Genomic DNA, 72,089 nt, shown 5'->3' on the forward strand with positions numbered 1-72,089 from the left:
AGTGTTACATGTAATGATTGATGTATAGATCAAGGAGAGGTGGATTTATCTTGAAGCTAATAAAATTTAAGCTTTCAAAGTGCTGAGATGGTTCTAATACAGTATTCATATGGCTGTTTTGTTGTTGTTTTTTAATTTGCAAAAATAAGCTATATTAACTTCAGTTGATGAAGACAGCTGTCTCTTGTACTCTGACATCTCTATCACATCCCCCTTTTGCCAGATAGTGTTGAAATAACTGTAGGCATTTTGGGGGTCCAGCGAAGGTGACTTTAATGTGAGATTACATTAGCCTGAAGTTAGTGAGATACATTTATGTGATTTGCAGTTATTTCCACAAGAGTAAAATTATTTCTGAGAATCTCAAGGGAGAAATGTGTGGTAGGATAAATAGTGGCCCACAAAGATATCCAGATCTTAAATCCTGGGACTTATGAATGTGACCTTAGATGGCAAAACAGATGCTGCAAATGTGACTAAGATAAGAATCTTGAGAAAGGGAGGTTATCCTGAATTATCCAGGTGGCTCCTAATTGCAATCTCAAGGAGATTTGACACGTAAGAAGGCAATATGACCACTGAAGCAGATGCTATGCTGCTGGCTTTGAAAATGGAAGGAGAGGCCATGAGCCACAGGATGCAAGGATGCAATGGAAGACAAGGAATGGATTCTCTCCTAGAACTTCTGGAGGATGTGTGGTCTTGCTGATACCTTGATTTTGGCTCAGTAAAACTGATTTTCATATTTGTGACCTCCTGAACTGTAAGAGAATAGATGTTTATTGTTTTAAACCACCAAGTTTGTGGTAATTTGTTACAGCAGCCATAGGAAACTAACACAGGGTGAGATATTCCAGGAATATTCCTACTGCCCACTGGTTGACACATACAATGCAGGAGAAGAGGATGGAGACTATAGGTCAGTATGACAATAGAAAGGGCTTGCTGCCTGATGGGCAAAGAATGCAATACTGTGGCACTGGCTTTTGAGAAAAGAAAAGGCTTTATTGTGAAGTCAACTGGCAAGGATACAGGAGGCAAGGCTCTCAAATCTGCCTCCTTGATCCAAGGTTCAGGGTGAAATTTAAAGAGTTAGGGACTACTGAGCTACAGCTGGGCCCATGTAAGCTGATTGGCTAGCCTCAAATGAATCCATATATAGTAATCAAGCTACTTGGGCTTCCAGAAGCCAGATTTTCCTTATTGAAGGGCTTCTCTCTTTGTCTCAGGTGGCAACATTTCTGGAGATTCTTGGTTCCAGGGTCATCCTGGGCTACAGGTTCCCGCCTGGCACATGCGCAGTGCTGTCTCTGTTATTGAGCAAGGTTTCATTAATCAACAACCTGTTTTAAGAACGAAAAATAGTTTAAGCTGATCAATATTTTATGTGCTGTTTCAGAAATGCATCCTACCTTGCCCAACACTAGAATTTTGAAATATAAGGAACCAGAAACTACTCTCTAGAAAATTCTTTCAATAATCAGATTGTAAAATTGTAATCAGAGAACAGTTGTTATAAATGTATCACACATTTATTTTTTCTTTTATTAATTATATAAAATCAAAATTAATCAGAATTCTTGTGTTTGAGGGTATAAATCAATAGCAGTACTATATCTGCATGTAAAGTTTCATGTTTTATGCATTAACTTGAGGGAAATTTCATATTTTATGCATCCTATCAAATATAAAAACAAGTATTGATCAAATATATTAATGGAAGGATTGTATTATCTTTTTGTTCTTTAGAGAGCATTATAATAAAAATTCTAGGTATTAAACAGGTAAGCAAAAAGACTGCAGTAAAAAAAATGTAGGCAAAAAGTATTTTAGCAGAATATCAGCCAGTTAATACAATTGTTATGTTGTTTTTCTGGATTTTGTGATGTTTGTGGCATTTAAGATTTATTTCCCCATTCTAAATAAGTACTTGTTCTTGTACTTACTTTTATATTTGTACTTTCAATTGTTTTTTTAAAAATTAGGCCCCTGTGACTCAGACTCCACAAAACTTGATCTACTCACGGCACCAAGTGATTGGAAATGTGACAGAGGGACTTGACTCAATGCACGGTGGAAGTCAGGATCAGGTTCCAGGGGGTAGATGCCTGAGACAACTTCCAAAGGCTGCCAGAGTTTGAAATCTGGAGGTACAGGAAGGAGGCCAGAGAGGAGGCAGTGGTCAAATGACAAAAACCTTTGTTTACTCCCTTTTATTAGGAAATAGAATTTATATAGGTGGGGAATTTAGCAAATGAGTAGGTTTTCAATATTATCTGCCTCTTTCAATTTTAAAGAATTATCACTCAGATTTATTTTTTAAACAACCATGCAGCTGTATACTAAAACTGAAGGCTGACACCCATACAGGGGAAAAACACAACTCTTAGGCATTGGTGTGGAAGATCTTCTGATGTTTACTAGCCTTGAGAAAAGAAAGCAATAACTACAGGAGGAAAAGATTTTCAAAGTAGCAAGAAAATAATGAGGGTGAGCTAGACGGGGCTGAAGCTCTTTCCATAGCCTGTGTGTCAGCCCTAGAAATGCCTGAAATAGACCTGAACAAGGTTAGCCCAGAGGTTAGTTTGGTCAACAAAAGGAGAAGGTCTAGGAGATGGGCTGAAACTCATCAGGCAGTAGTCTAGAACAGACAATTTCTCTAGCTCAGAGTCACACTGTGGAGGGGCTGCCCAAGAGCATACTGGCAATTCAGCACAGACAGAAAAGTAATTCTGGGAAGTTAACAGCATCTTTTTCTAAATCAAGTATTGTTATTTGTGCGTTTGTAAAATTCTATATTAAAATGTCACCCATAATCCCAACTTATAGATAACTATCATAAACAGATTTTCTTCTAGTAATTTCTTAAGCATCTAACTTCACACTTGGGTTTGTTCTATATAATTTTGTATCTGTTTTCATTTAATAATATATTTTGAGCATTATCTCATGCCGGTAAATATTCCTCTCAACACATTGTTTAAAATGACTCCTTAATGTGCCATTGTATGTATGTGTCATAATTTAGTGTTTTCTACAATTGGAAATTATGTCATTTCCAGTCTGGGGCTATTAACTAATACTGTGATACATACTTTTATGTTATGAACATGTACAAAGCTAATCGTTCCCTTAATTTATAGAAAAGGAACTATTGGATATGATAATTGTTTTAAAACTTGACGAATATTGCCCAATTATCCTACAGAAAAGTTGTAATCACTAAGATTCAGAAGGTCTGCTTCAGAGTATATTTATCAACACAAACTTAGCAATTTTAAAGAATCTCTGATAAATATATAGTCAAAATACTTTATTATCTTAACATTTATATTTTTTGGATCATTAATGAGTTTGAAATTTTCTCATATGCTTATTGGCATTTGTATTTATTTTTACTTTATCTTTATATTTTATACTCATTTTACCTAGTGATTTTTGTTTTCTATTGATTTAAATGGATTTCTTTTTTATTTTAGAGTAGCTTTTAACCATTTTGAGTATTTAAATAACATATATTGCAGTATTTTCCCGTTTGGCATTTGCATTTTAATTTTTCCTTTTTAAAATGAGATATAATTCACATACCATAAAATTCACCCTTTAAGGGTACAACTGAATGATTTTCAGAATGTTCACAAGGTTGTGTAACCATTACCATCATCTAATTCCTAAAAATTTTCATCACTCAAAAAAGAAATCAGGTGACCACAACCCATTTGCAGTCTATTCTCTCTCCAGCCCCTGTTAACTACTTATCTACTTTTTATCTCTATAGATTTGCCTATTCTGGAGATTTCGTGTAAATGGAATCATACAATAGATGGCCTTTTCTGCCCACCTTCTTTCACTTAGCTTATTGTTTTATTGAGATATAATTGACATATAACATTGTTCAAGTTTAAGGTGTACAATGTGTTCATTTGACGCACATATATTGCAATATGATTACCACCTTAGCATTAGCTACACCTCCATCACATCAAATAATTACCATTTCTTTTTTGTGGTGAGAACATAATTTCTTAGAATTTTCAAGTATACAATACAATACTGTTAACTGTAATCACAGTGCTGTGCATTAGTCTCCCCAGAATTTATTCATCTTATAGTTGGAATTTTGTACCTTTTGACCAACATCTCCTCAGTTCCCCCACCCCCCAGCCCCTGGTAACCACCATTCTACAATTATTTCTACGAGTTTGGCTTTTTTAGATTCTACGTGCAAGTAATATTATATAGTATTTGTCTTTTTCTGTCTGATTTATTTCACTTAGCACAACGTCCTTAAGGTCCACCTGTGTTGTCATGAATGGCAGGATTTCCTTCTTTATCATGGTTGAATAATATTCCATTGTGTATATATATCACAACTTTTTTATTCATTCATCTGTTGATGGATACTTAGTTTCCACATTGTGAATAAAGCTGCGATAAACATGGGAGTGCTGATATCTCTTTGATACCCTGTTTTCATTTCCTTTAGATATATACCCATAAATGGGATTGTTGGATCATATGGTAGTTCTATTTTTAATTTTTTGAGGAACTTCCATACTGTTTTGCATAGTGACTGAACCAATTTACATTCCCACCAACAGTACATGAATGTTCGCTTTTCTCCGCATCCTCACCAACACTTGCTATCTCTTGTCTTTTTGATGATAGCCATTCCAACAGATGTGAGGTGATATTTCATTGTGGTTTTACTTTGCATTTCCATGACGATTAGTGATGCTGAGCATCTTTTTATGTATTCATTGGCCATTTGTGTTTTCTTTGGAAAAATGTCTATTCAGTTCCTCTGCCCTTTTTTTTTCTTTTTGGTGAGGAAGATTCTCCCTGAGCTAACATCCAATGGCAATCTTCCTGTTTTTTTTTTTTTTTTTGCTTGAGGAAGACTGGCCCTGAGCTAATATCTGTGCCAGTCTTCCTCTACTTTGTATGTGGGATGCCTCCACAGCATGGCTGGTGAGTGGAGTAGGTCCACAATCTTTCCTGATTGCTCTAGCTAGGACTTCCAGTACTATGTTAAATTAGAGTGGTGAGTATGGGCACCCTTGTCTTGTTGCTGATCTTAGAGGAAAAGTTTTCACCATTGAGTATGATATTAGCTGCAGGCTTGTCATATATGATCTTTATTATGTTGAAGTATGTTTCTTCTATACCCAATTTGTTGGGGGTTTTTATCATGAAAGGATGTTCAATCTTGTCCAATGCTTTTTCTACATCTATTGTGATGATCATATGATTTTTAATCTTTCATTCTATTAATGTGGTGCATCACATTTATTGATTTGCACATGTTAAAACATCCTTGTATCCAAGGAATAAATCCCACCTGATCATGGTATATGATCTTTTGAATGTGCTGTTAAACTCAGTTTGCTAATATTTTGTTGAGAATTTTTGCGTCCATCTTCATCAGGCATATTGGTATGTAGTTTTCTTTTCTTGTGGTGTCTTTATCTGGCTTTGGCATCGGGGTTATGCTGGCTTCATAAAATGAGTTTGGGAATGTTCCTTCTTTTCAATTTTTTGAGAGTTTGAACAGGATTGGTGTTAATTCTTCTTTAAATGCTTGGCAGAATTCACCAGCGAAACCATCTATTCCTGGGCTTTTCTTTGTTGGGGGTTTTTGATTGCTGTTTCAATCTCCTTACTTGTTATTGATCTGTTCATATTTTCGATTTCTTCATGATTGAATCTTGGTAAGTTGTATGTTTCTAGGAATTTATCCATTTCTTCTAGGTTATCCAATTTCTTGTCAAATGATAGTTCAGATGTAATCTATGACATATTTTTGTGGTATCAGTTGTAATGTCTCCTCTTTCATTTCTGATTTTATTTTTTTGAATCTTCTCTCTTTTTTCTTAGTTAGTCTGGTTAGACGTTCAATTTTGTTTATCTTTAAAAAAACAGCTCTTCATTTTGTTGATCTTTTCTGTCCTTCTTCTGGTCTATTTCATTTATTTCAGCTCTGATCTTTGTTGTTTCCTTTCTTCTACTAGCTTAGGCTTAGTTTTTTCTGTTTTTCCTAGTTCTTTGGGGTGTGAAGTTAGACTGTTTATTTATGATCTTTCTTTTTTAAATATATATGTTTATTGCTATAAACTTCCCTGTTAGAACTGCGTTTATAGCTTCCCATCAGTTTTGGTATGTAGTGTTTTAATTTTCATTTGTTTTGACATATTTTTTCATTTCCCTTTTGATCTCTTCTTTGACCCATTTATTGTTCAGGAGCATCTTGGTTAAATTTCACATATTTGTAAATTTTCCAGCTTTGCTTATGTTGATTTCTCTTTTCATACCATGTGGTCAGAAAAGATATTTGGTATGATTTCAATCTTACTTTTTCTCAGACTTGTTTTTTGGCCTATCATATGATTATTCCTGGACAATGTTTCATGAACACTTGAAAAGAATGTTTATTCTGCTGCTGTTGGATGGATTGTTCCATATATGTCTGTTAGGTACATTTGGTCTAAAGTATGGTTCAAGTCTGCTGCTTTCTTGTTGATTATCTGTCTGGATAATCTATCCTTGTTGAAAATGGGGTTTGAATATCCCTACTATTATTGTATTGCTGTCTATTTCTCTCTCCAGATCTGTTAGTATGTCCTTAATATATTTAGGAGCTCAAATATTGGGTGCATATATACTTACAATTGTTATATCCTTTTGATGAGTTGATCCCTTTATCATTATATAATAACCTTCTTTGTCTCTTGTTACCATTTTGGCTTAAAGTTTCTTTTGTCTGATATAAATATAGCTATTCTTGCTCTCTTTTGGTTTCCACTTGCATGAATATCTTTTTCCATCGCTTCACTCTTAGCATATATGTGTCCTTAAAGCTAAAGTGAGTCTCTTGTAGGCAGCATATAGTTGGGTCTATCCTATTCTTATCCATCTAGCCATTCTGTGCCTTTTGATTGGATAATCTAATCCAGTCACATGTAGAATAATCATGATATATAAGGACTTACTAATGCCATCTTGTTAATTGTTTTCTTGTTGTTTTATAGTTCCCTCTTTTGCTACCTTCCTTTGTGTATTGGAGATTTTCCATGTGGTATGCTCTGAATTCATTCTTTTATCTTTTGTGAGTTTATTATCAGTTTTTCTTTTGTGGTAACGTGAGGCTTCCGTGAAACATCTTATAGATATAACAGTCTGTTTTACTCTGATAGCAGCTTAACTTCTTTTGCATACCTCTACCCTTTAATTTTCCTCCATTTTATGTTTTAATGTTGCAATTTACCTCTTTTTATATCATGTAATTGTTAACAAATTATAATAGCTATGGTTATTTTTAATACTCTCATCCCTTAACCTTCATATTACAGTTAAGTGGTTAACACACCATCATATTATAGTATGAGTTTTCTGAATTTGACTATATATTTACCTTTAACTTGTGTTGTGTATTTTCATATGTTTTCATGTTACTAATTAACATCTTTTATTTCAACTTGAAGAACCCTTTTCAGCATTTCTTGTAAGACAGGGCTAGTGGTGATAAACTCCCTCAGCTTTTATTTGTCTGGAAAAATCTTTATTTCTCCTTCCTTTCTGCAAGATAACTTTGCCAGATAGAGTATTCTTGGTTGTCAATTTTCTTTTTTCGCTTCAAGTATATCATCCCATTCTTTCTGGTCTGTAAGACTTTTGCTTAGAAATCTGCTGATAGCCTAATGGGGGTTCCTTTGTACCTTACAATCTTTTTTTCTCTTGCTGCTTTTAGAATTCTTCCTGTCTTTGATTTTTGACAGTTTTGTTAAAATATGTCCTGAAGAAGATCATTTTTGATTAAAATAAGGGACTGATCTATTAGCTTCATGTACTTGAATGTTTAAATCTCTCCCAGGTTTGGAAAGTTCTGAGTCATTATTTCTTTAAATAAGTATTTGCCCCCTTCTCTTTCCTCTCCTTCTGGAACTCCAATGATTTGGATACTGTTTCCTTTTATGGTGTCCCATAGATCACATAGGTTTTCTTTGCTCTTTTTTATCTTTTTTCTTTGTTCTCCTCTGACTCGTTTATTTCAATGTTCCTATCCTCTAAATAACTCTTTCTTTATTCTGTTTGATCTATTTTGTTGTTGATAATCTCAATTGCACTTTTCATTTCATTCATTGAATTCTTCAGATCCAGATTTTCTGCTTTGTTCTTTTTTATGATTTCTATCTCTTTGTTAAATTTCTCATTTTGTTTGTGTATTGTTTTCTTGATTTTGTTGAATTGTCTTTCTGATTTCTTGTAAGTCATTGACTTTCCTTAAAACAGCTATTTTGAATTCTTTATCAGGTAAATACAAATTTCCATATCTTTGGGTTCACTTACTGGTAGATTACTTTGATCTTTTGGTGATGTCATGTTTCCTTGATTTTTCATGTTTCTTGGAGTTTTGCATTGCTGTTTTCACATTTGAAGTAGCAGTCACCTGCTCCAATCTCTACTAAATACCTTCAGGTGAGAAATATCTTTCTTTGGACCTGCTATACCCTGACCTCTTATGGATACACCTCTCCACACCTCTTTCTCCTCTTGTGGCAGAATTCTTAAGCTTGTGTATCTTCTCTGGATCCTACAACACATCAGGCTGACTGATGATAACCTCTCCTTTGTTTTCCCAAAGGTGATGCTACAGCTCAAGTTTGTGGTTTCTACCTTGCCTGCAGACCCTGGGTTGTTTACTGCACACGCTCCCTGTATGCTTGAGTTCACTGTTGCTGCCTTCCTCTAGAGCACATACAGGGAGCTGGCTGCAGAGTTGTAGGGGAGGCATGAGTTTGGAACTCAGGGCATTAGGGGAGCCCATGGGCTAATTCGGGGGATCCTTGAGCATGGTTTTCCCAACAGAGAAAGTGGACTTCCTTCTGGAGTCCAGAATGCAGTCAGCAGGAACTGCATCTCTATAATGCTCTCTGATATTCTCTCTTTTTGTTTTTTTTTTTGTGAGGAAGATCAGCCCTGAGCTAACATCTGATGCCAATCCTCCTCTCTTTTTTTTTTTTTTTTTTTTTGCTGAGGAAGGCTGGCCCTGGGCTAATACCCACACCCACTTTCTCTACTTTATATGGGATGCCACCACAGCATGGCTTGACAAGTGGTGCATCGGTGTGCACCCAGGATACGAACCTGCAAACCTCGGACTGCCGAAGTGGAGCATGCACATTTAACTGCTGTGCCACCAGGCGGCCCCTATCTCTGATATTCTTATGTGCCTCTTTCCCAATCTCCCCCCTCTCCCCAGTCATGGAGCCCACATTTAATTTTCTGGATGTTGTGGGAGAGAAATGAGTTTCTTTAGCAGCATCTCCCACATCTGAGGAAGCCAGGCACTCATTCACCCGTCTTTGTTTCCCTTGCAGGAGAGAAAATTGACTGGCTAGTTTAAATCTAACCTATGCTGTGTGAGAGAGGGGTGATGCTGGGAAAGTCAAGTTGTTCCTTTTACTCAGTCCAATGTATCAAAATGCTTTTATTTTTTTGTTCTAATGGAATGCTGGAACCTCTCTTCTGGTAACCTGGACTTCCACAAAGGCTTTCTCATCCATGGGAGTCTTCCCGAGTTTATAATCTCCAAGAGCTCCTGGACTATGACCAAGATGGGCTGAAGACAGTTCACAGTCTCCTGCCAGTTCCAAAGCCAGTACTGAGTTCGCTCTGCCTATTACCCAGTTTCCAGTGGGTGAGACTCCTCCAGGGTTCCTTGGTATGTGGTGTTGGATCCCAAAACTCCCACAGTGGCTCTTTTGTTCATGGATGGATGTTGAAGTTTTGTTGTTGAAGTGGGGGACACAAAACAAGGGATGTCTTATATCACCATGATCCTGACGTCACTCTGCTTTCCGCATTTTTGTCAGCGTAGTATTTTCAAGGTTCATACAATTTGGAACATGTATGAATAGTTCATTCCTTTTAATGTCTGAAATATATTCCATGGCATAGCTATACCACATTTGATTTATACATTCTTCAATTGAGGAAAATTTGAGTTGTTTCCACTTTTTGGCTATTGTGAATACAAGTTTTCGTGGAGTATATACACCTAGGAGTAGAATTTTTGAGTCCTATGGTGTTTATGTAGTTAACTTATTGAGGAAATGCCAAACTGTTTTCCACAGCAGCTTCACCATTGTACACTCCCACTAGCAATGTATCAGTGTTCCAGTTTCTCCACGTCCTTCTCAATATTTGTCATTGTCTGTCTTTTTGATTATAGCCATCCTAGTAAATATGAAATAGTATCTCATTGTGGTTTTCTTTTGTATTTTCTTACATCTAATGATGTTGTGCATCTTTTATTGTGCTTATTAGTAGTTATTTAGGTATCTTCTTTGGAGCAGTGTCTGTTGAAGTCCTTTGCCCATTTTTTTAACTGGGGTATTTATCTTTTTATTTTCGAGGTATAAAATTTCTTTATATATTCTTGATATAAGACTCTTATCAGACATATAATTTGCAAAAATTTTCTCCCATTCTGTAGATTATCTTTTTACTTTCAGCAGGGTAATGTCTTTTTCAGCACAGAAATTTTTCATTTTGAGTAAGTCCAATTTATCTACTTTTTTCTTTGGTTGTTTGTGCTTTCAGTGTCATGTTTAAGAAACTATTGCCTGATTCAAGGTCATAAAGATTTACATCCATGTCTTCTTCTCTTCCATGTCTTCTTCTAAGAGATTTATAGGTTTATCTCTTATATTTAGATCTTTGGTCCATTTTCACTTACTTTTTTCATATTGTGTAAGATAAGGATTCAACTTCATTCTTTTCATGTGAATACTCAGTTGTCCCAGCATCATTTGTTGAGAAGACTATTCTTTCTCGTTTCTCATTAAATGGTCTTATCACACTTGTTGAAAATCAATTGACCTTAAATGTATGGACTTATTTCTAGAATCTCAACTCTATTCCATTTATCTATATGTCTAGCTTTATGCCAGTACCATACTGTTTTGATTACTGTAGGTTTATAATACGTTTCCAAATTGAGAAGTGTGAGTCCTATAAGTCCCCCAACTTTTTCTTTTTCTTCTTTAAGATTCTTTGGCTATTGTGGGTCCCTGGCATCGTTGTATGAATTTTAGGATTAACTTGTCATTCTGCAAAAACAGTCAACTGGGATTTTACTAGGGATTGCATTGAATCTGTAGGTCGATTTGAGTAGTTTAGCCATTTCAATAATACTGTCTTCCAAACCATGACGAAGGATGACTTTCCATTTATTAAGGCCATGCTTAATTTCTTTCAACGATATTTTGTAGTTTTCATTTTACATATCTCACACTTATTTTGTTAAATTTATTCCTAAGTATTTCTTTTTTTTATTGAGTTGAAATTCCATTATTGAGGTAAAATTAGCCATTTTAAAGTAAACAATTCAGCAGCATTTAATTCATTTCTAATGTTGTGCAACTACCACCTCTATCTAGTTTTAAAACATTTTCATCATTGCAAAATAAAACTCCTTACCCATTAAGCATTGACTAATTTCTAAGTATTTTATTCTTATTGATGCAGTTGTAAATGGAATTATTTTCCTAATTTGATTTTTGGATTGTTCATTCCTAGTGTGTCAAAATACAATTGATACACTGCAACTTGGATGTACATATCTATTAGTTTTAATAGGTTTTTAGTCAGTTTCTTAGGATTTTCTCTATATAAGATAATACCGTCTACAAATAGAGATAATTTTACTTCTTCCTTTCCAATCTGGATGCATTTTATTTCATTTTCTTGCCTAATTGCCCTGACTAGAACCTCTACTACAATGCTGATTAGAAGTGGCAAGAATGCACATCCTTGTTTTGTTTCACAACTTAGAAAGCTTTCAGTGTTTCACCATTGAGCACAATCCTAGCTACGGTTTTTGTAAATGCCCCTTATCATGTTGAGAAAATTCTCTTCTATTCTTAGTTTGTTGAGGATTTTATCATGCAAGAGATTTGTTTTGCTGCTGTTCTATTGAGTATTTTTGTCCATATTCACAAGGGATATTGGTTTGTAATTTTCTTTTCTTCTTGTATCTTTGTCTGGTTTTGTAACAAAACCTCATAGAATGAATTGGGAAGCGTTGTCTTCTCTTCCCTTTTTTGGAATAGTTTGTGAAGGATTGGCATTAATTCTGCTTTACACATTTGGTAGGGTTCACCAATGAAGCTATCTGGTCCTGGGCTTTACTTAGTGCAAAGTGTTTTTGTTACTAACTTATTCTCTTCGTTTGTTATGTATCTGCTCAGATTTTCTATTTCCTTTTTAGTCTGTTTCAGTAGATTATATCTTTCTAGGGATTTATCAATTTCATGTAAGTTATCTAATTTCTTAACATACAATTTTTCGTAGTATTGCCTTCTAATCCTTTTTATTTCTATAAGATCCGTATTAATGTCTCCTCTTTCATTCTTGATTTTAGTAATTTGAATATTTTATCTTTTTTCCTTGGCCAGTCTAGCTAAAGTTTTGTCAAATTTGTTGCTTTTTAAGGAACCAAATTTTTCTTCTGTATTATTTTTCTTTTTTTCTTTTTTTTTTTAATTTTTATTTTATTTTTTCCCCCAAAGCCCCAGTAAAAAGTTGTATGTCATAGACGCACATCCTTCTAGTTGCTGTACGTGGGACGCGGCCTCAGCATGGCTGGAGAAGCGGTGCGTTGGTGCGCGGCCGGGATCTGAACCCAGGCTGCCAGCAGCTGAGCGAGTGCACTTAACCGCTAAGCCACGAGGCCGGCCCTGTGTTATTTTTCTGTTTCATCATTCATTGGGTGACCAGGCTGTGCAGCCAAGATTACAAGACAGATAAGTGCTAGCTGGAGAAGAGGTCAGTGCGTGATTCGAGGGCATTTGGAACAGATAGCACACATGTCAGGCTCATGTGGTACAGTGTTTACTTAACAGCAAGAGAGAAGAGACAGTGCACCAGATCTGGCCCCTTGCAATGTGTCAGTCCTCCCATGGCCAGTGGATTCACGTTGCAGCCAATGTGGGCAATGTAGTTGCACCTACCCCACTTCATGCTTCAGTGGAGGGACTCCTACCCTCTCCTGTGTGGTTTGAAATACAGAAAGCTAGAGCCATGCTTCAGGGCCATGGACATATGAGTTTAAACAGAACAAAGAAGTACGCATTAAGTCTGAAATGGGGAAAGATATTTCTAGAGGCAATAAGCCAGAACAGGCTGTGAGGACTCTATCTCTTGGTAAGGTAGCATTCTGAGTCTAAGACTCCTTCTTACACGCCTTATTAAGGGTTGAAAGACCGGGTACCCAAGGTGGCCTTTTCCAACGTTTTCTATCCTCTATTTCATTTATTTCCTCTCTAATCTTTATTATTTCTTTCTTTATGTTTGCTTTGGTTTCATTTAGTCTTCTTTTTGTAGTGTCTTAAGGGGAAAGTTTAGGTCACCAAATGTGAGAACTTTCTTTTCATGTGAGCATTTAGGCTATAAATTTTCATCTAAGCGCTACTTCCACATAACTTTTGGTATATTTTGTTTTCATTTCATTCATCTCAAACTATTTTCTAGTTTCCCTTGTGATTTCTTTGACTCACTGGTTATTTAAGAGTGTGTTGTTTAATTTCCACTTATTTGTGAACTTCCCAATTTCCTTCTGCTGTTCATTTCTAATTTCATTCCCTTGTGGTCAGAAACTACCCTCATGTGATTTCTATACTTTAAAATTTATTGAAACTTGTTTTGCCTAAAATATGGTCTATCATAGAGAGAGTTCCATTTGCACTTGAGAAAAATGTATATTGTCTTATTAGGTGCAAAGTTCCATATATGTCTGCTAGGTCTAGTTGGATTATAGTTTTGTTTGTCTTCTATTTCCTCATTGATCTTCATCTAATTATTCTATATTATTGAAAGTGGGATATTCAAACCTCCAACTATTATTGTTCAATTGTCTATTTTGCCCTTCAGTTCTGTCATATTTGGTTCATGTATGTGGTGGCTCAGTTGTTAGGTGAATATATGCTTATATGTGTTGTACTTTCTTGATTGACCATTTTATGATTATAATATGTTCTTCTTTGTTTCTAGTAACAATTTTTGTCATAATGTGTATTTTTCCTCTTATTAGTAAAGCCACTTCTACTCTCTTTTGATTTCGGTTAGCATGGTGAATCTTTAGTCTTCCTTTTACTTTCAATCTACTTATATCTTTGATTCTAAAGTGCGTTTCTTGTAGACAGCATATAGTTGGCTCATGTTTGTTATTCATCTGCTAATCAATGATTTTAATTAGAGTGTTTAATCTATTTACATTTAATGTAATTACTGATAAGGTAGAATTTTATCTGCCATTCTGCCATTTGTTGTCTGTATATCTTATATGTTTTTTGTTCCTCTATTATTGTATTACTACCTTATTTTGTAAGTAGATATTTTCTAGTATACTGTTTTAATTTTCTTTTCATTTCTTTCATTATCTTTCTTTAATTTTTTTCTTAGTGATTGCCATGGGGATGACAATTAACATCTTAATTTGTAACAATGTAGTTCAGATTAATATCAATGTGATTTCAACAGAATACAAAAACTTTCCTTTATATTACTCCATTCTTTCCCCTCTCCTTTGTACTATTATTGTCACACGAATTACATCTTTAAATATTATAAGCTCATCAACAGTTTTTTGATTATTTCTTTATGTAGTCATCTTTTAAATCAGATAGGAGAAAAAAGTGTTACAAACAAAAATATATTTATACTGTCTTTTATTGTTTTATATTTACCTATGTCATTACCTTTATTGGTGTTCTGTATTCTTTGTGTGGATTTGAGTTACTGCCTAGTGTCCTTTCATTTCATCCCTTAGTATTTCTTGTAAGACAGTTTACTAGTGATGAACTCTCTGCTTTTGTTTATTTGGGAATGTCTTAATTTGTCCTTCATTCTTTAAGGATAATTTTGCTGGATATAGGATTTTTGGCTGATACTTTTTCTTTCAGCACTTTGAATATGTTATCACATTTCCTTCTGACCTCTACGGTTTCTGAGGAAAAGTTAGCTGTTAATTTTATTGAGGATTCTTTACATATGGTGTTAATTTTCTTTCTCTGCTTTCAAGATTCTCTCTTTGTCTTTGTTTTGCAATAGATTGACTATGCTGTGTCTCAACATTGATCTCTTGGACTTTTTCCTACTTGAGGTTGCTTGAGCTTCTTGGATATGTATATTAATGTTTCTCCTCAAATCTGGGAAGTTTTTGGCCAGTATTCATTCAAATATTCTTTCTGTCCCTTTCCCACTCTTCTGGACTCCCATTATCTGTATGTTGCATTTGTTTCTTGTTTCTTTCCATGCTTCATAATTCTTTGTTGAAAAGTGGACATATTTATTTATTATTGTAATAACATTGATTTATAACATTATATAAATTTCAGGTGTACATCATTATATTTCGATTTCTGTGTAGACTACATCATATTCACCCACCCAAAGACTAATTACCATCCATCACCATACACATGTGCCCTATCGCCCCTTTCACCTTCTTTCCTCCCTGCTTCCCTTCCGGTAACCACTAATCCAATCTCTGTATCTCTGTGTGTGTTCGTTGTTTTATTGTTGTTTTTATCTTCTACTTATGAGTGCAATCATATGGTATTTGACTTTCTCCATCTAACTTATTTCACTTAGCATAATACCCTCAAGGTCCAAGTACGTTGTTGCAAATGGCAAGCTTTCATCCTTATTATGGCGGAGTAGTATTCCATTGTGTATATATAACGCATTTTCTTTATCCATTCACACATTGATGGGCTCTTAGGTTGTTTCCAAGTCCTGGCCTTTGTGAATAATACTGCAATGAACATAGGGGTGCATATAGCTTTACACACTTGTGTTTTTATGTTCTTCAGATAACTACCCAGAACTGGAATAGCTGGATCATATGGTACTTCTATTCTTATTTTTTGAGGAATCTCCACATTGTTTTCCATAGTGGCAGCACCAGTTTACATTCCCACCAGCAGTGTATGAGAGTTCCCTTTTCTCCACTTCCTCACCAACACTTGTTATTTCTTGTCTTGTTAATTTTAGCCATTCTGACAGATGTGAGGTGATATCTCATTGTAGTTTTGATTTGCATTTCCCTAATAATTAGTGATGTTGAACATCTTTTCATGTACCTGGGGCCATTTGTATATCTTCTTTGGAAAAATGTCTGTTCAGATCTTTTACTCAGTTTTTAATTGGGTTGCTTGTTTCTTTGTCGTTGAGACGTGTGAGTTCTTTGTATATTTTGAATATTTACCCCTTATCAGATATATGGTTTGCAAATATCTTCTCCAATTATTAGTTTATCTTTTCATTTTGCTGATAGTTTCCTTTGCTGTGCAGAAGATTTTCAGTTTGATGTAGTCCCATTTGTTTATTTTTTCTTTTGTTTCCCCTGCCTGGTGAGCCGTGGTATTCAAAAAGAGGCTACTAAGACCAAAGTCGAAGAGCATACCACCTACGTTTTCTTCCAGAAGTTTTATAGTTTCTTACTTTCAAGTCTTTAATCCATTTGAGTTAATTTTTGTGTATGGTGTGAGATAATGGTCTACTTTTATTCTTTTGTCCAGTTCTCCCAACACCATTTACTGAAGAGACTTTCCTTTCTCCATTGTATGTTCTTGGCTCCCTTGTTGAAAATTAGCTGTCCGTAGATGTGTGGTTTTATTTTTGGGCTCTCAATTCGGTTCCAATGATCTGTGTGTCTATTTCTGTGCCAGTATTGTGCTGTTTTGGTTACTATAGCTTTGTAGTATATTTTGAAATCAGAGAGTGTCATACCTCCAGCTTTGTTCTTTTTTCTCAAGATTCCTTTGGCTATTCGAGGTCTTTTGTTGTTCCACATAAATTTTAGGATTCTTTGTTCTATTTCTGTGAAAAATGTTGTTGGAATTTTTATAGGGATTTCATTGAATCTGTAGATTGCATTAGGAAGTATGGACATGTTAACTTGGTTAATTATTCCAATCCAAGAGCTTTGGATTGGATTGGACCAATATCTTTCCATTTCTTTGTTTCTTATTTGATATCTTTCAACGATATTTTATAGTTTTCAGGGTACAGGTCTTTCACCTCTTTGGTTAAATTTATTCCTAGGTATTTTATTCTTTTTCTTGTGATTGCAAGTGGGATCGTATTCTTAATTTCTCTTTCTGCTACTTTGCTGTTAATGTATAGAAACATAACTGATTTTCGTATGATTTTGTATCCTGCAACTTTACTGTATTTATTTATTATTTCTAAGTTTTTGTGGATTCTTTAGAATTTCTGGATAGAAAATCATGTGATGTGTAAATAGTGACAATTTTACTTCTTCCTTTCCAATTTGAATCCCTTTTATTTCTTTTTCTTGCCTGACTACTCTGGCTAGGACTTCCAATACTATGTTAAATAAGAGTGGCAAAAGTGGGCATCCTTGTCGGGTTCCTGTTCTTAAAGGGATATCTTGCACTCTTGCAACATTGAGTATGATGTTAGCTGTGGGTTTGCCACATATGGTCTTTGTTATGTTGAGATATTTTCCTTCTATACCTATTTTATTCAGAGTTTTTATTATAAATGGATGCTTGTCAAATGCTTTCTTTGCATCTATTGAGATGATCATGTGTCTTTTATTCATTTTGTTAATGTGGTGTATCATGTGGATTGATTTGCAGACGTTGAACCACCTCTGCATCCCTGGAATAAATCCCACTTGATCATGGTGTATGATCTTTTAAATGTGTTGTTGTATTTGATTTGTTAGTAGTTTGTTGAGGATTTTTGCATCAATGTTCGTCAGTCATATTGGTCTGTAATTTTCTTTTTTTGTGTTGCCCTTGTCTCGTTTTGGTATCAGGGTAATGTTGGCCTCATAGAATAAGTTAGGAATCTTCCCCTCCTCTTCAATTTTTTGACAGAGTTTGAGAAGGATAGGTAGTAAGCCTTCTTTGAATGTTTGGTAGAATTCACCAGGGAAGCCATCTGGTCCTGGACTTTTGTTTTTAGGGAAGTTTTTGATTACTGTTCCAATCTCTGTACTGGTGATTGGTCTATTCAAGTTCCCTGTTTCTTCTTGATTCAGTTTTGGAAGTCTAAGTATTTATCCATTTCTTCTAGATTATTCAATTTGTTGGTGTATAGCTTTTTGTAGTATTCTCTTATACTCCTTTGTATTTCTGAGGTGTCTGTTGTAATTTCTCCTCTTTCATTTCTGATTTTATTTATTTGAACCTGCTCTCTTTTTTTCTCAGTAGTCTAGCTCAAAATTTGTCAATTCTTTTTATCTTATCAAAGAACCAGCTCTCAGTTTCATTGCTTTTTCAGTCTCTATTTCATTTATTTATGCTCTGATTTCTATTATTTGTTTCCTTCTACTGATTTTTGGCTTTATTTATTCTTTTTCTAGTTCCTTTAGGTACAATGTTAGATTGTTTATTTGGCATTTTTCTTGTTTGTTGGGGTAGGCCTATATTGTTATAAACATACCACAGTACTGCTTTTGCTAGATCCCATAAATTTTGGCATGTCATATTTTCATTTTCATTTGTCTCCAGGTATTTTTTGATTTCCCCTTTGATTTCTTCATTGATCCAGTAGTAGTTTGATAGCATTTTGTTTAATCTCCACATATTTGTAGCTTTTCCTGTTTTCTTCTTGTACTTGATTTCTAGTTTCCTACCGCTGTGGTCAGAAAAGATGTTTGGCATTATTTCAATCTTCTTAAATTTTGAGACTTGTTTTGTGGCCTAATATGTGATCTGTCCTGGAGAATGTTCCATATGTATTCAGAAAGAATGTGTATTCTGTGGATTTGGGATGAGATGTTCTGTATATATCTACTAAGTCCATCTATTCTAGTGTGTCGTTTAAGGCCCATGTTTCCTTACTGATCTTCTGTTTGGATGATCTATCCATTGGTGTAAGTGGAGCGTTAAACTCCACTACTATTATTGTATTACTGTCTATTTCTATTTTTATGTCTGTTAATAAATGCTTTATATATTTATGTGCCCTTGTGTTGGTTGCATATATATTTACAAGTGTTATATTGTTTTGTTAGATTGTTCCTTTTATCATTATGTAGTGCCCTTCTTTGTCTCTTGTTACAGTTTTTGTTTTAAAGTCTATTTTGTCTGATGTAAGTATTGCTACCCCAGCTTTCTTTCCATTGTTATTTGCATTGAGTATCTTTTTCCATCCCTTCCTAGAAGTGGACATTTTTAATATTATATGTGGCCATTTTGGAGATCAAATTCTCACCTCTCCCAAGGTTTGCTGTTGGTGGTGTTGATTGTTGTTTTTGTTGTTTTGTTTGTTCAGTGATTTTTCTGAACTAATTCTGTAAAGTGTATATTGTTTGTTGTGCGCATCCACTGAAGTCTCTTCTCAGTTAGTGTAGTGGTTAGCTAATGATTAGACAGAGATTTCCTTAAACTCCCAAGACCAACCAGTCTTCCAGTCTTTGCTGAGGGTCTCTGTGTGTTTGTTGAGATATAGCTTTAACACTCATCCAGGCAGTTGACAACTCTACCTTAGCCTCATTTCTTACTTGTGCAGAGCCTCAGGGTCAGCCCAAGGTGAGATTTTAAGGCCTTCTCAGGTGTGTCTTGAGTATGCTTACAGTCCTGGGCATGTGCACAGCCCTACACAGATGAGCAGCTTTCTAAGTTTCTAGGAATATGTTGGAGCTTTTCAAAACCTCTATGGACATCTCATTTCCTAGTTTTTCTTTTTAAGCTTTTTGGTTAGTCTATTGTCTGCTTCAATTGTTATTTGCTCTCTCTAGCAGCTAATAAATTCAACTATTGCCTCTTTTTTTCCCTCTCTCAACAAATATTCCCAGGGAAAGGCTGTTTTCCCTGGGCAAGTTCTGAGTCAGATTGAAAAGACAGCCTTGAAAGTAGAATCTTCTAGGGAACCACCAGACAAGTCAAAAATATGACAATTTGGGGAATAATGAGGCCTTGAAGGAGCTCCAAATCTGTCCTGCATGCTCTGGTGACTGCCAGGCTGGTGATTTTCTTCATGATTGTGCCTGCTGGTCTGTAAGACTACTCTGGATGTGAAGGAGGGAGAGTTTGAATCTTGTAAGTTAAAATGCTACAAAATTCACCATTCTTACAAAGATTCAGTCACTTTCTTGGATAAATTCTTTTAGGATTGTTTGAAGTTTTGATTAATTTCTAGAGTTCTGAAAAAGTTGATTCTGATAATTTTTTGCCATTTTCTTATTGCTTTTATGGAGAACACAATTTTCAGAGGTCCTTATTCTAGTATTTAACTCATGCCTCTCAAACTAATTAAATTTTTAAATAATTTTAAAAATCATTTTTGAGTATCCATGGTTTTTTTGAGTTGCATGGACTTTAATGTTAGAACAAAATAAGTGAGCAATAACAAACGAAGAGAACTATTAGAAAAAATAGACACGGAAAAACAGTGAAAATTTTGGCTAACCATGCCACTATTCTCCTCAAATCAATTAACTTTTAGAGTGCATTGGTTTTGTACAGAAAATGATATTAAATAAAAATTTTTAAATCATTATTTTCATAAATGACAACAAAATTATTATTTAAGTAATTATTGGTTACTCACAAGGTTCTTGGTTCTTATAGAAGGTACAGAATTTGCAATCAAGTGAGTAAGTATAAGAAGATAAAAATAAATAAGTACAATATAATACATAGGCTTTAGAGATAACACACAATAAATAAAAAAAGTGGGATAGATTTAAAAAAACTCTCAAAACCCAAAGCTTCCAAGTCAATTAATTAAACATTATTCATATACAAAATTTACATTATAAATATTACACATTGCAATGCAGAATTCCTTTAAATGTAGCTCCTTTTATGCTTTTCTTTTCTTTTTATTTATTTTTCTTTCCTTTTTAATCTTTTGTTAATTATGAATCACTTGACATGAACAGTCAGGGATATAGGCCAACAAATTTAAAGCTTGAGCATCAGCAACTCCTGCCAATTAAAGACTGATATAATTGTATACAGTTTCTCTGAAACATAATGTAACATGAAAGGGAAATAGAATTCACAGTACAAGAATTAAATATATGGGCAGCTTTTAGGGAATTAATAGCTGAACTCTGGCAAGAAACTCACTCATTCACATTAATATAAATACATAGAAAGGAGGATGTTAGACCTAGAAAAATGATTATGTGAATTATTGATCTAAGTTATTTAGTTAAGCATTTTTTGGCAAAATTATTGACCATACAGTAGTAGATGAGATCACAGAGACCAAGAGAAGCTGTCAGAACTGAAGGTTGTATTAGGATTATTGGCAGAGTGGGAATTAGAATCCATGCCTCTGCATAGTCCAATACTCACTATAAACCATGTGACATTTTTAGGGGGACTACTTTTTCTGGGAATTCACATAACACTCTTAAGGTCATTTATATGAAGACTGAGGGAAAGGAAATCTGTACGGAGATTATAAGAGCAATTAATTTTTTAAATAAAAGGTAAAGTATTCACTCATTACTTACTCATTCATCCTTTCCTTCAATCAATAAATATTTATTGATTCCTATGCTCTCATGTAATTTGCAGGTCAGTGGAGGAGATAGTAAATAAACTCAGTATTTAATATATAACAAAAAATACATTTAATTTTAAGTGAGAAAGAATGTGGGGACAGATTATAAGGCATCAGAGAAGGCCTCACTGAAGAAACACTGTTTAGTTGAGATCTAAAGAATAATTAACAGCAGGAGATAAATGGACCTCAGCCAAAGACAAAGTGCTTTATGTAGTCGTCCTCCTCATTAATCATTCATTGTGTGACTTAAGATGCTCCTTAACTTGGCATACAGGTGTGTGAACAAAATAATCGTGTATCTTTGAACACATGGTCATGTTGTCACAGTCTGACGCATCCTCGCCCCTGGATAGGGGCTTTCACTTTCTTTCCTCCAAAGTCTCTGTTCTTGTCCTCTGTAAACCCTCCGTGACTTCCTTGAGTGTGCTCTCTGCAGAAATGCTCTGAGTACGTAAACTTGATTACATTACTTTATACAGAGCTCTGTAGAGGAAAGTCTGTCTTCTTAACTACCTGATTGTTTTTCTTTTCTTCATACGGCTTCACTATAACTCGCCTGTGGTGACTAAAGAACACAGCCCTCCAGAGAGGCCTACCACATACAAGAATAGTAGCCAAAAAGGCCGTCAATTTTTTTTTTTACTTTCATAATCTCAAGTAGTAAAGGACACTAAAGCATTTTACAGTGATCTCATTGCTGATGTGCCTTTTTCGTACAATAATTATCTTGATTGGAATTTACATGGTTTGTTGGTTTTCAAAAATTATTGTTTATTATTATTTATACTACCTCTGATCATTTTACAAAATGCCACATTATTGTCCAGCTTGGAGAGTCCAAATCACATTAACATGCTGAGCTATAGCAACAGCCTTTCCTGCCCTTTGGTCAGGCACAATGAAATCTGAACGGTCCTTGTAACCGCTGTGCTGCGCAGTCTGCACTCAAGATTAGTCAAGGACTGCAGGGAACATAAAGAGGACTGCAGGCTGCTCTGCCGAGGAGAGAGGGCCAGCTTCCTACCCGACAGTGAAAGCAGAAAATCAGTCTTTATCTGGGTGGCATAGGGAGAAAAGCACACACCCAAAGTAACATTCTAGAGGAACTGAAGGCCAGAGGCTGCCTGAGGTCTAACGGCAGGGTTCCAGACAATTGGGCAAAAAACAAAGCAAGACCAACTGCTACCTGATGACATTGACTGGAGAAACGAATATTTACCCTTTTAATCTTTCATGCTTTGTATTTTTCACAGCTCTTAGAAATGAGTAAAAATTATCTTGAGTGCTCACAACCAGATAGAAATGCTTTCCATTATTTCTACCACTGCTCTCTAAAGAGGGTAAATAACTGGGATGGAAAACTCTAAGCAAAACTGCTTATAATTGGCTAACATCTTCAAATTGGCATATTTACCACCTGAGATTGCTAGCACATTGCCAGTTCTTTCCTTCACTTTTTGTTTATCTTAGCAATTAGACATTGATCACAAAAATAGAGGACAGATACACACAGGAAAAAAACAAAACAAAACAACAGGAGGAACCTAAGTTTTTCATGAAGCGTTAAAGCAGTTTGGATAAAAATGGTTTTGCTTTACTGCCTTTTACAATTTTACTTGCACAAGTAATTTTGATTTTTTCAGAGTTGAGCTTTTCAAAGTGTGATTGTGAATGTATTTCTATTTCACATGTCTATAAATCACACACATAAAGATCTTGGAAAAGCTGACTGCTTCCTGCTGGCAATGATAGGTGTCCTGGAAAGAATTCAGGTGGAAGTGGGGCCAATGGGAGGTCAATGGGCAGCTCCCTAATCTTAGTGACACTTAGTGACAATGCCCTGGAGATGAAACAGGCTCTTGACTCATTAAGGATTTGGCATCAAATTGGATTATTTTAAGGCAATCCTATCTTAAAGAAAACACATTTTGTTTATAACTCTTCTCACAATGTTCCAACCTCTCATTTGTGGAGAAAATGAAGACTCAAATCAGAAAATTCTGCTTTGTATATTATTATTATTAAGTGAATCACCATTGATAATTGCTTTATTTTCTTAAAGTAGATGATGGTAGATTTGTTTATGGAGATGAATAGATTGAGGGCTTCTAAGCATCCCTCAGAGGGCCTTGTGGGATCTGCAGGAAGAGATTAAGGCAGTGCTGTGGAGGACCACAACCAACTGAGAACACCTCAGTGGGAGGATGGTGTAGCAACAAGAGTAATTGAGAAACTAGAAATGTGAAGTGGGTTTTATTTTAGGTAGAGATGAAATTGATTAGAGTTAGGTACACATTTATTCTTTTAGTACTTTGTTCAAACAATTATTTACACAATATATTTTCAGTGCTTGGCACCGAACTAGAAGTTGGGATTATAGATTTGAGTGATACAGTTCCTGTTCTCACCCAACTTACAGTCTAAGAGGTCTGGGTTGGGACAACAATAAGCAAACAAAAATTTCACTGGAGTATTATGTGTTACGATAGAGTTAGCTGCAAAGAGTAAGAGGGCGCAAGACCTGGGATATTAAAAAAATAATAAGAAGAAATAGATGATGATGTTGACAGTATTTGAGGTGGGGTAATCTCAAGGAAGAATTGTGAAAAAGCTTAATTTGTCACAGGATTCATTCTTCTTCATCAAGGCACATTTTCCCTTCGTTCCATGCTTTTTCCCATAGAGATGTTTAGACCTGGTGCTTGGATCCATCCTAGAGGAAAGCAATATTAAAAACTAAGTTCTCGGTGCCTCAATGTTCTACAGTTCTTGTTTTTGCTTCGTATACTTCAACCAAAACAACACATTGCAACAGATAGACTACAGAAGCAAATATGAGATTCCAGCTGCCTTCCATCACACCAGGCATTAAAGAGATTTGCAGGAATATAAAATAAAACAGTGCCACTCTTTTTACTAATTTTTCTTTTGTTTTGGAAAAGAGTTAGTTTTCTTAAAAACATATCATTTATGTTTTTATGTAATGGATTTATTGTTGTGTGTGTTTCTTTTTGTAGGAAAATTGGCCCTGAGCTAACACCTGTTGCGAATCTTTTTCTTTTTTTTTTTTTCTTTTTTCTTTTTTCTCCCCAAAGCCCCAGTACATAGTTGTATATCCTAATTGTAGGTCCTTCTAGTTCTTCTATGTGAGATGCCGCCTCAGCATGGCCCGATGAGCCATGATCAGCTCACGCCCAGGATCCGAGGGGAGAACCCCAGGCAGCCTGAAGTGGAATGCGCTAACCCAACCGCTGCGCCACCAGGCCAGCCCCTATAATTGTTCTTTTTAAACAAATTAACAAATATTTTTAAGAGTCTCAGTTTCTTTTTCTAATATGGTAAATATCAATAGATATAATCCACATAAACTGAAGCTCTTTGGGATCCTTGATCATTTTTAATAGTGTAAAGGCATCTTGAGACAAAAATGTTTGAGAACCACTGGTGTTATCAAAACAGCAGGCTTGAATCCTTGTGCCACCCACGAAGGATGTGGCCTTGGGCCAATTATTTAATATCCCAGACCCTCCATTTGCTCATCTGTAATCCAGGCATTTGAACGCAGCATCATTGTGAGGATTAAGGAAATATCCTGGTGAATTACTTAGATAATGCTTATTAAACACTATCTGCAAGTAGATTTCAGATCTGGAAAGCCAGAACATTCTGACCACAAGTTTATTCTGTGATGACATATGAATAATTCACCATACTTTCTTTATTCCCTGAGTGGATAAATCTTTAAAACAGTCCAATTCTTTTTGTTCTATATTCCTGCTCATTTAGCAACTTCTGGGAAATAAATTCAGTTTCCCAGCTATTCAAGGAAAGGAAGTGTCTTAGATGGTGATTGACAGCATATGTATCTAACTACTGTAATTAATAACAGTCATTCTTATTTATACCTCAATCTTTCCCAAATTTGGGTGCCTTATAGAAATAATAAAATATTCAACTGAGCACATACTCTCTGGCAGGGCCTGTGCTAAGGCTATGGAAATAAGTCCCTACAGCATTTTCACACTGATCAAATTGAGTTTAGGAGCTGAGAATTTAGGCAAAAATATAGTGACCTCTCCCCAACACTCCCAGGTATGGCCACCATATGAAAAAAGTCCCTTCTGCCTAAGGTTTTCCTACCTATTTCTTATTGCCTGTTATGTAACACTGGCTATACATACCACCCTACTATAGGGGCAAGATGTTGCTATTAATGTTTCAAAAATTATTTTTATTCAGTTAACAGTTTTCTTTTATAAAATAGAATTATGCTCATAAATTAGAAATTGTTTTCATAAAGTATCTTAAAATATTTCCAACATATGTTACACATATATAGTACTTTCTAGGAGAGTATTACTGTCAGTTTAAAAATATTTATTCCTCAAAACAACAAATTCGAAATTGTGCACTAACCACCACCTACTTGATATCTCAATTTTTAGGCCAGTTAAGAAATTAGGATTTTACAAAGCATCAATTCTTCCTTCCTGTACTGCGGTTAGTGTCTTTTGGGGAACAAAAGTATGTGGAAAATGCAAGACAAGATTTTTGCTATAGGATTTTTAATATAATCACCAAGACTGTTCCATTTTTCACAAATAGTGCTCAATAACATAGCTTTTTAGTATCAAAGAAATTGAAGTAATCAGTCCAATAAAACTTGAGAATGATTCCATAATTGTGTAAGTATATTCAAGAGGTGAATAATCTACTTTAAAAACAGCAGTAAAATTGAAGCTTATTTTACATAAGCGATTGTAGATCATGTAGCTCACTTGGAATGTATTCTCCATTTTTCTGTCCCAGATGTAAACATTAGATATTGTGTCATTTGTACCTATCCTCCTGAAATCTGCATTTTTTATTCACATTTTTGGAGATCTGTCCACATTAATATTTGTAGTTTGGGTTTGTTAATTTTAATTTCTGATTATTGTTTTGGTGAATGAATATACCATATTTTATTTATCCATTCTCTTGTTCATGGACATTCAGGTTGTTTTGAAGTATTACAAATAATGCTGCAATGCACATTTTTGTACATGTCTCCTTTGCACATGTGCTCGAGTTTCTCTTGACTATGTGCTCAGACTTAGAATGACTGGTCTTAGGACATATATGCATCCCTGGAACATGCCTAATATCTCTCCTAAATGTTGGGAGTTGCCGTTTTTTTACATACTACTCAATGTTTGATATTGTTGGATTTTAAAAATGTTTGTCAATATGATGCATATCAATTATTATTTCATTGAAGTTTAAATTTGTATTTCCCTAACTACTAATTAGGTTGAACCTTTTTTACACAGATTTATTGGCTGAGTTTCTTCTTCTGTTCATTTTCTTAGTCTATTTTTATACTGATTTGCAGAAGTTCTTCAGATATATGCAATGATCATTGTATTTCTTGAAAATGTTTTCTCAATATGAGCTTGTCTTTTCACTTTTATTATCAAAGTCTTTTGTTGTACAGAAATTTAAAATTTTAACAATCTAATTTATCAATGTTTTTCTTTGTTATTTAGACTTTTTGTGTCTTGCCTAAGAAATCCTTCCTCACTCTAACTTCATAAAGATATTCTCCTATATTTTCTTCTAAAAGTTTTAAAGTATTACTTTTCACATGTAGAACTTTAATCCACCTAGGACTATCTTATGTATGTGTCATGCATTGACTTGCAATTCCTTTTCCGTTGTATATCAAAGTTACCAGTATACGTGGGTCTCTTTTTGGTTCTGTGGTTTCTAACATTGATTATTTATGTGTGCCTGCACCAATATTGCACTATTTCAACTGCTTTTACAACAACTTTAGTATGATTTTGCTATCTGGGAAGGCAAACCTTTGTTGTTATTGTTGTTTTTCAATACTCTTTTGCCTGTTCTTGACCCTTTCGTGTTCTATATTGTTTTTGTAGCCAATAGTCACATTCTACAAAGAATCCTGTGAAATTTTGATTGGTATTGTATGGTATTTACAGATTAATTTGGAGAAAACTGACTTCTTTATAATAGGTAGTTTTGTGATTTATTTCTACATTTATTTGTCTTTTAGGTATATCAGTCTTATTCTCTAACTTTCTTGTACATTTTTGTTAGATTTGTTCCTAGGCATTTTGTAGTTTAAGTTACTTTTTTGATTGATATAATTTTCTGTCATATACTCTGTTGTTACTGATATATGGAAACATTTTATATTTCTATTCAACAAACTAGTTAAATTCTTTTATAAAAACCTGTAGCTCTCTTAGAAAAAGTTAAATCTGGATACCTCTTTCCAGTTCTATATATTTTTTATTATCTTTTTTTGTCTTTTATATTGACAAGGAACTCAATACAACAGCGATTCTTAGTCTTGTTGCCAGCTTTAATGAAAATGAATCTAAAGATTCACTGTCATTTATATTTTTTTACTATATATTATTTTATAGATACACTTTATAAGGTTAAGCAAATTTCCTCCAATTTCAGTTTTTCTAAGAGGATTTATCATTACTGGATGTGGTTTTATCAATTGCTTTTACTGCTTCCATTGAGATGATCATTTTTTCCCCTTTAATCTGTTAATGGGATAAATTACATGTTAAACCATCCTCACATTCCTGGGATAAATTCTATTGTGTCATGATGAGTTAGATTTGATAGGTTTTATTCAGTGTTCTTCATCTATGTGTTCATAAGTGGTCTATATTAATATTTTTTATGTAGTCCGTCATTTGTATTGAAGCTATGCTCATTTAACCTTATTAAATGAGTTAGCTTTTCCTATATTCCATTCTCTGTAATACTTTTTCTAAAGTATGGAACAACTATATTTTAAAGATTTAGTAAAATTTGCCTATGAAACAATCTGAGTTGGCGTCTATTTTGTTCACATTTTTCTACCAAAGAACTAGTGTTTAATTCTCTTCTCCATTGTTTTTTATTTTATATTTTCTTAATTTTTTTCTATTATATTTTGTTTCTGTTAATTTTGAAACTGTGAAGGTCTGAAATATTATCCATTTGATTATATCATAAGGTCTCTGAATCAGGAAAACTTTTAATTACTCACACAACATCTTGCATCAGTTCCTCACACCTCAGTTCCCCATGGGGCTATGTAATGAGCTGTTACCTGTGTATCACCTGTGTATACAATGGAATTTGTGCCACAGGAGAGGAACTCTGAAATTGTGAAGCCCCAAGCTTATATGGGATCGCTTATATAGGACAACAGGCACAGCTGCTCTTTGTTTTACCTGGAGATAATTTAGATAGATAGAGAGAGAGAGAGAGAGAGAGAAACAGATAGATAATTTATATTTTAATCAAGAAGGTAAATAAATCTCTGGAGAGAGGAAGGGACTGTCCCTAGGATTTGACAATGTAGGTTCCAAGTTTTACTACCCATTAATTAGGAACAGATGGTGGCTCTGAGGAGACGTTCTTTTCATAACACATCCACTTCTGTTGTTTGGAAGGCTTGGACTGTGCAGAAATATGAAAATATTTGTGGAGCATTGTTTCCTGACTGTTCTACTGCTCAATTCTGCATGCACATTTTTCCTTCCGGCAAATTTGTCCATAAATGTATATACTACTCCATCAGCTATTCTGAATAATCTGACAGAGGCTGGGCTTACATCTGTCTAGAATGTTTTATGCTGTTTTTAATGAAGGCTACTATTGGCAGGACTCAGAACAGCAAGATGTATTAATCTCGGCCGATCTCTCCCCTCTACTCTGCCAGGGTCCTGGATCTACCCAGCTAAATAAATTCCAGCATGCTCCCTGTGCCTTTCTCTTTAAGTTTCTGTATGGACCTTTCCAAACCTGGCCTGAGGCAGTAATTCAGGTTCAGCAGAATGTATTCATACTTTGTGCAGATTTTGCCTTGGCCCGCGAGGAGGAAGTTTAGGGCAATTCTATTGTAATAACCCTGGCCAGTGGGTTGAAGCTGATTTGACTTCCAGGGCCAATTGGTGTCATTGATCACTTCCGCTAGAGTCAGGGACAAATTTCTAACTTAGAATGCAAATTTGCCAGTTATTTTACCCTCAAAATGAGTTTATTTGGGAATAGCCAAAGGAATTGCAATCCAGCATACATGCTATGGAGAACTATACACAGATCCAGAAAACAAAAGAGGGGAGCCACTTTTACAGAGAATCAAGGGGAGCAGGGAGGGGCTGTTCTAAACAAAAGTCCATTGGAGGAAAGGAACAGTTCAGGGTGGCAACGGCTTCTCGTTGGCTGGGCTGTGGGGTTTCTCATTGGCTGGGTTGTTGCCAGGTGCTGAGAGAAATCTTCCTTCAGTAGTAAAGTAGTTTTACTCTCTGTGGAAGATACAAATAATGGTCTCTTTCTGTTTGGTGTAATTGACAATGTAGGATAGCGTATTAGAGCTCCCCCTCATAGGCCTTCCTGACTCCAATTTAGTTAAGGTTTCTTTTATTAATTTCCACATTTCTCATTGCTTTTTCTAATTGAATGACTCCAGTTGTAGGTAAAACTGCTTGCATAGTACATGACTGAGGGCTTCCTGATTTACTGAGGGCATTTATTTAAACACTTGAAGTTTTCTTATTACCACTATAATCACCCTTAGATACAAATCATATTGTTTCTCCAGGAGGCAAGTTAATGCTTGCCTTTCAAACAAGAAGACAGATGTGAAAGCCTTGGAAATAAAGTGTTTACAATCGCCACTATCTCCTCCACCCCCTAGTGAAACATACAGGAGTGAGAGGCCACAAGTTGACAGTGGCCTCCCAGACTCTCCCACCTTATCATCTGGTAAGCCTTAGGTCCCTAGTTCAGTCTGAATACAGGAGCCCAGTCCTTATTTTTAGTTGGATTGCTTGAGTTCAATCCACCTGCTTATCCACTGCAACTATCCACAGGTTTTTCATGTCTCATGCAGGAGCTGGGGCCATCCCCTGCTGCCTTGTGGCCAGAGATGTCTGCTGGGAGATGGCAGACTAATATTCAGTTAAATTCAAAGTGCTCACAACAGTTTGAGAGAGCACAAGAAGGGCATTTCCTGTCCAGAAGAAGGCTCCAGGGGCAGTTCAGAAATACAGAGAGTGTTAATGCATTCTCCCTGGCAAATCCTGAGTCTAAGGTGTTCTCTCTTTAGGCACTGGGTAGTTGCTTTTCCCCTACTGTGACAAAATCTATGTGACATTTTCCAGTAGCTACATGTATTGTCTATATTTTCCCATTTTCTATATTCTTGATATTCTGGTTTTTGGGGCCTTGCTGACCCTGGAGGGACTGCCTCTCCAACGGTTAGTCAATTCCTAGAGATAGCAAATGACTCCCCTATAAGCATGCTTTTGATATAGAAACCAACCAATCAAAGAATATCTGGTGACAAATGAAAATGAAAATACACCATACCAACTCCTATGGAATGCAGCAAAAGTGGTTCAGAGAGGTAAATTCATAGCAATACAGGCCCACCTTAACAAACAGGGAAAATATCAAATAAGCAATTTTAAACTACACCTAACAGAATTAGAAAAAGAAGAACAAAGCCCAAGTCAGCAGAAGGAGGGAAATAATAAAAATTAGAGCAGAAATAAATGAAATTGAAACAAAAAAAACAGTAGAAATGATCAATGAAACAAAGAGCTGGTTCATTGAGAAGATAAACAAAATTGACAAACCCTTAGCCAGACTCACTAAGAAAAAAAAGAGAGAAGGCTCAAATAAATAAAATTAGAAATGAAAGAGGAGAAATTACAACAGATACCACAGAAATACAAAGGATTATAACACAATATTATAAAAAACTATATGCCAACAAATTGGACAATCTAGAAGAAATGGATAACTCTTAGTCTCATACAACCTCCCAAAACTTAATCAAGAAGAAATAGAGACTCTGAATAGACCAATCACAAGTAAAGAGATTGAAACAGTAATCAAAAACCTCCCAAAAAATAAAAGTCCATGACCAGATGGCTTCTCTGGAGTATTATACCAGACATTCAAAGATGATTTAATACCTCTCTTTCTCAAACTATTCAAAAAAATTGAAGAAGACAGAACACTTCCTAACACATTCTATGAGGCCAACATCTCCCTGATACCAAAACCACACAAGGACAACACAAAGAACAAAAATTACAGGCCAATATCTGTGATGAACATAGATGCAAAAGTCCTCAATAAAATATTAGCAAACCAAATACAGCAATACAATAAAAAGATAATACACCATGATAAAGTGGGATTTATACTAGGGATGCAGGGATGGTTCAACATCTGCAAATCAATCAATATGATACACCACATTAACAAAATGTGGAATAAAAACCACATGATCATCTCAATATAAGCAGAGAAAGCATTTGACAAGATCCAACATCCATTTATGACAAAAACTCTCAACAAAATGGGTTAGAAGGAAAATACCTCAACATAATAAAGGCCAAATATGACTAACCCATAGCCAACATCATACTCAATGGGGAAAAACTGAAAGCCATCACTCTGAGGACAGGAACAAGACAAGAGTCCACACTCTTGCCACTCTTATTTAATATAATACTGGAGGTTTTGGCCAGAACAATTAGGTAAGAAAAAGAAATAAAAGGAGTCCAAATAGTGAAGAAGTGAAACTCTTGCTGTTTGCAGGTGACATTATTTTATATATAGAAAACCCTAAAGAATCCATCGGAAAACTATTAGAAATAATCAACAACTACAGCAAAGTTGCAGGGTACAAAAGCAACTTACAAAAGTCAGTTGCATTTCTATACTCTAATAATGAACTAACAGAAAGAGAACCCAAGAATGCAATCCCATTCACAATTGCAACAAAAGAATAAAATATCTAGGAACAAATTTAACCAAGGAGGTGAAAGACCTATACAATGAAAACTATAAGACATTATTGAAAGAAATTGATGATGACATAAAGAAATGGAAAGATATTCCATGCACATAGATTGGAAGAATAAATATAGTTAAAATTGCATGCTACCTAAATCTACAGATTCAATGCAATCCCAATAAAATTCTTCATGAAAATAGAACAAAGAATCCTAAAATACATGTGGGGCAGCAAAAGAACCTGAATAGCTAAAGCAATCCTGAGAAAAAAGAACAAAGCTGGATACATCACAATCCTGACTTTAAAATATACTACGAAGCTATAGTAATCAAAACAGCATGGTGCAGGCACAAAAACAGAAACAGATCAATGGAACAGATTTGAAAGCCTAGAAATAAAACTACACATCTATGAACAGCTAATCTTCAACAAAGGAGCAAAAAACATACAATGGAGAAAAGAAACTCTAATAAATGGGAAAACCGGAAAGCCACGTGCAAAAGAATGAAAGTAGACCATTAACTTTCAACATATGCAAAAATTAACTCAAAATAGATCAAAGACTTGAAGGTAAGATGTGAAACCATAAAACTCCTAGAAGAAAATAAGCAGTACACTCTTTGACATCAGTCTTAGAAGTATATTTTCCAATACCATGTCTACTCGGACAAGGGAAACAAAAGAAAAAATAAATAAGTGGGACTTAATCAGACTAAAAAGCTTCTGCAAGGCTAAGGAAAGTATGAACAGAACAAAAAGACAACCCACCAACTGTGAGAAAATATTTGCAAATCATATATCTGACAAGGGGTTAATCTTCAAAATATATAAAGAACTCACATAACTGGACAACAAAAAACAAACAACTCGATCAAAAAGTGGGCAGAGGATAAGAACAGACATTTTTCCAAGGAAGATATACAGATGGCCAATAGGCACATGAAAAGATGTTCAACATCACTAGTCATCAGGAAAATGCAAATCAAAACTACACTAAGATATCACCTTACACCCACTAGAATGGCTATAATCACCAAGACAAAAAATAACAAATGTTAGAGAGGATGTGGAGAAACGGGGACCCTCATACACTGCTGGTGGAAATGCAAACTTATGCAGGCATTCTGGAAAACAGTATGGAGATACCTCAAAAAATTAAAAATAGAAATACCATATGACCCAGATATACCACTACTGGGTATTTATCTAAAGAACTTGAAATCAACGATTCAGAGACTTATGCACCCCTATGTTCATTGCAGCATTATTCACTATAGCCAAGACATGGAAGCAAGCCAAGTGCCCATCAGCTCATGATTGGATAAAGAAGATGTGGTATATATACACAATGGAATACTACTCAGCCATAAAAAAGGCAAAATTGTCCTATTCCCAACAGCATGGTTGGACCTTGAGGGTCTTATGCTAAGCGAAATAAGCCAGGCAGAGAAAGACAGACATCATATGATTTCACTCATATGTGGAAGATAAACTAACACACAGACAAAGAGAACAGTTTAGTGGTGACCAGAGCGGAAGGGGGGTAGGGGGTGGCCACATAGTGTGAAGAGGCACATTTATATGGTGACTGACAAATAATAATATATAACCAAAATTTCACAATGTTATAAACTATTATGACCTCAATAAAAAAAACTCTCAGATTATCAACCTCCATCATCATTTCATAAAATAAGGACATTTTAGTGTAAAAGACATCAGACATGATCTAAGAATAAAAGACAGTTACCTCTTTTAAATAACTTTAGTGTTATTAAAAACAAAAACAAAAAAACTATCCAGTCTGAAGCTTACTCAGCATATCTACCCTGCCTCACTCATTCCTTCCCACAAAACCCCCAAGAAAGGCTTGGCCATGCTCTGTTCTCTCCCTCTAACTCCTGACTGGCCTTGGTCTTTCTCCATGTGGCCTGTGTGGGCCATACCTCCTGCTTCCAGGGATCTATAAGCATAAACTTTTTCCTTCATGACTATCATTTCTGCCTCTGTGTATCTTACCATACCTGATTAAAATAAATTCCAGAACACTATAAAAAATTTATTAAAATAAATTTTAGAATGCTATAACTTCATATTTTTTCTAACTAACCCCTATTGTCACTGAGACTTTTCACCCAGAGAAGTCAGATGCAAAAAGAACATAAACATTTACATAAAACTTAACCAGAGGTGCAGGCAGAACAGACATACTTTGGATGCCTGGGAGCTGCTGAGAACAAAGAGGCAGCTTGCTGCTTAAGCAATACGGAACCTAAGTACTGCAGATAGACGCCAGGGAGACCAAGAGATCAAGAGCTCCTGAAAAAGAAACCAGCAAACCTCTCTAATTGTGAAATTGCATACACAAGCCCAGAGGTGTCACATTCCCCCTTGAAAAAAAAGGTTTCAGAGGCCCCCAGAATCTCTAGCTGGGGCTGCTATGTGAGGTCTTCCTCTGTGTGAAGTCAGCCCATAAAGACTGGGAGAAGTAGTTGTTTTTTCAAATGCATAAAACTCAGCAAAAAAAAAAAAAATCACAATGCATACAAAGAAACAGAGAAACATGGCCCAGTCAAAGGAACAAAATAAATCTCTAGAACTCAACCAAAAAGAAATGGAAATCTATACATTAGTTGATAAAGAATTCAAAATAGTTATCTTAAAGAAGCTCAATGATCTATAAGAGAACACAAATTGACAATTAAACAAAATCAAGAAAATGAGTCAGAGGGACAAAAAGAAAAAAGAATGATGAAAAGTGAAAAACCTAAGGGACTTAAGAGACACCATCAAGTGAACCAATTTATGCATTATGAGAGTTCCAAAAGAAAGAGAGAGAGAGAGAGAGACAGAGGGCTTATTTGAAGAAATAATGGCTGAAAACTTTCCAAATCTGTGGAAGATAATGGACATCCAAATTTAAGAAACTCAAGGGAATTCAACTAGGAAGAACCCAAAGAGGTCCACAGCAAAACACATTAAAATTAAACTGTCAAAAGTCAAAGATAAAGAGAGAATCTTGAAAGCAGCAGAGAAAAGTGACTTATCACATACAAGGGAGCTCCCATTAGATTATCAGTGGATTTCTCAGCAGAAACCATACAGACCAGAAAGATGATATATTCAAAATTCAAAAGAAAAAACTGCTCAGCAAGAATACTATAACTGGCAAAATTATTCTTCAAAAATGAAGGAAAAATAAAGACTTTTTCAGGTAGACAAAAGCTGAGAGAGTTCATCCACATTTATAGTTGTCTTATGAGAAATGCTATATGGGGTCTTGGGAGTAGAAATGAAAAGGTGCTGGACAAAAACTCCAAAGCATAATAAAATATAAAGTTCGCAGGTAAAGGTAAAGATATAGACAACACAAAATACTATAACACTGTAATTGTGGTGTGCAAAGGACTTTTAATTCTGGCATAGAATTTAAAAAACAAAAGCATAAAAATAATTAAACTATAACATTATGTTAATAGATAAACAATATATAAGGATGTAGTTTGTGTCATCCACAACATCAAATGTGCATATGACATGTAAAAGAGTTGCGTTTTTGTATGTGATGGAAGTTAAGCTATCAGCTTAAAATAGATTGTATAATTATAAAACAATTTATGTGATCTCATGGTCACCTCATGGTGACCACAAGGAAAATATCTATAGAAGATACATAAAATTAGAAAGAAAACAGAGCATGTCAATACAAAAATAAAAAATAAAAAAAAGAATGAGACAGAAAACAAGGCAGCAGGAGAGGAAAAGAGGGACAAAATAGCTGCAAGAGAGACAGAAAACAATTAAAAAATGGCAAATAGTAAGTCCTTCCATATCAGAAATTACTTTAAATGTAAATGCAACTGTATGTTGTTTACAGGAGACTCACCTTAGATGTAAAGACATATATAGGCTGAAATGAAAGGATGGAAAAATGTATTCCATGCAAATGGTAAGCAAAAGAAAGCAAGGATGGCCACTCTTACGTAGAAAAAATGGGTTTTAAGTCAAAAACTGTCATGAGAGACAAAGAAAGACATTATACAGTGGTAAAAGGGTCAATCCACCAGAATGATATAACAATTATAAGTATATATGCACCTAACATCAGAGCACCAAAATATATGAAGCAAACTTTGACAGAATTGAAGGGAAAAATAGACAGTAACACAATAATAGTAGATTTCAATACCTCATTTTCAATAATGGATAGAACAACCAGATAGAACACTAATAAGGAAACAGAGAACTTGAACAACACTATAGACCAATTGGACTTAACAGACATATACAAAACACTCTACCCAACAGCAGCAGAATACATTTTATTCTGAAGCACACAAGGAAGATTTTCAAGGATAGATAGTTAGGCCACAAAACATGTCTTAACAAATTTAAAAATATTGAAGTCATACCTAGTATCTTTTCCAACCACAACAGAATGAAATGAGAAATCAATAGCAGTAGGAAAACTAGAAAATTCAGAAATATTTGGAAATTAAATAAAATACTCTTGAATAACCAATGGGTCAAAGAAGAAATCCAAAGGAAAATTATAAAATGTCTTGAGGCAAATAAAAATGGAAACACAACATATCAAAACTTATGGAATTCAGCAAAAGCAATACTAAGACAAAAGTTTATAGCAGTAAACACCTACATTAAAAAAGAAAAAAGATCTCAAATAAACAAGCTAACTTTACACCTCAAAGAATTCTGAAAAGAACAAACTAACTGAAAGTTAGTAAAAGGAAGGAAATAATAAAGATTAGAGGGAAATAAATGAAATTGAGAGTATAAAAACAACAGAAAAGATTAACAAGACTAAGAACTGTTTTTTTGAAAAGATCAACAAAATTAACAAACACTTACTTGACTAAGAAAGAAATAGAGATTACTCAACTAATAAAATTATAAATGAAACAGGTGACATTACAACCGATAACACAGAAATAAAAAGAATTATAAGAGAGTACAATGTGTAATTACATGCCAACAAATGAGATAACCTAGAAGAAATGAAGAAATTCCTGGAAACATACAACCTATCAAGAATGAATCATGAAGAAATAGAAAATCTGAACAGCTCTATAACTAGTAAGGAGATTTAATCAATAATCAAAAACCTCCAACAAAGAAAAGCCCAGGACCAGATGACTTCACTGGAGAAGTCTACCAAATGTTTAAAGAACAATTAATGCCAAACTTTTTAACTCTTCCAAAAAATTGGAGAGGAGGGATCTCTTCCAAACTCATTTTATGAGGCCAGCGTTACCCTGATACCAAAGCCAGACAAAGATATTTCAAGAAAAGAAAACTATAAACTAATACCTCTGAATATTGATGCAAAAATCCTCACAAAACATTAGCAAAATAAACTCAACAGCACACTAAAAGCATCATACAGCATCACCAAGGGGAACTTATACCTTGGCTGCAAGCATGGTTCAATAAATAAACACAACAGAATGAAGCACAAAAATCGCCTGAGCACATCAGTAAGTATTTAACAAAATCCAATATTGTTGGATGATAAAATGATAAAAACACGCAACACGCAAATTAGAAAGAGAAGAAAATTACCTCAACATAGTAAAGGTCGCATATAAAAATCCCACAGATAGTGTCATACTCAATGGTGAAAAACTGAAAGTTTTTCCTGTAAGACTAGGAACAAGACAAGAATACTCACTCTCATCACTTCTATTCAACGTAATACTGGAGATCTAGTCAGAGCAATTAGGAAAACAAATGAAAAATAAAAGGCATCCAAATCAAAAAGGAAGAAGTAAAATTACCTGTATTCACAGATGACATGATCTTTTATGTAGAAAACCTTGAAAATGCCACAAAAAAACTGTTAGAACTAATAAATGAATATAGCAAAGTTGTAGAATACAAAATAAACATACAAAAATCATTTGCATTTTTATACACTAACAATGAATAATCCAAAAAGGAAATTAAGAAAACAATTCCATTTACAAGAGTATCAAAAAGAATAAAACACTTAGGAATAAATTTAACCAAGAAGGTGAAAGCCTTGTACACCAAAAACTGCAAAACATTGCTGAAAGACATTAAAGAAGACACAAATAATGGAAAGGCATTCCACATTCATGGATTGGAAGACTTAATATTGTTAAAATGTCCATACTATCTAAATTAATTTACAGATTCAATGCAGTCTCTGTCAAGATCCTCATGACGTTTTTTACAAAATTAGAAAAAATATCTGCAAATTAATATGGAATATCAAAGGACCTGAAAAGCCAAAACAATCTTGGGAAAGAAGAGTAAAGTTAGAGGCTTGACACTTCCTGATTTCCAAACATGTTATAAAGCTACAGTAATCAAAACAGTATACTACTGGCAGAAAGATAGACATGTATTTAATTCCACAGAATAGAGAGCCCAGAAATAAAACCTAGTGTATACGTCAAATGGTCTTTGGCAAGGGTGCCAAGATTACACACTAGGGAAAGATAATCTATTTAGCAAATGGTCTCAGGACAACTGGATATCCACATGCAAAAGAATGAAGATGGACTCTTATCTCATACTGTAAACAAAAATTAACTCAAAATGGATTAGAGACCTAAACAAAACCTGAAACTATAAAACTCCTAGAAAGAAGACATAGAGGAAAACTTCATGACGTTGGAATGGGCAATGATTTCTTGGATGTGACACCAAAAGCACAGGCAAGAAAAGGAAAAATAGACAAATGGGACCACATAAAACTTAAAAACTTTTGTGCATCAAAGCAAACAATTAACAGAGTAAAAAGGCAACCTATGGAATGAGAGAAAACATTTGCAAACCGTATGTCAAATAAGGGGTTAATATCCAGAACATATAAAGAACTTCTATAACCCACTAACAAAAAAAACCTACAAATAACCCAATTGAAAAATGGGAAAAGGACTTGAATAGACATTTCTGCAAAGATGATATACAAATGATCAATGAGCATATGAAAAGATCTCAACATCACTAATCATTAGAAAAATGCAAATAAAAGCCACAAAGAGATATCACCTTACATCCATTAGGATGGCCACTATCAAAAAACAGAAAATAACAAGTGTTGACAAGATTATGGAGAAATTGGATCCCTTGTGCACTATTGGTGGGATTGTAAAATAGTACAGATGCTATGGGAAACAATATGGCAATTCCTCAAAAAATTAAAAATAGGATTACCATATAATCAAGCAATCCCACATCTGAGTATACATCCAAAGAACTGAAAACAGGATACCAAAGAGATATTTGCACACTCATGTTGATGGCAGCATTATCCACAATAGCTAAATGTAGAAGCAATCTAGATGTCCATTGATGGATGAATGGATAAAGAAAATGTGGTATAGACATACAATGGAATATTATTCAGCCTTTAAAAAGGAGGAATCCTGGCATATGCTACAACATGGATGAACCTTGAGGACATTATTTTAAGTGAAATAAGCCATTCACAAAAAGACAAATACTGCATGATTTCACTTTTATGAAGTATCTAAAGTAATCCAGTTCATAGAAATAGAAAGTAGAATGGTGGTTGCCAGGGGTTGAGGAGAGGGGGAATGGGAGTTGTTGCTCAATGTGTAAAGAATTTCAGTCTTGAAAGATGAAAAAGTTCTAGAGCTCTATTGTACAACAATGTGCATACAGTTAACAATACTATGCTGTACACTTAAAAATTGAGAGTAAATTCATGTTCTTGCCACAGAAAAAGTATAGTTATTCTGAAAAGGCTACGTACTGTCTGATTCTAAATATATAACCTTCTGGAAAAGGCAAAACTATGGAGACAGTAAAAAGATCAGTGGTTGTCAGGGGTTGGAGGAAGAAAGGGATGAATAGGCAAAGCACAGAGGATTTTTAGGACAGTGAAGCTTCTCTGTTTGATACTATAATGGTGAATACATGTCATTATACATTTGTCCAAATCCATAAAATATGCAACACCAAGAGTGAACCCTAATGTAAACTGTGCGCTTTGGGTGATAATGTGTCGATATAGGTTCATCAATTGTAACAAATGTACCATTTTGATGCCAGTTGTTGATAGTGGGGGAGGCTGTGGGTATGTGGGAACAGGGAATATACTGGCACTCTATACTTTCCACTCCATTTTCCTGTAAACCTAAAACTGCTCTAAAAAATAGTCTGCTAAAAAAGTAAAACAAAACAAATCAAAAAACTGTCAGAACTGTCTGTATTGTCTAAGCCCCCTTTCTGGCAGGTTGTCACCCTGAGGGCATGACAACTTGTCTAGCCTGGGGTTGTTGTTTGGAGAAAGAATTACATATCATGTCCAGGGCTAGTCAGGGAGAATCCTGAATTTTCAAAATTTTCCAAATAAGTCTATGTCACCCTACACACCTTTCATTCTGACCACAACCCGCTAAGCAGCCTGGAGGAGATATTTCCTTTCCTGGGTCAGCTGCTGCAGTTGATGATCAAACTGTCTCACTAAGACGTGTGCATCAGGAGAAGGGGAGGTAAGTAGTCAGACCATCAGCTCATTATGGAGTAGCTTCTGTGGTAAAGGCAAGTCGTTATCAAACTTCATCTGATCGGGAAAGCAGAGTGCATGACACAGGTGTGAAATGAAAGCAAAGGCAGACTTGGGTAAGAGAGACTTCATTCAATGAGGGAGGGAAGGGTGACTATCGCAATAGGGACAATGCTCTAACAGCAGGATCTGCAAGCATCTAAAGGGCAGACAGAAGAGTTTTGCTTTTTTAGAGAAGAGTAGGCAAGGCCAGAAAGAACTGGGAATGTCAGGTGGGATGAGCGGGTGGCCTGATGGATAGTTGTTCAGGGAACGTTTTCCCTTGAGGTCAGCCATTAAGGAGGGGTTGTTCCATGTTCAGTGCTCAAGGCTAGGCCAACGTTCAGGGGCCTGGGAGAAGGAGGGACGCCAGACTAAAGACTGAGCAAGTCAAGTTTGTGGGCATTTTGTCCGTCTGGACTGAGCCGGGGGTCAAATAGTTCAGCTAATCATTTATGAGGCAACGCATGGGCATTTGGAGAAGCTGTGTCTGGCCTTGTCAAAGGAAAACAAGGGAACATCCATGAGACTTACTGTGTGATATGGGGAAGGGTGGTCCTTTGCAGTCGGCCATTTCTCCCAACACAAAATTGGGGGATTCTTGATCATCACTGTTTTTCAGAAGCACAGGGCTAAGGTAAGGTTCAACGTCATCACAGACTAGTCTCAAGAATCAGGTCAGTATGGTGAGTCATCTCCTCCACAGCCAGAGTCAAGGTGGTGAGAGAGCACAGACAGCCCTGAGACGGAGCGTGGTGGGCCAGGGAACATGCTCCGTGCCATGTATCTTGCCCCAGGGAGAGGCGAATGGGCATCCTTTCTCAGGGTCTGGCATGCAGTGGTAGCCTCTGCACCAGAAAATCCACATCCTTCCTTTTGTGCTCAGTCTGTGGTGGAGGGCGTGTTGCCCTGTCCTGCACAGGGACTGATGTAGGCGGCAATGTGGTGATAGATAGTGGTTCAGACTCTTTCAGGGGCCCTGACTAGACTGATCAGTAACCGCAATCCACTTCCACAGTTCGTGGCCCAAGAAGGGGTGTCCTTAACCTGCGACAGTCCAGGAGTCTGAGCAGAGCAAACGTGCCTGCTTTCCATATGACAGCGCTGGACAGCCACAGTATTCATCACGGGCTTCAGCCTCGCTAAACATCAGTACGCCAGGCTCAGGCGTTTAAGGGGACCACTGTGAATTGAGGAGCCTGTTGAGTCAGCAGTTTTGCTTCAGGCAGTGGAGTGAAAGATGAAGCTTCCCCCACAGGGAGGCTTTTGCATATGCTGCCTTACTTTTCTAGAGGCTCTGATCAGCAAAAATCCTCATTAGTTACAGAAACTGGTTGTGTCTCTAATACCTATAAGGGGTCCTCTGTCTCTTCTTAGGCACAATGGGCTATGAGTTTTGGGTAAAATTCTAACTGCTTAATGTTTATTTCAACCCTTATAATATCTTTCACTCTTCTGAACAAAAAAATTACTCACAGTCTCTACCTTTAAAAAATCACAGTTTCAGGGCCGGCCCTGTGGCATAGTGGTTAAATGCGTGCACTCTGCTGCTGGCGGCCCGGGTTGGGATCCATGGTGTGCACTGACGCACCGCTTGTCAGGCCACGCTGTGGTGGCGTCCCATATAAAAAGTGGAGGAAGATGGGCACGGATGTTAGCCCAGGGCCAGTTTTCCTCGGCAAAAAGAGGAGGATTGGCATGGATGTTAGCTCAGGGCTGATCTTCCTCACACAAAAAAAAATAATAATAAAAAACTAAAAAAAAAAATCACAGTCTGGCGGCTGGCCCCTGGTGTAGCAGTTAAGTGTCTGCGCTCCGCTGTGGTGGCCTGAGGTTCTCAGGTTCAGATCCCAGGTGCAGATGGACTCATTGCTAGTCAACCCATGCTGTGGCGCGTCCCACAGAAAGTAGAGGAAGATGGGCACGGATGTTAGCCCAGGGCCAATCTTCCTCACACACACACACAAAAATCACAGTCTGTACCTTAAAATTTAATGTACAATGTTGTTTCATGAGGATTTGTCTTGCCCTTCCTGGGAACAACCACAGATCATATAAACATTGTTGTTTAGAGTTTCAAATAAGCAGATGGTTCTCTGTAGATCACTAACCACTGACCATAGGCACACAAAATTTAAACACTAGTTGAGAAATCAAAGCCCAGGGAGGGCACCTCTCATCTTCTTGGTCTTTATGTTACTTTATGACTTTCTGTTGCCATCATCCAATAACAACCACCATAGATTCTAATTCAAAAATTGAAGCTCCTGGCTTGACAAAAAGAATATTTGCACTTTGGGGACTGAGAGGTAATTTGAGAGATAAGTCAGTGGAAATTCTAACACATCTTTATGTTTTATAGGGACAATGTGGTAATACAACTGCAATTGAGACTGTTCCCAACAGGGAACTCGCACTTGGTAATTGCTGAATAATATTTTTGAATGGAATCAGATGTAATAAAAATAGATAAAGTCAATCTGGGCCGTGGTCTACTGGTTTTTTGACTGTCACCATAACTCTGGTGCCTCAAGCACCAGCACCCAGAGTAGAATGAGGCCCCTGAGAACGGGTGGTAAGGGAAACACAGTCAGCTATGGCATTCACACCCAAAACTAGATTTTCCCAATGAAAACTTTGCATTTCCAGCATGCCTTAATCGTTTGTCTTTATGATTTTCATTCCAAGGCTTTATTCCAGAGATTCTGGTTTCTGATAACATTGTAAGTACAGAGACATGAGTAGTTCACAGACGGACAGAACCCTATCGATACCCAGGGCTCCAACATGCACAGATAGCTGGGAGAGGAGAGCTGGATTATTAAGAAAATCTATTTCTTATGAGGCGTGTGGGAGCATCTGCCAGCTGCTCAGCATGGGCACAACTGTGGGCAATGACCAGGTCTAACTGCCTCCCAGCAACAACTGAAGCACCACGAATGGGCGCCCTGGCGAATCCACTGTGTGGCTGAGCCTTGTGATTCTGCCAAGAATAATGAATCCACTCAATCTCACTGGAGAGGATGTTTGTGATTATGAACAATTTCCCCCGACATTTAGCCACAAAATGATGTCCACAAAAGTATTTAAGAAGGTTGTTACCCATTACATAGTCCCTATCACAAAAATGTACTAGAACAATACGACCAAGAATAATAAATCTGCAGAACACCTAATAATGTTTTCCATACATATAGCACTCAAAAAAGGGGAGGCTTAAGGTCAATAATCTGATTTCACTTAGTTGAAATTCCTTATATGAAAAACTTTAAAATTCTATTTTCTGTTCATTATATATTTTTTCTTTTATAAGAAAGTAATCATGATTTGAACATGACAACTTAATTTTATGCTTTTTTGAGTACCATTCATCAACTTAATTCTAGATGTGATAATATACTTGGAAGAAAACATCCTTTAGATTCTTCTATGAATCACAATTTTACAAGTATTAATAATCTTTATTCTAATTCATTTAATGTTATCTGTCTTGTCATATTACAAGAGCATTCAAGCCAACAGGTTAAACTATACCAGAGATTATTCAAAATGCAAGGGTCTCCAGATAATAATTAACTAAGCCGTTTCTAAATTATTTTATCTTATTTTAATATTTTACCAATTTATCAGACATGAGGCATGACTGAGCACAATTATGATGATGACAAATCAAATCACCTGAACACAAGGGAGGCTTATTATTTTTGGCAGCAGCTGACCCATTTCAGACTGTGTAAATTTCAGACTCCACTCTGTTTCATAGTAGAGATTGAATATCCTGGAAAGAGAGTCATTAGAAGGCATCTTTTCTTGAGCTACCAAAACTAATTTGATTTTAGGAAAATTTTAGAGAGCTAAATCTGTAAATATTGAAATTTTGCCTGTCCTGAATATTTCATAAATTTGCATTGAAACAAAGCATTCAACTCTTATGCTGCCACAATGCTCTTGACCAGGCCAATGGGCTTATAATGACACTCTGAAATCTCAATTTCTATGTAACAGTGTATTTTAGGAAGAGGATAAGATGGAATGTGATCCCGTGAACCCAGTTTATACACTGCCACAATAATTGACCCACTCAGATACTGTGGAAACTTAAATAATAAAAAGAAACTATTACCTTATTGCCAAAGAGCCGTAAAGATGTCACATATATAAAATGATAGTTATTGGATGGTGAATTACTTAATTTCAGTATTTTTTATTGACTTTATTTTAGATCTTTGTAAGTAGATAGTGTAATAGGTGACTTAATGGCTTGAGGAAAGAAAGGAAGCATGGAGATAAAACTATAGCTCCCTAGTCATTGTTATTCAATTAATTATATTTTATTTCATTTTATTCAAGAGGCCCTCTCTTCTGTGAACTTCTTTCTGTTAGTACCTACCATTATAGAAGGTAGGCCACATGTTTCCTTCACTAGATAACAGCTCTTTGAAATCAGGAACTATACGAGATTTGTGACAGAGGCACTGTGGGATCGTGCAGTGGTCCCCCTAAGTACTCTTACTCAAAGTCACCTGGAGACTATGTATATTGAAAAATTATAGAATCCCATCCCCTAACTTGCTATGTAAGGTGATATGGGGGTTGTGATGCAACAAGAAATATATATTTGGAGTGATGTCACCAAGATAGCAGAGTGTGAGACTCCAGGATCCAAATTGGAAGGGAAGAAGTAAAATTTTCTATTTGCTGATGACATGATCTTGTGTATAGAAAACCCTAGAGACTCTACCAAAAAATTTTTAGACCTAATAAATGAATTTAGTAAAATTTCTGGATACAAAATCAACATACAAAAATCAGTTGCATTTCTATACACTAACGGTGAACTAACTGAAAAAAAAAGAAAACAATTTCATTTGTGACAGCATCAAAAACAATAAAACACATTGGAATAAATTTAAGTAAGGACGTGAAAGATCTATACACTGAAAACTATAAGACATTGAAGAAAGAAATTGAAGAAGACACAAATAAATGGCAAGATATCCTGTGTCCATAGATCAGAAGGGTTAATCACGTTAAATGTCCATGCTACTCAAAGCCACTATAGACCCAGTGCAATCCCTATCAAAATTCCAATGGCATTTTACACAGAAATAGAAAAAAAAAATCCTAAAATTCCTATGGAGCCAAAAAAGACCCTGAATAGCCAAAGCAATCTTGAAAAAGAACAAAGCTGGAGGGATCATGCTTTCTGATTTCAAACTACATTACATAGCCATGGTAACCAAAACAGTATGGTACTGGCACAAAAACAGACACATAGACCAAGGAAGAGGAGCAAGAGCCCAGAAATAAACCCCTGCATATATGGTAAACTAATATGTGTCAAGGGAGCCAAGAACACTCAATGGGGAAAGGATAGTCTCTTCCATAAATGGTACTGAGAAAACTGGATAATCATATGCAAAAGAATGAAATTGGACCCCTACCTTACACTTACACAAAAATTAACTAAAATGAATTACAGATGTAAACATAAGAACTGAAAATGTCAAACTCCTAGAAGAGAACGTAGAGAAAAATCTCCTTTACAGTGGTCTTGGCAATGAATTTTTTGGCTAGAACAACAAAAGCACACACAATTAAAGCAAAAATCAACAAGTGGGACTACATCAAACTAAAATGTTTCTGCACAACAAAGGAAACAATCAACAAAAGGAAAAAGCAACCTATAGAATAGTAAAACATATTTGCAAACCATATATTCAATAAGGGGTTAATATTCAAAAAATAAAAACTTATACAACTTAGCAAAAAAATCAAACAATTGGATTAAAAAATGGGCACATCCCCTGAACAGACATTTTTCAAAGAAAACATAAAAATGGCCAACAGGTATATGAAAAAGTGCTTAATATCACTAATCATCAGAGAAATTCACATAAAAACTGACGATGCGATATTATTGTCAAGATGATACCTTGATGATCATATTATTGATGATATCAATGAGCTATCAACCAACAAGAGATAACAAATGCTGGCAAGGATGTGGAGAAAATGTACCATGGTGGGATAAATGAATGGATAAAGAAAATATGATTGATATACGTAATGGAATATTATTAGGCCATAAAAAAGAAGGAAATTCTGCCATTTACGACAACATAGATGGACTCTGAAGACTTTATGCTGAGTGAAAAAAGTCAGAGAGAGAAGTAAATGCTGTATGATCTCACTTACACGTGGACTCTAAAAACATGGAATACATAGAAATAGAGAGTAAAAAGTTGATTGCCAGAGGCTGAGGGGTGGGGCAGATGGGAGATGTTGGTGAAAGAGCACAAACTTTCAGTTATAAGACGGATAAGTCCAGGGAGCTAATGTACAGCATGGTGACTACAGTTAACAGTAGTATATTGTACACTTGAAAGTTGCTGTGAGAGTGGAGCTTTAATGTTCTCATCATAACACCAACAAAATAGTAATTATGTGAAGGGAAGGATGTGTTAACTACCATTATTGTGGTAAACATTTCACAATATACATGAGTATCAAATCATCACATTGTACATCTTAAACTTATATAATGTTATATGTCAATTATATCTCAATAAAGCTGGGGGAAAAATTTAACCCAGCAGTATGATGCAAAAATTCTAATTAGTGTACTATATCACCAGTGTTTGCCTTCTAACTTACCCTGGAATAAGCATTACTTCAAACAACAGTAACTTGGGTTAAATAACTGAGTAATATTGGTACTTCAAGAGTGCACTGCAATTAAGTAACAGAAATATTTTTAAAAGAAAATAAATACATATTTGGTCTTGTCCCCAGTTCCTGGCACACAGCTTCTAAAATACTTGGAACCTCTGGAGTGATGACTGTCTTTTGTTTGCTAACAAGATGATTGGTGGCTGGGGGCCTCTAGATAACTTTAGGAAGGCTGCTGGTTGCCAGAAGACCAATCACATGATGAGGAGGTTGGAACTTTCAGCTCCCCCCACACACACACCCCCCTCCTCCAGGAAGAGAAAAGAGGTTGGAGATTGAGTTTATTCAATCAATCATGCCTTCATCATTAGGGTTTAAAAACCCTAAACAAAGGGGTTCAAAGTTTCCCAGTTGGTTAACACATCAAGGTGCTGGAGGGGTGGCATGCCCAGAGAGGGCATGGAAACTCCATGCCCCTTCCCCTATACCTTGTCCTATTCATCTCTTCAATTTGGCTGTTTCTGAGTTGTATCCTTTATAATAAACCAGTTTTAGTAAGTAAAACATTTTTTTCTGCGTTCTGTCAGCCATTTTAGCAAATATTCAAATTTGAGGGGAGGTCGTGGGGACCTTCAATTTATAAAGGAATAAAGGTTGCCTGGGACTTGTGATTGGTGTCTGAAGTGGGGGCAGTCTTGTGGGATTCAGCCCTTAATCTGTGGGGTTTGTGGTAATTCCAGGTAGCTAGTGTCAGAATTGAATTGAATTGTAGGACACCCAGCTGGTGTCAGAGGTAGAGAACTGGTTGGTGTGAGGAAAAATGCCACACATTTGGTGTCAGAAGTGTGGTGTGGAAAATAGGGGGTGGAGTGTGGGATCTGTACTTTTAAGATCTCCCTTTGTGAGGCCCCTGAGAACCACAGATATAGTGGAACATGCATGAAAAAAATCTGTGTTTAAATCCTGCCTCAGTCTTTTACTAACTATGTGCCCTTAGGCTTATTACTTCTGTGTTTTGTGACTAGAATCTGCAGAGAAACTTTGCAAAGTCACATAAAGTACAACCAGATCCTTATTTATTAATGGTTTGTGGTCTAATTTTTTGTCATTTGCTTGGAACTTTAAACTTACTTTTCTCATGAAGGTTCCTGGTTGGTTTACAGTTCCTGGCTGAATTACCTATTTAATTGATAATGTAGCCACGGCACAGCCAAGTGCTAAAATCCGAGGGTGCTGAAGCCATTTAACACTCTCTGAATGCTCACTGGGGGCCAGCAGGGCCATTGCCTATAACTGTGCCAGCTGCTCACCACTGCATGGGACATCCAGTCAAGGACCCATGGGTGGACACCCAGCCCCCAGCCTGTGGCCCTGGGAGAGCATCCTGGTGTTGGACCACCTCTGCTTGGAGGGAAGGACAGTACTTCCTTTCCTAGTCAAAAGCAGCAGGTTACCAAGTATTTGATCTTCGCAATCTGTTATGTGAGAAATAGTATCTCAATGCAGTTTTCACATGTATTTATCTTATTATTAAACTGTGGGGGAAGAGGGAGAATCCCCCTCTGCCCTTTCCCTTAAGGTTCTTATGGCTGGCCAAATAATTAACAAGACAGATTAGCAGGAGAAAATAATACCAAGTTTAACAACATGTATACATGGGAGAAACCAGGGACACTGAGTTTCTCAACACAATAGCAGAGATTCTCATCTTAAATACCATCTTCAGCTAAAGACAAAGGAGGATGTTGGGGGTGGGGGAGTCAGTTACAGGAGATTACCACTAAAGCACAGTAAACAAGAGTGAGGTTATTATGCAGATTTAAGGCCTCACCTTCCACATTGATAAGTTTCTAGAAATGAGGTCATCCCCCCTCTTTCCAATACAGAGAGTGAGACACCTTTATAAATGGAGATTTCCCTTATAAATGTAAATGTTTGTCTGGCAACTCCTTGCAGGGCCATCTAGAGAATGTGGCCAGAGAGACAGAATTTTTGATAAGATGGGCTTGTTGGTGCCTTTCCTATTGTAACATCTATTTTACATTATGTTACAGCCATCAGATAGTAACTCCTTCCTGGAACAGACCTTCTATGTTAAATTCTTAAGGCAGTTAGTGGGGGAGGTCAAATGTCCATCAGAGAAAACAATCAAGGTAAAGAGATATATTTCAGAGTGGCCAAATCTTGATCTCCCAAATAATGAAGAAAATTGAGCATCTTTTTGTATACTGAAGAGCCATTTCTAATCCCTCGTCTGTGATTGTCCATCACTTTTGTCTTGTTTTCTATTGGGTTATTGATCTTTATTGATTTTTAGGAATACTATGTGGGGCTATTTTTTAATATAGTCCTTTACCTGAGATATAAGCTTAAAATATTTTCCACAGTTTCACTTTTCTTACTCAAATATTTTGTGTTTCTCAAGTCTTCTCAATTTTTTATGGTGTTCCTCATCACCACCAGAATTGTTTTATCATTTTCTGGGGTCAAATCAATTAATATTTTCTTTTATGGTTTCTGAGATTCCAGTCATATTAGAAAAATCTTCCTCACTCCAGGCTGTGTTCAATCTGAGCCTTCTCCCTCTGGTTGCAGTGGCCGCTGCAGATAAAAAGTTATTTTCTCTGTTGGCTTTCAGGCTCAGGTGTGGTTGCTGAGAGATCCTGGACTGTGGGAATTTCAAGGTTCTGAAAGACAAAGGAGCCTCTCACATGTGTGTCTGCAGCCTTCCTGAGGCTCCTGGGGCACACCTGTCAGCAAGCCTTCAGTGTAGGAAAGATTCAGTGCCCCTATTCCCCTCCCTCCTGGTCCTTTCAAGGTCATGTAGATTTAGCAGAATCACACCAGTCAACATGAAACTTATTCCCCTTGGAGTCCTCAAAGCATTAAACACCAGGCTCTTTCTGGGAGTTCCCAGTACCACGCCCTCACCTCTGGGCTCCTTGCTATGTCTCTGAACAGAGTGTGAGGCCTCATCTACACACAGTCAGCCTACAAGCATCAGTAGCTACCTGCACAGGAGAGGCTAGTGGCTGGAAGCTTGGAGTGGAGGAAACAGGAGTCAGATTCCACACTAAATTCATAGATTAATTAGGGAGAATACAGTTTTATGAGTTGCATCTTTCTCTCCAAGAACATAGTCTGCCTCTACAGATCTTGCACATCTGTTGTTTACCCCTAAGTATTTTATTTATTCCTGAGTATTTATCCCTAAGTTTATTCCTAAGTATTTTATGACCTTTGTAGATATTGTAAATAAAGTATTTGCTTCGAGTTTATTATATGATTGTCATTATTTGGAAAAGTGTTTTGGTTGATTTTCTTGGGGTTTTAGAGTACATTATTAATTTATTTGTAAATAATATGCAAGACTAAATAATATTGAATGATAGCAAATATCCTTATCTTGATTCTGACTTTAATGAGATTATTTCTAGTGTTTCTCCATTATGTACAATGTTTAATAGATATGTATTATCAGATTTAAAAAGTTTCCAAATATTCATGCTATTAAAAATTATTAATTAAAATAGAAGTTAAATTTAAAAAATATATTTCAGCATAGAATTCTACATATTTTTCCTGTTGATTTAATAATATAGTAAATATTGTTAATAGATTTTTCAAATGGAAATATCTTGACATCCTTGAAATAAAGCCTACTCATTCTTGGTACCTTATTTTTTAAATTTGTTGTTGTATTCTATTTTTGACCTGCGATTTGTGTGTATATGTGCACTTTCTTGTAGAATTTCTGGTTCACTATTATCTTCATTTCATTAAGAACTTAGAAAGTATATTTTTAGTGCTCTGAAACAGTTTAAATAGCCTTATAACCATCAATTCCTAAAGATTTTGGAAGCGTTTCACTCTGAATGTGTATCTGTTACAATTAGGTAATGACATTTTAGATATGTGTGTGTGTGGTGGGGGAGAGCGGTTGGTTAGGTTTATGACAACCATCTCTATTTCTTCCAAGTATTTAACACATGTACTTCATATTTTCCCATTATTCACTTCATGTAATTATTTTTGTACTGTACAGAATTGTTTTGTACTGCTAAATATTCCTTTACTTCTATCCTCCATTTTACCAGCTTTAAATAATATCATTTGTACCTCAATTATAAAAAAATAATGAAATTTACATACTTACTTCACCTCCCACATTGCCTTCCCCTGCCTCTTCAAAATATTGATTTGAGACATTTACATCTACATGATATTCTCTAATCCCTACATTTGTTTTAATCTAGTGCATATAATTAATTAGATTCAGGGTTTATTGCCAGCCCCTGTACAGTTATGTGTCACTTAACAAAAGGATATGTTCTGAGAAATGCATTGTTAGGCAATTTCATCATTATGCTAACATCACAGAGTGTACTTACACAAAGCTAGATGGTATAGCCTACTACACACGTAGGCTGTGTGGTACTAACCTTATGGGACCACTGTCATATACGCAGTCTGTCATTGACCAAAATGTCGTTATGCAGTGCATGACAGTATAGTTTTTCCATTTGTTTCTTAGTGGGCTGACGTTCACTTGATGGTCTGTCAAGATGGATGCGTGAGATAGTCTCTATCTCTCTTTTTTAGTACTATTGAATGTTTTGTTTCCTGCTTTCACATTTGAATGACAGTTTAGATGGGTATAAAATTTGGGGAACCTTGTCTTCTTCAGGTACTTTGCTCATCTCTCTTTTAGTATTCTAAGGAATGGGGCTGTGGAGAATATTTTTTCCCTTTTGAGCATCTTAATGTTTTTGCATGGTTGCCAAATATCTCTTTCTTTCTTTCTTTCTTTCTTTTTTATTGATGTTTTAATGGTTTCTAACATTGTGAAATTTTGGGTTGTACATTTTTGTTTGTCCATCACCATATATATGACTCCCTTCACCCCTTGTGCCCAGCCCCCACCCCCCACCCCCACTGCCCCTGGTAACCACAGTCCAGTTTTCTCTGTCCATGTGTTGGTTTATATTCCACATATGAGTGAGATCATACAGTGTTTGTCTTTCTCTTTCTGGCTTATTTCACTTAACATAATACGCTCCAGGCCCATCCATGTTGTTGCAAATGGGACAATTTTGTCTTTTTTTATGGCTGAGTAGTATTCCATTGTATATATATATCACATTTTCTTGATCCAATCATCTGTCAAGGGACACTTAGGTTGCTTCCACTTCTTGGCTATGGTGAATAATGCTGCAATGAACATAGGGGTGCATAAGCCTCTTTGGATTGTTGATTTCAGGTGCCTTGGATAGATTCCCAGTAGTGGGATGGCTGGATCATACGGCATCTCTATTTTTAATTCTTTGAGGAATCTCCATACTGTTTTCCATAGAGGCTGCACCAATTTGCATTCCCACCAGCTGTGTATGAGGGTTCCTGTTTCTCCACATCCTCTACAACATTTGTTGTTTTTTGTCTCGGTGAATATAGCCATTCTAACGGGCGTGAGGTGGTATCTTAGTGTTGTTTTGATTTGCATTTCCCTGATGATTAGTGATGTTGAGCATCTTTTCATGTGCCTATTGGCCATCTGTATATCTTCCTTGGAGAAGTGTCTGTTCATTTCCTCTGCCCATTTTTTGATCGGGTTGTTTGTTTTTTTGTTGTTCAGTTGTGTGAGTTCTTTATATATTATGGAGATCAACCCCTTGTCAGATGTATGTTTTGCAAATATTCTCTCCCAGCTCGTTGGTTGTCTGTTCATCTTGATTCTGGTTTCATTTGTCTTATAAAAGCTCTTTAATCTGATAAAGTCCCAATTGTTTATTTTTTCTTTAGTTTCCCTAGTCTGGGTAGGCATGTCATCTGAAAAGATTCCTTTAAAACCAATGTCAAATAGTGTGTTGCCTATATTTTCTTCTATGAGTTTTATAGTTTCAGGTCTCACCTTCAGGTCTTTGATCCATTTTGAGTTAATTTTTGTGAATGGCGATAGCACATGGTCCACTTTCATTCTTTTGCATGTGGCTGTCCAGTTTTCCCAACACCATTTATTGAAGAGACTTTCCTTTCTCCATTGCATGTTCTTAGCACCTTTGTTGAAAATTAGCTGTCCGTATATGTGTGGTTTTATTTCTGGGCTTTCAATTCTGTTCCATTGATCTGTGTGTCTGTTTTTGTACCAGTACCATGCTGTTTTGATTACTATTGCTTTGTAGTATGTTTTGAAGTCAGGGATTGTGATGCCTCCTGCTCTGTTCGTTTTCTTTAGGATTTCTTTAGCTATTCGGGGTCTTTGGTTGCCCCATATAAATTTTAGTATTCTTTTTTCTATTTCTGTGAAGAATGTCATTGGGATTCTGATTGGGATTGCATTGAATCTGTAGATTGCTTTAGGTAATATAGACATTTTAACTATGTTTATTCTTCCAATCTACATGCATGGGATATCTTTCCATTTCTTTATGTTATCATGGATTTCTTTCTTTTTTTTTTTAATTTATTTTTCCCCCAAAGCCCCAGTAGATAGTTGTATGTCATAGCTGCACAGCCTTCTAGTTGATGCATGTGGGACGCGACCTCAGCATGGCCAGAGAAGCGGTGCGTTGGTGCACGCCCGGGATCCGAACCCGGGCCACCAGCAGCGGAGGACACGCACTTAACCGCTAAGCCACGGAGCCGGCCCAATGGATTTCTTTCAATAATGTCTTGTAGTTCTCATTGTATAGGTCCTTCACCTCCTTGGTAAGATTTATTCCTAGGTATTTTATTCTTTTTGATGCAATTGTAAATGGTATTATCTTTTTGAGCTCTCTTTCTGTTAGTTCATTATTAGCATATAGAAATGCAACTGATTTTTGTAGATTGATTTTGTACCCTGCAACTTTGCTGTAGTTGTTGATTGTTTCTAATAGTTTTCCAACAGATTCTTTAGGGTTTTCTATATATACAATCATGTCATCTGCAAATAGTGAGAATTTCACTTCTTCGTTACCTATTTGGATTCCTTTTATTCCTTTTTCTTGCCTAATTGCTCTGACCAAAACCTCCAGTACTATGTTGAACAGGAGTGGTGAGAGTGGGCAGCGCTGCCTTGTTCCTGTTCTCAGAGGAATGGCTTTCAGTCTTTCCCCGTTGAGTATGATGTTGGCTGTGGGTTTGTCATATATGGCCTTTATTATGTTGAGGTACTTTCCTTCTATTCCCATTTTATTGAGAGTTTTTATCATAAATGGATGTTGTATCTTGTCAAATGCCTTCTCTGCGTCTGTTGAGATGATCATGTGGTTTTTATTCTTTGTTTTGTTGATGTGATGTATCACGTTGATTGGTTTGCGGATGTTGAACCATCCCTGCGTCCCTGGTATAAATCCCACTTGATCATGGTGTATGATCTTTTTAATGTGTTGTTGTATTCAGTTTGCCAATATTTTGTTGAGGATTTTTGCATCAATGTTCATCAGCGATATTGGCCTGTAATTTTCTTTCTTTATATTGTCTTTGTTTGGTTTTAGTATCCGGGTGATGTTGGCCTCGTAGAATGATTTAGGAAGTGTTCCATCTTCCTCTATTTTTTGGACTAGTTTGAGAAGGATGGGTACTAAATCTTCTTTGAATGTTTGGTAAAATTCACTGGAGATGCCATCTGGTCCTGGACTTTTATTTTTTGGGAGATTTTTGATTACTATTTCAATCTCTTTACTTGTTATTGGTCTATTCAGATTCTCCATTTCTTCTTGGTTTAATTTTGGGAGGTTGTATAAGTCTAAGAATTTATCCATTTCTTCTAGATTGTCCAATTTGTTGGCATATAATTTCTCATAGTATTCTCTTATAATCCTCTGTATTTCCATGGTATCCGTTGTAATTTCTCCTCTTTCATTTCTAATTTTATTTACTTGAGCCTTTTCTCTTTTTTTCTTAGTAAGCCTGGCTAAGGGTTTGTTGATTTTGTTTATCTTCTCGAAGAACCAACTCTTTGTTTCATTAATCCTTTCTACTGTTTTTTTGGTCTCAATTTCATTTATTTCTGCTCTGATTTTTATTATTTCTCTCCTTCTGCTGGCTTTGGGCTTTGTTTGTTCTTCTTTTTCTAGTTCTGTTAGGTGTAATTTAAGGTTGCCTATTAGGGCTTTTTCTTGTTTGTTAAGGTGGGCTTGTATCGCTATGAGTTTCCCTCTCAGGACCGCTTTTGCTGCATCCCATATGGTTTGATATGGCATGTTATCATTTTCGTTTGTTTCCAGATAGTTTTTGATTTCTCCTTTAATTTCATCAATGATCCATTGGTTGTTCAGTAGCATGTTGTTTATTCTCCACATTTTTGTCACTTTCCCAGTTTTTTTTTCATGGTTCATTTCCAGTTTCATAGCCTTATGGTCTGAAAAGATGCTTGTTATGATTTCAATCTTCTTAAATTTATTGGGGCTTGCTTTGTTTCCCAACATATGGTCTATCCTAGAGAATGTTCCATGTGCGCTTGAGAAGAATGTGAAGTCAGCTGTTTTTGGATGGAGTGCTCTGTATATGTCTACTAGGTCCATCTCGTCCAGTTTTTCATTTAAGTCTACTATTTCTTTATTAACTTTTTGTCTGGATGATCTATCCATTGCTGTAAGTGGGGTGTTAAGATCCCCTACTATTATTGTGTTGTTGTTGATTTCTCCTTTTAGGTTTGTTAATAGTTGCTTTATGTACATTGGTGCTCCTATGTTGGGTGCATATATATTTCTAAGTGATATGTCTTCTTGATGTAGTGTCCCTTTTATCATTATATATTTCCCTTCTTTGTCTTTCTTAACCTGTTTTATCTTGAAGTCTACTTTGTCTGATATGAGTTTGGCAACACCTGCTTTCTTTTGTTTGCCATTAGCTTGGAGTATTGTCTTCCATCCTTTCACTCTGAGCCTGTGCTTGTCTTTAGTGCTAAGATGTGTGGGTCTTGCTTTTTAATCCATCCTGCCACTCTGTATCTTTTGATTGGAGAGTTCAATCCATTTACATTTAGGGTAATTATTGATATATGAGGGCTTAATGTTGCTGTTTTGTCACTTATTTTCTGGTTCTTTTGCATTTCCTTTGTTTCTTGTCCCATTTGTTTTGGACTGCCAATTCAGTTTGGTTGTTATGTCTTATGACTCTTCTAGTTTTCTCTTTGTTTATCATATGTGGTTTTGCTTTGATTATTTGTTTAGTGGTTACCTTGAGGTTTGGGCAAAAAATCTTGTGTATGAGATAGTCCATTATCTGATGGCCTCCTATTTCCTTATACTAAGTCAATTCAGTCACTTTCCTCTTCCCCTTCTAAGTTGCTCTTATTATACCTTATTCTATCTTGTGTTGTGGCTGTGTGTTTACAGTGATGAGGTTAAATTTATTTTTGGTGAATTTCTTCCTTTGATCTTTGAATTTAGTATTTAAGTGGTTGCTAACCTATTCCGGTAAAGATCTACTATTTTTCTGAGTTTGTCTACCTACTTTTCTCCTTCCTCCAAGCTTTGTGTTCCCTTTCTCTTCTTTTTTTCAGGCCTGAGGGCCTTGTTGAGTATTTCTTGTAGTGGGGGTCTCATGGCCATGAACTCCCTTAGCTTTTGTTTATCTGGGAGAGTTACTATTTCTCCATCATATTTGAAGGATATTTTTGCTGGATAGAGTATTCTTGGCTGAAAGTTTTTGTCTTTCAGTATTTTGAATATATCATTCCAGTCTCTTCTAGCCTGTAAAGTTTCTGTTGAGAAATCCGCTGAGAGCATGATGGGAGTTCCTTTGTACATTATTTTTTGTTTTTGTCTTGCTGCCCTTAATATTGTTTCTTTGTCGTTGACCCTGGCTAGCCTTACCACTAGGTGTCGTGGTGAAGGCCTTTGTCTGTTAGTATATATAGGTGTCCTGTTGGCTTCGCTTACTGGTATTTCCTGCTCCTTCCCCAGATTTGTGAAATTCTCAGCTATTATTTCCTTGAATAGGCTCTCTGTTCCTCTTTCCCTCTCCTCTCCCTCAGGAATACCTATAATTCTTATGTTACATTTTCTAATAGAGTCAGATATTTCTTAGAGTCTTTCTTCATTTCTTTTTAGTCTTAGTTCTCTCTCCTCTTCCATCTGGAGTATATCTGTATTCCTATCCTCTAAAGTACTAATTCTTTCCTCCATATTGTCAGCTCTGTTCTTTAAAGATTCCAGATTCTCCTTTATCTCCTCCATTGTGTTCTTCATCTCCATCAGCACTGATTGGTTTTTCTTTATGATTTCAATCTCTTTTGTGAAGAAACTCCTAATCTCATTGAATTGTTTGTCTGTGTTGTCTCGTATTTCGTTGAGTGTTTTTATGATAGCTATTTTGAAATCTCTGTCATTTAGTTTATGGATTTCTGTGTCTTCGGGGTTGATTTCTGGGTGCTTGTCATTTTGTTTCTGGTCTGGTGATTTCACATATTTTTGCATTGTGGTTCCTGTGTTGGTTTTGTTTTTCCTCATCCTGGAAATCTCTGGTTGCAATTTCCACCTGCCGCCACTATCTGGTGGTAAAGGGCTGTGTAGTCTAAGACCCCTGCACTCTGCCCCGGTTTTTCTGCTGCGATCTGCAGTTTTGTTTTTTTTTTCCCGCTGCGATCCACGGGTCCAGTCTTTTGATCAGGTCTGCCGCAGATCGCTTGGTCTGGTCTGCCGCGGATGGCTAGGTCTGGTCTGGTCGGTTGAGCTGCAGAGTCCGGTTTGTGGGGAGGGAGGAGCTCTCTCTTTTGCCCTCTGGGTCCCTGACGTGGGAGGCTTCTCGTTTGCCCCTCTTTATCCGCTCTCTGGGGTGCTCAGATGTTGATGGTAGCCCTGTGGCTCCTCTGAGTCCTCTGTGTGGGAGTTTCCCACTGGCTGAGAGAGTCCAAAGAGCCACGGTTTCCCCGCAGAGGGCCGCCCCTCCCCCCTCTCTGGGAGCCCCACAGACCGGGATCGCTGATCTGATGGGGAGGGAGAGGAGTTCTCCTTACCTCTCCCCACTTCCTCCGGGGGCCCAGCACGTTCTGCTCTCAGATGTGCGGCAGTGTGGATCCCTCCGCTCTAGCTTTTCACTGTCTGGGGTTCCGTTGTTGGTCTGTGACTGTTGCTTTTGTTGTATCTTGTCGGGGGAAGAGTTCACGGGAAAGCTCACTCCACCATGATGCTGACGTCACCTTCTTTCTTTATTTTTGATCTTCAGAAAATTTACTACAACATGTCTTATTGTAGAATACTTGGTGTAATTTTTCCTGGAAGTGATTATTTCCTTTAAATCAATTGATTCATGTCTTTATTTATTTCTGGAAAGTTTTATTTAATTATATCTTTCAACAATTTTCTGTTCCATTATTTATGATTTATTTTTTGGGTAGAGAGATCCAACTATGTTCACTTTTAGTCTCTTTTCCTTCTCTTGCTTATGTATTATTTTCTCTCTAATTATTTAGCTTTTTACTTCTGTTCCATTTTGTTTACTCTAATCATCCTCCTCTTCTTTGTTTTTGGTGTTGTTTATTGTTCACAGCTTTCAATTTTGTCCTTGTTCCTGTGATCATTTTTTGTTTCCAATTCTTCCCTGAGCTCTGCCAACTCTTACCTTCTTTTGTGAATTTGCCTTTGTTTTTCTGACTTTTTGCATCTTTTCATTTTGATATTTTTGAAAGGAGATTTTTTTCAGATTGTTGGTTTTTTAAAAATGTATTGCAGATGGCTGGTCAAATTCCTATCTGCTTCAAGGGCAACAGATTTGCTTCAATGACAATTTTTTTCTTCTGGTGAGTGCTCTTTGTGTGTCATTTTCATGTTCCAGTTCCTTTCTCTCTTTTTTTATTCTCATAATTTTTATAGATCTTGTGGTGTTCCTTTTTTTGACAATTCATCTTTGAATGAGGTAAGTTTCTCATGGCCTGTGGATGTTCTCCTTTAACCTTTGCTTCTCCATAGCCAATGGAGATAGACAGCTGTGCACTGTTCATAGTGAATGTCTCTCCTCACCTTTCTCATCAGGACAAACAGATGATTCTTGCAAATATGACTTGACTATGTGATTTTTCATGTATCCTAAGCTTCCTCCACTTCTTGGAGGCAAAGTATGTCCAAAAGAATACCTTCTTCCCATTTTTGCAAACAAGAGATTTTGGGTTTTCACTTTAGTGTATACCCCTCCTCTTGGGTGTAAAATTTGTCAGCTTGTTCCAAAATCTATGATGCTGTTGTGCTATTGTCACCTCTTTCCATGCTTCTGAACTATGCTTCTGAACACATCTTTCCAATTATATTTCATGATTTCAAGTATTTTCTATTTTTTCAAAAAATCTTTTTTGTTTTATTATTTTTTTTAGTTGTTTTCAAGAGAACAAGGCAATTCATGAGTATGTCTTAAGCATCATTGGAATACATAATTCCTTGGTAGTATCAGATTTTTTTAAATACATGTTAACATCAGGATAGATTTCATTCCTATAAAGGAAAGAAGAATATATAATTTAGTCCTACAGGGGATAGATAATTAAAATGTTATTTTAACACTAGGTCTTTCAGATTTTGTCACCAGTCTCTTTTCTCAGAAAAAGGGTACATTTTTGAGTCAGTTCACTTTTCACAAAGACCTTATTAAGAGAGTAGATTACTGGACACAAAGATAAGCCCCAAATATCTGGTTGTGATGCTCTGTGCCCTGTTTAATAATATTAGCATTCCAAGGATATCAACAAATTTAATCTAAATTCCCAGAGATGTTGCCAAGGCAATTACCCATTATTATACCTATGAAAGGAGCTGGTAGCTCTCAGGAAAAAGAGGATGATTTTGAAATCTGAATCTTCTTATTGATTTACAGAGACCTTATCACTGAGAAAAATGCATTCAGGAACTTCTAAATAAAACTGATAATAAGTCTAATCTTTGTTTTGATGTGTGATAGGGGTGGTGATGAGAAAGAAATAGATAGGGGATAAGGAAATTTAACTGAAGTTGCACTGATTGTAAGAATGACAAACTCTCCACCACAATATAAGTTATACTCCTGTTTTAGAGATAACAAAAATTATTTATTACATTTTTTTCTAAAAATTAAGCATTGCTTTAAACTAATATGGAAATAAGTCTTAGTTTTTTTGGCCATTAACATTTTAGGCTTAAACCTTGTACAATCCAATGAACAATTTATAATTAATTCAAATTACTCTCAAGCAATAATATATATTGTTGCAGAAAAAATAATTTGGTTAAGTTATCAGATAAAGTCCAAATGAATATACTATGGTCCCATCAGTTGATTTTCTACCGGACATGATGATATCTGAAAAAAAAAACATGGTTAGAAAATGGGTATATATACAGCTGGAATACATCTATTAAGAGCAAACAGGTAGGGCCAGCCCGGTGGCGCAAGCGGTTGAATGCACATGCTCTGCTGCAGTGGCCTGAGATTCACCAGTTCGGATCCCAGGCGCGCACTGATGCACCGCTTGTTAAGCCATGCTGTGGAGGCATCCAATATAAAGTAGAGGAAGATGGGCATGGATATTAGCTCAGGGCCAGTCTTCCTCAGCAAAAAAGAGGAGGATTGGCATCGGATGTCAGCTCAGGGCTGGTCTTCCTCACAAAAAAAAAAAAAGAACAAACAGGTATATTGCCTTGTCCCAGTACTCAGTCTAAGTGTCTCTTCATTGAACGATATAGTCTTCTTACAGGTAAGCGTTGTTATGCTATTAATATGGTGTTTGCTGAGGTCAATAGAAATTTGTTTTCCTTTTAATAAATGGTTCCATCCCTTGTTTTTTGTTTTTCTTGAATACGTTTAGGCAACATTAAATGAAAAGTTGGCTAATTAACAAGATGTTTTGGTCCAAATAGTTAAGTAATAACCTTTGATCTCAACCATCTCAATGTGGTCAGTGAGTTTGTTCTTTTTGTACAAAAAATAATATATATCTGTTTCTCTGTATATCTCTATATCCGTATCTGTTATTTGCATTCTTGGTGGCTGATTTGACTATATGTATAAAATGAGATAATACATGTAAACTCCTAGCATTCAGGTCCTTAATCACTATTTAAATTTGTATTGTACAGCTTCTCTTGAAGAAATTTTGGTTTGTGTTGTGCTGGTTCCACCTCACTGCTATACCTTGTTCTCCACATATATTCTGGGCCATGTGCATTTTGTCACTCTGCTTTCAGATTAGAATTTAAGGTAGATGAGCTAATTCATTCATTCATTCATTCATTCATTCCACAAATGTTTATTGAGAGCCAGTCCCTGGGTGCTACATTAGGGAGCAAGAATGGAAAAGGTCCTATTTTAGTCACTCTGCTGTGAAGCATTTAGTGCAGGGGGTTCAATTTTTTTCCTTAATATAATGAAGGAAATGAGGAGAACTTTATGATATATTCAGGAATCACTCCTATCACTCCAATTTTGACTGAGTTCTGCAGATGTTATTGTTTTCAAAGTGCTATTGCTCAGAACCTAATACCCTCTAAGATAAAACCTTAGTCATAAATTCCACTCATTTCTTTTTAGGAAATACTCAGGTAGGACCCCAGCATAACTTCTAAGACCTTCCTTGTAATATCAATATTAAATAGTTTAACTAAATATTTTTCTGAAAGTACTCTGTTGAATAATGAATAAATACAACTTTTTTTCCCATAGAAGGAAGAAGAGAGAAAAATGCCCTTTCCAGAAAGTGCATTAAAGTTGAGATAAGAAATTACTAGGAAAAGTGAATGCCATGTGGGAAAGTGGCTTTTTTGGTCTATTTGTGAAAACCCCACAGCTAACATCATAATCAATGAGGAAAACTGAAAGCTTTTCCTCCAAGATCCAGTTACATGGCAAGGATGCCCACTCTCATCACTTCTATTCAACACTATACTGGAGTACTGGCAAGAGCAATCAGACAAGAAAAAGAAATAAAAATATCCAAATCAGAAAGGAAGAAGAAAAATAATCTCTGTTCACAGATGCCACATCCCATATATAGAAAACTCAAATGACTCCACAAAAAAATTGTTAGAACTGATAAATGAATTCAGTAAATTTGCAGCATACAAAATCAACATACAAAACTCTTGCATTTCTATACATTAATAATGAAGTATCTGAAAAAAGAAATTAAGCAAACAATCCCATTTACAATAGAATGAAAAAGAATAAAATACTTAGCAAGAAATTTAACCAAAGAGATAAAAAATCTGTACACTGAAAACTATAAAACATTGATGAAAGAAATTGAAGACACAAATAAATGGAAAAGCATTCCATATTCATGGATTAGAAGAATTAACATTGTTAAAATGTCCATACTACCCAAAGCAATCTATAGATTTAATGCAATCCCTATCAGACGCTAATGGCATTTTTCACAGAAATAGAAAAAACAACCCTAAAATTTGTATGGAACCACAAAAGACCCTGAATAGCCAAAGCACTCTTGAGAAACAAGAACAAAATTGGATGCACCACATTTCCTGATTTCAAATGAGATTGCAAAGCTATAGTAATCAAAGCAGTACGGTAGTGGCATAAAAACAGATACATAGACCAATGGAACAGAATTGAAAGCCCAGAAATAAATCCATGCATATACAGTCAACTGATTTTGACGAGGGTGCCAAAAATACACAGGAAAGGATAGTCTCTTCAATAAATGATGTTGGGAAAACTGGATAATTACATGTGAAAAAATGAAATTGGACTCTCATCTTACACCATAAACAAAAATCAAGTCAAAATGGATCCAAGTCTTAAATGTAAGACTTGAAACTGTCAAGGTGCTAGAAGAAAACATAGGGAAAAAGACATTGGTCTTGGCAATGATTTTTTGGATGTGATACCAAAAGCACAAGCAACAAAAGCAAAAATCAACAAATGGGGCTACTTCAAACTAGAAAGTTTCTGCACAGCAAAGAAAGCAATCAACAAAATGAAAAGGAAAGCTATGAACTGGGAGAAAACATTTGCAAACCATATATCTGATTAGGGATTAATATCGAAAATATATAAGGACCTCATTCAATTCAATAACAAAAAAAACAAGTAACTCAGTTGAAAAATGGGCAAAGGACCTTATCAGACATTTTCCCAAAGAAGGCATACAAATGGACAATATGAATGCATATGAAAAGATCAACATCACTAATGCAAATCAAAACCACAAAGAGATATCATCGCCTCACTCTTGTTAGGATGATTATTATCAAAGAGACAAGAGATAAGGGTTGGCAGGGTAGTGGAGAAAAGGGAACTCTGGTGCACTATTGGTGGGAGTGTAAATTGATACAGCCACGAAAAACAGTATAGAATTTCCTCAAAAAATCAAAAATATATTTTCCATCTGGCAGAAGCCATCAGGTAAGCCATGATGGGTGTTTATAAGTACATCCAGGAACTATGGAAGATGAAGCAGTCCATGTACGTGCTTTCTTCCTGGGGTGTGCTGCTGGCAGTACCACCAGCTCTCTGTTCTCTGTAGGGACCCTACCTACCTGACCAGTAAAGTGCGCAGACTGGGATACCAGGCCAAGTGACGTTGTGTCATATGTCTGATACACGTTCACCAGCGGTGGCCGCAAACACTTAGTTCCTAAGGGTGCAACCTACAGCAAGCCTGTCCCTCATGGTGACAATCAGCTACGGTTTGCTCCAATCCTTCAGTCGGTTCCCAAGGAGTAATCTGGGCGCCACTGTGGGGTTCTGAGAATCCTGAAATCTTACTGGGTTGGTGAAGATTCCACCCACAAATTCAGACCCTTTTTGAGGAATTCCCAAGAGCCTTTTATAATGAATTTGAAGTGCTAAGTCAGAGCATTTGAAATTTTGTTTGAAAGATACTGACAAGTTTCTCTCCTAAAAGATTGTACCGATTTATACTCCAACCAAAAATACATGTAAGTTTCTGTTTCTCTACTTTTTGGCCCAGAATGTGCATTTTTAAAATGCTTTTTTCAGCTTTATTGAAGTATAATTGATACACAAAAAATGGCATACATTTGATGTATACAGTTTGATGAGTTTAGACACATGCATACACCTGTGATACTATCACCACAATCACCACAGTCATAGTAATAAACATATCTATCATCTCCAAAGGTTTCTTTGTGTCCCTTTGCTTTTTGTGTGTGGTAAGAACACTTAACATGAGAGCTACCCTCTTAACAAGTTTTGAAGTGCACAATGCCATATTGTTAATTATAGGCACCTTGTTGTACAGCAGATCTCTAGAACTTATTCATTTTGTATAACTGAAACTTTATACCCATTGAACATCAACTCTCCATTCCCCCTACCACTCAACCCCTGCCAACCACCAATCTATTTTCTGCTTCTATAAGTTTGACTATTTTAGATATATCACATAAGTGGAGCCATACAGTATTTATCCTTCTGTGATTGACTTATTTCACTTAGAATAATGTCTTCTAAGTCCATCCATGTTGTTACAAATGGTAGGATTTTCTTCATTTTTAGGTCTAAATATTCCATTGTATGTGTATATCTCATTGTCTTTATCCATTTGTCTGTCAATGGACATTTGGGTTGTTTCCACTTCTTGGCTATTGTGAATAATGCTGCAATGAACACCTCTGCCAATCTTATAGGTTAAAGTGGTAATTCAGTGTTGTTTAAATTAAAATGTTTTAATGCTTATAAGTCACTTGGATTTATTTTTTGTGTGAGCTCTTCATTCCTTTGTCTACTTTTTAAGTTGGTCTTTTCCTTTATTTGTTTATGAATTTTATATATTAAAAAGAAGTATGTCTTCAGTTAGATATATTACAAATAATTTTGTGTTGATTGTTTTATTTTACTTTTTTTGCCAAATTTTTTGTTCTCTAAATTTTCAATTGCTTTATAAATGGCTTCTGAATTTTGTGTCTTGCATATAAGAGCCTTCCTGTCTCCAAGTTCATGGAAATAATTTTCCCCACACTATCTCACAGCTTTTTTAGTTTTTATCTTTAATTTAAATCATTGATCCATTTGGAATTGATTTTGGTGGATCTTTCCTTTAGCAATTTTATTGAATGATCTAGTTTCTCCCCTTTACGTTAAGTATCACATTTATTACACCCTAAATTCCCACATGGCTTTTAGTACATTTCTGAGCTTTGTATTTATTTCATTATTTATTAATATATAAGAATCAAAATGATTTTGCGTGGTAGACAGATTAATGTCCCCCCAAAATGTCTGTATCTTAACTCTCAGAACCTGTGAATGTGTTACTTATACAGCAAAAGAGATTTGGCAGATGTGATTAAGTTGAGGATTTTGAGATGGGGAGATTTACCTGGATGATGTAGGTGGGCCCAATGTGATCACAGGGGTTCTTATAAGGAAAAGAGGGAGGTAGGAGCATCCAAGTCATAAAAGAAGATGACAGAGCAGAGATCAAAGAAGGGAGAGATTGGAAGACGTTTTGCTGCTGGCTTTGAGGATGGAGGAAGGGGCCATAAGCCGAGGACAGCAGGTAACCTCTAGAAGCTGGAAAAGGCAAGAAAACAGGTTCTCCCCTAGAGTCTCTGAAAGGAACTGGATCTGATGACCCATTTTGGGCTTCTGACCTCCAGAACTGCAAGAGAATAAATTTTTTTTTTTCCTTTTAAGTCACTAAGTTTGTAATTTGCAATAATAGCAATAGGAAACATATATTTCACTATAGCTTTTTGATAAATGTTAATATCTGTTGGCGTTAATCCTCTCATAGCTCTTCTATTTCAGGATTTTTGTTCCTCTTCTTGTGTGTTTATTTTTTCAAATAAACTTTAAAAACAGCTCACTGAGTTCCAAAAATACCTTATCACCATTTTTATCGGTGTCGCATTAAATTTGCTGTTTTATTTAGGAAGACTTGATATTTTTTACATTATCAAATATCAAAGTCCTAACCAACTTTTGAATGGATTTGTCAGTGAGAGGCAGATCATTCAGTACCTGGAAGTTTAAGGCCAACATTCAGTTATCAACATAGTCATAAAATGGAAATTGATTCCCTAATTAAGGCATAAATAAGGTTTCTGGAACAGAAGAAAGGTTTCTAGAAGAAGGAATTCTGCTTTAAGACTATAAAATAGAAAAAATCTGCCTAAGTTTCCAGCTTGCCGGCCTGCTGTATCAGTTTTAGACCTGCCAGCCCCCACAATCACGTGAGCTGATTCCTTAAAATAAATAGAATATATATGTATATACACACACACACACGAGATATACATATTTGACTAGGGAAATAGAACCAAAAGGATATCTACATCTGTACAGGGAGTAAATTTCTGGGTTTGAGTCCCTGCTGTCATAACCTTGCTGAGAGATCTATATAGATATCCTATTAGTTCTGTTTCTCTGGAGAATGCTTACTGATACAAGTATTAATGCAAACTCAAATGAAAAACAAAATGTACGCATTCAGTACATTAAAACTGTATGTATGCGTTGATATGTCTGTGAAGATACCAAGACATATCAGGAGAGAGTTCAAGTGGTCGCCTGTCAGATTATTTTTTCCCAGATGTATAAATATAGAAACAGAGAAGCAGTGGCTGCTGGAGTGAGGTTGTTGAGCCCTTTGCTGCAGTTGTCTCTCTCAGATTACAGTCTTTGAAAGACTTTGAAGAGGAGGCTTTCGAAGAAGAAGAAAATAGAGGGCAAGTAGTGACGTCTACTCCAAACCTGGGTTTTACTGAAGATAAAACTCAACAGCCAACTTGTCCAGGATCTCCCAGCAAGGTTCTGACAGCAAGGACTCAAATCCAAGGTTTCTCTGCACATGCAGGTCTGTGTGCCTGGGTCTCTCTTACCTCCTGCTACTGTCTCTGACAAGTCACTGAAGAAATTTCATTTGTACAAAAGGCCTTTAGACTCATCTCAACCTGCTAATGATCAACAGTGAGAAAACATAACTGCTGTCATGTAAAGTATTTGCTCCTTAGAATAATCACCTTAATTCTTAGTCCATTTAAAGAAAGTCAGATCTCTTTGCATATGTGAAAAATTATTGTCTTTTATTTATTCCAAACGAAAAGTGGGCCAGATATCTCATTATAATCTGTTGAAAGTAGTAGTATTTTCTCTTCTGAATAGGACATTATGTAGTTTTCTCAAAGGCCTACTTCACGGTAATGGCAACCAATGTATCTAACCATTTCCGTATTAATTTGCCAATATGCAAGGGATGGAATCAACTCTCATCCAGGGTATTCCCACAAATCTTTAGTGAAAATAAGTGGAGTGCCAGGAAAATTTAGGGCCTCAGCTTAAAACTGATCTCAGCATTTGCAATGTATTGAACTAGAATTGTATATATATTATACTATTATATTATATTATATTATACTATATTATACTATATTGTTATTATATTATATTATTATTATACTAGAATTCAGGAAAAGAAAACTAGATAAGAATTGCAAAGCCTCCAAAGTCTAAGAAAATATAACCTAAGAAAATGAAAACTACGTGATAAAATTAGTGATGATTTTGTGACTATGTCATCATGTATTGGGAAAATTTCATGGGAAAAATTCCTGAAGATTACTCTGAAAAAATTAGTCTGACAATTGGACACTTAAATTCTCTCTTGATCTGCCTTGGTTTCTTCACAGACATATCAATGCATATATACAGTTTTAATGTATACATTTTGTTTTTCATTTGAGTTTACATTAATACTTGTATCAGTCAGCATTCTCCAGAGACATAGAGCCAATAGGACATATATACATATACTATATAACATATATAGAATGTTATATATTATGTCTATATATGTTATAGAACATATATAGAACATATATAGATTCTATGTATAGAATCTATATATGTTATATATTATCCATATATTCTATTACTTTTATGTCTCTGGAGAAATGTGTATATCTCATATCACATACACATGTGAGAAAGAGAGAGATTTATTTTAAGGGATCAGCTCATGTGATTGTGGGCTTGGCAAGTGTAAAATTGATAGGGCAAGCTGGCAAGCTAGAAACTCAGGCAGAATTTTTCTATTTTACAGTCTTGAAGTAGAATTCCTTCTTCCAGAAACCTCAGTTTTTTTCTCCTAAGGCCTTCAACTAATTTGATAGAGCCCACCCCCAACATGGAGGGCAATCTCCTTGAAGTCAACTGATTGTAGATGTTAATCACATGTACAAAATACCTTCACAGCAACTTTTAGACCGTCTGATCAAACAACTAGTCCCCATAGTCTAGCCAAGGTGACACACAAAATTAACCATCACACTACTGTTCTATAAATTAAATTATTGTAATCATCATTTTTTTAGCAAAATAGAATCGGAGTTCAACAACATGCCATTATGAATGTAGCTGAAAGTACTATCAAAGCAAGATTAACTTTTCAGTCTGATTCTCCCTGAAGATCATTTACGTAAGTGAAACATACTGAGAAATGACATAGTTATTCATGTTTCTGTTATGTAATATGTCCAATTTTGTGGAAATTGCTCATCAATATGTCATAGATCTTAGCTAATCACAAAATGAGCTTGAGTATAACTCATAGCCCTGAGTGACGTGGAGATCTGGCAATATCCAAGTAATTTACCTACAGATAGCAATACTTTAGAATTTACTTACCTGTGAGTAAACTTATATAAATGCATGTAGTTTAATGACAATCAACCAGCAAATGTCAATCAACACCAACAAACTAGTGCATTATAGATAAGTTTGATGACAGTCTTTGTGGGCCACGGAAGCCAACAGAATAACGTGCTTCTGATTACTGCAAAGCCAACAAAGACGTTAAAAAGTTGTAGCGTTAATGGATAACAGCATCTCATTAAATTCTCTCATTTTACAGCCCAGGAAACTGAGATTCTTTAAATCATAGCTGTATCTTCGGACTCAAAGTCCAATGCTCCTTCTATTATCCTTCAATACTCTTCACTATTTGTTGGTAGTCTAATCAAATGCCCTTTGTGTGTGCTAAGATTTCTTTGACAAAGACAGTGGAATTATCCATTAAGATCTTGACAAGACAGGTCAAATCTTCCATTATACATCTGAAATTAATAATAACATAGGCATAAGTCATCTGCATTTCCTCCATTGGGGTTCTCTATTAGCTAACACACACAGGGCTTAAACCTCTTGGCTAGAACTGCTAACACCATGGCTATAGAATTATATTAATGACAAATGACAGTATTTAACTTAATACAATAGCCTTTGAGGAATTGGGACGTTTCCTCTCCCTCTCTCCTCATCAGCATCCTGCTGGAATTGTGAAGGTTACTACCTTACTTTAAGTCATTCTTAATGAAAAATATTCTTCTTCTCAGCCTTTCTTACTGTTCACAATATCAAATAAGTAAAAGTAAAAGATTTATTCAGTTTCCAAAGGGGCAAAAGAGGCTATTTAAAAGCTTTGTGGATTTTTCAGTGTTATATTCCTTTCCAAATTTCAAAAATGTTTAGAGATTTATATTTTAACAAAATACATATTGTTCACATACGTACCCTTAAGTTTATAGTGTCCACATTGGAAGTAACTGTTCATGTTAAAACTTGGGAGACACTTTCATTTCATGTCTTATTTTAGGTGTCTTTTTTGTTTTTATCCAAAGACAATTTAGATAATAATGAAAAATAGGGAAAAAAATACGTTGTCCTACTCCTGAAAATGAAACACTAATAAATATCACTATTAGTATTGAATTGTGAAAAGACCTAGATTCCTAGGGCTGGAAGAATGTTCATCATGGCACAAGTGTGGAGGGCCTGGAAGCAGAGACTGTCACCCAGAGACCACAAACAAGGATCACAGTGTACGCAAGGCAGTTTGTGAAAGGCCTTTGTACCAGACTAAGGGCAATGTTTTTTCAGCAATGTGGAACCCTCAGAACCCTCTAATATTTTCTTTAAGATTTTTGAACATTCTAGATATTCTAAAATGTAAAAAAGACAAATCATCCCATTTGCAACAACGTGGATGGAGCTTGAGAGTATGATGTTAAGCAAAATAAGCCAGAGAGAGAAAGACAAACACCGCATGATTTCACTCATATGTGGAAGTTAAGCAAACACATGGATAAAGAGAACAGTGGGAGGTGGGCAAAAGGGGCACATACATATGGTGACAGATAAAAACTGGACTGTGGGTAGTGAGCACGATGCAGTCTATACAGAAACTGATGAATAATAATGTACACTTGAAATTACACAATGTTATAAACCATTATGACCTAAATAAAATAATTGAAAAAAAAAGAAGATATAGAAAAATTTGTATATTTCCTATTCTGAGTTTGTTTCTGAAAATATAAAACTTTTACTTGCTCATGGTTCATAATACAAATAATAGAATTGATTGCCATTCTGAATCATCTTAAGAATTATTTCTGTAAAAAGGCAAAAATCACTTTCAAGCAAAGAGTACAAAGGAATAGTTAGGAAGAAACAAATTTTCTAGCTTTGGAGATAAATACAGATAAGAACACTTAAGAAAATTTATGGCGAGTAACCGGAGCCAGCCACACACATAAATTGGGGAATGATTCTCTTATCAAAAAATTATTTTCCTTGTCAAATAATTCAGTAGAATAGCAGTAAAAACAACATTCTCTGGAGTCTAACTGCTTTGGTTGGATATCTACCTCCAATAATTTAATTTATCTGACCAACACCACACTTAGACCTAAACGAGGGAGGCTCTAATCCCAGTCCCTACCCCCATGCAAGCCCCTTTCTCACTTTACAGTGTTTTCATTTAAGTGTTCTAAACTCTCCTCTGATACATGGGATTGGTCTGTACTAATAGTGCCATCTGGGTAAGGCTCACTAGGCACAGACTAGGACCAGTGTGGATCCTGCTGTCCATTTCTCTCCTCTAGCAGGCTTTCCAATCTACTGTGTGTGGGTTGATCAGATGCCCAAGGAGCTTCAGGACCCATACCTATGAGGACATCTGGAAATCTGTTGCTAAGCTCTAGTTCCTGGAGGATGCCCTGGCTAGTATGGTATTTCTTTTGCATATTCATGCAAGATTGGGCCACCAGGATAGTACTAACATGCTGATGTTAGGTGATTCTCATATCAGACACAGGATGAGTCTAGATCTCTAGACTACTTACTAATAATGTTCCAACTCCTACCCTGGAGTTTGAGTACATATGTGTGCCCATGCATCACTTTATCCACCTGTGTTTCACCATAGGGCCACCTCTGGTTGACAACACCTGTGGGGAGTGGGTATTCTTACACTTTGTGCCCCCTGCCCCTGGTACCCAAGGTAGCCACCCCACCCACTAAAGAGTCCCCATGCCATGTGTGTCAAGCTGTCCTCTGGGGCGTAGCCATGCCTATCTCCTTGGATGGCTTGCAAAACTGTTTTTCAGCAATGCCGATGGGCTCTTCCTTGTCTCCAACTGATGTGATCACATTGTGCTATCCTGGGTCAGTCTTAAGCTGTGATGGATGAAGGACACACATTCACAAACAGAAATTTAACATGAGTATCTGTGATGATTAATTTTATGAGTC

The sequence above is a fragment of the Diceros bicornis genome, chromosome 33 (genome assembly GCF_020826845.1).
Source record: "Diceros bicornis minor isolate mBicDic1 chromosome 33, mDicBic1.mat.cur, whole genome shotgun sequence".
NCBI classification, from domain to species: domain Eukaryota; kingdom Metazoa; phylum Chordata; class Mammalia; order Perissodactyla; family Rhinocerotidae; genus Diceros; species Diceros bicornis.